This window comes from Oncorhynchus tshawytscha, linkage group LG07 (genome assembly GCF_018296145.1).
Source record: "Oncorhynchus tshawytscha isolate Ot180627B linkage group LG07, Otsh_v2.0, whole genome shotgun sequence".
Lineage (NCBI taxonomy): Eukaryota > Metazoa > Chordata > Actinopteri > Salmoniformes > Salmonidae > Oncorhynchus > Oncorhynchus tshawytscha.
The window spans coordinates 17,053,074-17,125,162 of record NC_056435.1 but is presented as its reverse complement, the minus strand read 5'-3'; the positions used below and the strand labels follow the sequence as shown (position 1 = coordinate 17,125,162).

The following is a 72,089-nucleotide window of genomic DNA, read 5'->3' as shown; positions in this document are numbered from 1 at the left end:
ACCTGCTTTGTAAAAAAGACAGAAGAATGCACAATGGTCAATGCTATCTGGGATTCTTGGGACATCTCTACCCTAAACCCTAACCTTAACCCCTACCGTAACCATTTTAAATGTCAACTTCAACAGGCTAGGGATGTCCCAAGGATGTATCTCTACCTGAAAATACATGATCTAAGTGATTGATAGTTGGTATTCAGCAGTCATAAAGACTTATTTACTTTAATGAACTACTAAATGAGTGATTTTGTTAGACAGCAGCTCTAAACTTTATCGAGTGACTGATCCATTCATCCTTCCATCCCTCCTCAGCCTTTCTCTCCTCTGAAGACCCAGTGAGGGTGGAGCTCACTGTCAGATAACACTCATCCAGGGACAGTCCTAGGAAGAACACTTCTACAGCCAGAGAGGTCACACATGGTTTAGATGGTAAATATTTATGTCCCCAGTTGCTTTGTTATTATGAAGGTCATTTGTGTCAAAAACTTTTCCCGACAGTATTCTGATGGAGGCTTTTGCATATTCAGGGCCAGACTCAGTGAATTCCTGTCACAATCAGCTTCCTGGCAGATCTACACCTAAAGCGAACTCATTCTCCCTCTTAATCACAATGTCCAAACCTAATGCAGCTTGGAGTGATCAGATGACAGAAAGTCACATTTAGGCGCCAGGTGTAACTGAGGCCACAGATGCTCCATATCCATTACTTTGAGTGTTTTATTTAATGACTAAATGTGTTTCTTTCTGTGTTGCAGGGGCAGTCAAGAAATGGAACAGCAAGGCCACAGAACGACATAAGCAGAGCTGTGGGAGACCACCTCAAGCCCCTGGTAGAGCCGGGGGTGGTGTTTACCACTCCACCTCACCTTCAGCAGGCTGGAAAAGTGTAATTGATTCTGTTTTTTATACTAAGATGGACCAAGAGTCTGTTGATATTTCTTCATTGGTCATTGGGTTACAACATGTTCAAATCAAGCTGTATTTATACAGCACATTTCAGACATGGATGCAACACAATGGCTTCACAAAGCAAATAAACTGAAATATTTACCACAACAGAATAAAAAAAACAGAAGAATAATTTAATGTACACAAACAAAGTCATTGATTAAAAAACAGAACTGAAAGACCCAAAATATAAGCATTCTAAGGAAATGCCAGAAATTGATTAAAAATATGACCAACTAACAGAGTTTAACAACCCAACATATAAGCTTGTTTTTAAAGGAGGGGTTCTGAAAAACTATGGGGGTGTCCACTGAAAGTTGATGAGTAACAACAACTGGGACCTAAAAGACACCCACCATGAGACCCACCAAATCTGCCCAAGAAGAGGCAAACAAAATAAAAACCCACACCAAACTTTAAGACAGGAAGCAAACCAAAAAGGTGGTTAAAATAATTTATTACAATCAATACCATTCATACTATTACAAAATCATAATTCTCATTCATTCTTAATTAATTCTATTTACAAAAACATCAAACAAAAACAAACCTCAGGGTAGCATCGTCCCTCCCTGTCATACCTAACCAATACCTAACCCTTTCCCTATCTCCCCTTCCCTAATCTATCCCCTTACCAAACTCACTCTAACACTCCCAGCCTCTAAACCCCCTTTCCACCTCTCCCGTGCCGCATGCTTCCCCCACTTCCTCTCCCCCTCTTCATCTTCCCCCTCAAATCACCTTCCACCCTTCTCACTATCCCTTCCACCCCCAATCTCTCCCTGTCTTGACTAAATTCTGCCTGGCTTCCCACAGTCCCTTTTTAAAGAGACTCATGAGAAGCCAGAGCAGAAACCTGTCCCTATCCGTTCCCTTTGCTCTCCCTACGCCTCTCTCTAGCCTAGCCCATGTCAAAACAAAATCACTCCTAACCACACCTAGCATCACCCGTGCCCTAGCCCAGACTAGTCCGGCAAAGGCACAGTCCCAGAAGGCATGGCGCACAGTCTCCCCCTGCCACAAGAGGATCTTGGACAGGTGGGGGATTGCACCAAACTATACCGGTACAAGATGGCACGTACCGGCAAGCACTTATGGAGGCCCAACCAATTCAGGTCCTTGAGCCTGTTGTCCAGGCCCCGCGCCTGCACTCCCAGACCCCTCCCAGACCACTGACGAGATGCCCGCTACAGGCGCAGGACTCCCTGCCTGCCTGACCTCCTCGTACAGGTGCCTGTGGTCTAAACCTACTCGGGCAACTTCAACCTTGGGGTGCGCACGCAGCCACTTGGCCGCATGGCCAAAGTGCCACGGCAGCTGTTCCGCCCGAGGACCCGTGTTAGACCACACCATTACGCTTCTCGCCTTATACGAGAAGAACACCCGCAGGAGGTAACCGGACGGGTGTATAACCGGACGAGCAAGCTCCGTCAACAAGAAAGAAACAAAAATGGCGTCCAGTTTGAGGGGGAAATGTGGTACCCCCCTACCTCCCTCCCCGATGGGACAGATCATGCGTGCCCTGGCGACCCACTCGCACCTGCCACTCCACATAAACTGAAACACAAGCCTCACTAGAGGCCTCCTCAGACAAGCCGGCAATGGGTAGATGTATGCCAAATACAAAAGAGACGGCAACACATCCACCTTTAGGACCAGGACTTTGCCCATAAAAGACAAATACCTAGCCTTCCACATTGCTAGCTTCCTCTGTACCACTGCGATACGCATGTTCCAGTTTAGCGTCGCTGAGAAGGAGGTCTCAAAATGAACCCCGAGAATCCTCAGGGCCCCTTCACAGAGAGATAACCCCCCAGGCACATCCGTTCTACCGCGCCATCTTCCGAAAAACTTGACGGAAGACTTTGCATGGTTCAGAACTGCTCCCGACGCTCGGGTGAAATCCCCAAAGATGGCAAGGGACCTTGTGCAAGGACTCGTGCCTGACAGAAGCAAGGAAGTGTCGTCGGCGTACTGCGTCATCTTAACACGCAGCCCACCGCTTCCAGGGATCAACAAGCCTTCCACCCCTGTGTCTGCCCTAATGGCAGCCCCCAGAGGCTCCATGTACAGAACGAAGAGGAGAGCCGAGAGTGGGCATCCCTGCCTGACCCCAGACGAGAGGTCAAAAACGTCACCTAAGTGACTATTTACACTAACTCGACACCCCGCTCCGACATATAAAGTACGGATCCATCCTATAAACTTCTCCCCAAATCCTAATCTACCTAACACCCTGAATAGAAAAGATCTATTCACGCGATCAAAAGCTTTCGCCTGATCTAGCGCTGCTACCATTAAAGGCAGCCCTCTATCTTCAACCCAAGCGATGGAATCCCTGATCAACTGTAGGTTCCATCTTATAGAGCGGACCTCTACCCCGCACGTCTGATCCTCGTGGACGACGTAGGGAAGGGCTGTGCGCAACTGGTCTGCTAAAACCTTTGCAAGAATCTTGTAATCTACGCACAGCATGGTCAATGGCCGCCAGTTGCCAAGGTCAGTTGCTTCCCCCTTCTTATAAAGAAGTGACAGCACACCAACAGCCATTGATCCCCCCGGGACACCCGTCTCAAGGATGGCCTTCAAGACTTCGAGAACCACTGGTCCAAGTATACCCCAAAACTTGAGGTAAAACTCAGCCGGCAGCCCATCCATCCCAGGCACCTTCCCTTTTCCCATCCTCCTAAGAGTGCTCTCAACCTCTTCTAGTGAGATCTGGGCCTCCATCACGTCTCTAATGTCCTCTGGCAACCGCCGGGACAAGTGTTCTAAAAACACGTTTCCCTGCTCTACATCTATTTCCCTTTCCTTAAATAAACCTTGGAAATGATCAGTTGTCACCCTGACCATTTCCTCTGGTTTACTTACTATACTACCATTTTCTTCCCTAACTCCCTGCATTACCTTCCTACTCTGTCTGGCCCTAACCGACTTAAAGAACATAGCGGAACAAGTCTCATTATGTTCTAGAAAGCCACTATGCGCACGCTCCAGGAAAGCTCGAGCCTTCTGCTCCTGCAGCTCCCTGAGCTGCGCCTTTAGGGCTGCGAATCTCTCCCAGTCAATCGACCCGCCGAGGTTGCCTGCCTCGTACTCGAGTTCAATTAACCTTTGGATACGATCCACCTCCCTCCTTTCCTCCCTTTTTTTCCTTCTACAATATCCTATTATAAAAGCCCTAATCCTCACCTTAACTACATCCCACCACTCTAACACCCCCTCGCACATGGACCGGAGGCCGTCAAGCCTCCGAAAGAAACAAAAAAATGCGTCAACGAAAGCCTGCTCCTCCAGTATATCCCGATCTAGCTTCCAGTACCCCTACCGAAGAGGCAGACTGGCGACCCCACCTGCACGAACACCCCGTCGTGATCCGAGAAGAACACAGGCAACAGTCGCCCAGACAACTGACCCAAAGACCTGGATATAAAAATGTAGTCGAGCCTCCGCGCAACCCCCCTGGAGTTGCGCCATGTAGGACCGACCATTACCGGAGTAGAGTGCAGGCCACCATCAATCAGACCATGGCAAGCCATTAGCCCAGAGATGGCACCTGCACTGCTATCACCGCCTACCCCTAAATCTATATTAAAGTCTCCTCCTATCACCAAGTGCCTGTTTGTAACACACAGGGGCGCCAGACAGTCCACCATCTCCCTCCTGTCTGCCGCCACCTGTGGCCCATACACCCCAATTAACCTATATCTAGCTTCTCTAAACTTAACATCTATCCCCAAAACTCTACCCTGCATTATTACAAAAGTGTTCTCTATTTTAACCTCTCTATGCCCACACAAAATCCCTACTCCTGTTGAGTGCACCCCTCCTATGCCCCAAAAAGATTCCCCCTTATCCCACTCCCTCTTAAATCTACACACATCCCCACCATCCCTCAGGTGAACCTCCTGTAAAAAACAGAAATCAAACCCCACACCCTCTAAATAACAAAAACCGCCCTCCTTTTAACATTATCCCTTAACCCCTAACATTTAGACTAAAAAAAAGAAACAGAACTATTCATTTAATTATTAACAACAAATAAAAAAAAAAACCCAAAGAAAACCAGGAGACTCACCCGATGCTCCCCTGGTCCATCTCCACCGGCGGGGACGTCCTCTCCTCTCCTGACGCCCCCCCCCTCCTCCATCCCAACCCATGACCCAGGCAGTGTGTTGGGTCCTCCCTCCCCACCCACCATCCCCCCTCCCTGTTTGCCTCGGGGCTGCATGTAGGGGACCCCACCTCCCAAACAGGAGTTGGGATCCCTCTAGCAAACAGCCCACCGACCCCTCACTGGAGTCATCCACTAAAATGCAAGGGGCTGAGGCAAACCAGGAGGACAAATTACCCTCCCCCCCCCCGCCACTCTCTTAGCCCCCTCCACACCCCCTCCCTCTCACTTCCTGCCAAGCTCCCCCTCTTTATCCCTTTCTTCTTTGGTGAAGGAGGTAGCGGGGAGACACAACGTCCCATCCCCGCTAACTCCTCCACCAAATCCCTCATTTCGACCTCGAGGAAGCCTGGCAGGCTGTCCCCCCACTCCTTCCCCCCCCCCATCCCCCCCCCCCCTCCCAACTCCACTCCTCCCTCCTTCTCCGTCACTGTCCCCGTTCCTTCTTCCACTCCTTCTCGTACCACTGTCCCCTTCTCCCTCTTCTCAGCTCCTCCACGTTCTTCCACCTTCTTTTTAATCTCCTTCTTTTTTCCTTCTTTCCATCTTTCTCTCTCCTCTTTCTTTTCGCCTCTTCCTTCTTCCCTTCTTCGTCCTTCTCCTTCCTTTCCCCTGTGCCATCCGTACAATCCGCATGCGTCCCTCTTTCCTCCCCCATCCCCCGCTCCCCCAGCTGCAGACGCGTATGACCTGTGACGAGCCGGGCAATCACGCCACAGGTGTACTTTCGAGCCACACCCGTGGCAAGCCTTGGGCTCGTCACACTCCTTGGCCTAGTGCTCTTCCGACCCACAAAAACGACATTTCTTGGCGCTGCACGAGGCCAGGATATGGCCGTAGGCCATACAACGCCTGCAGAAAGGGGGCTGACGTGCTTAGTAGAGTGTTCCCCTGTCAGCCCCCAGGGAGAACATCGCCGGAGGATGGAGGTAGCCATCCACACTCTTCGGGGACTCCCTGAGTAACGCCTGGAACCCTCTCCTCCTGTTCCAGAAACCCAGGGAGTCCCTGAGGTACCTCGCTGAGGAGACATTGTCCATGTACCTCCCCAGAAAGGCCCTCACCTCTTCATCTTTCACATGCGGATTGTACATGGTTACGGTGACCACCCTGAAGTTGTTCTTCGCCAGGCTGGTCACCACATAATGGCACAGGGGTCCCGTTTTCTCCGCTTCCTTTGCCATCTTCAATACATCATCATGTTTCTCCTCTTTGTGAAACGTCACATCGAAAGCCTTCTCATTCGGGTTCCCTTGAAGGCAGAGTACTTCCTTCACCTCTATCCTGAGGCATCCCATCAATATAGTCCTTCCAAAAGTTTCCCTGCCCCAAGGTTCCATCTCCTTTTCAGTCCATGAAAATCTTACGGTATTTGCTATACCAATCCCCGGAACCGACCAGGTTTGCTTGTTTGTATTCATTTTTCTTCAAAAAAAAGCTCTCTTCAGAAAGAAGCTTCAACCTAAAATGAAAACATCTTAAACCAAAAAGGTGGAGCAACTAAAGCTGTTGACTCTCGACATCTATCAAGACCACTGTAGCACTGGGCCAGACACTCTTAAATAGAACCTGGACCAGCTCAGGTGAAACACCTTCCCACTAACGAGATGGACAAGCCAGCACAGGTGTAACACATACTGACTAAGGAGGTGACACCAATCAGTGTGTCCTACGTGCTAACGAGCTATACCTGCTGACGAGCTTTACGTTCTAAAGTCCAACCTCAAAACATAAATGGAAAAACCAAAGCCTGTAACACCATCCCCCTTAAGACAACAAATATAACCTATATTTTTGTTGGACAAGTTTGCTTACCACCAACAGAAAACAACTTCCATTTCACATTATAATCTACTACAATGCTTCACCTTCTACAATCTAAACACGGTATCTACTCGCTGTCAACAATTAAAAGCAAGAAAAAACACGTACTTCTAAATGATAATATACAATCATTGAATTTTTTTCTCCTTTTTCTTCCTATAGAATCAAAGAACTCACTAGCTTCTAGAACTCTCATCCCCTTGGAGCGAGCCCAAACAAAACTCAAATCAAATTGTATTAGTCATGTCTGATTTCAAGAGCAAACTCCTGCAATATCTCGATAGGCATGTTGTTGGATCGGGGCCCAGTCCCCAATGTCATGCTCTAGTACATTTGGGTTGGAACATCTGAGAATGATCCCTGCTATTCTAAAAGCAGGATAACAATTCCAATATAATTGTACACAAAAAATAGTCATTTGGTTGCATGAATAATTATGATTACTAAATGTTACATGAATTGTAAATATGAAATATCAAAAGCAAATGGACACCCCTTTGTAAACATGGACTGATAAAAAATGTATATTTTGTCAGGCTGGATGTTTGAAATATGAGGTGATTTGCATCACTCTTCTTCAGTTGTGGAATAAAGACAATTGGCACTTGGATGTAAAGAAATGCTGGAGTGATGTAAGATTGTTAATAAAATTGATTATAGACCAATTTATTATATTGTGTCCATGTGTATAGGCTGCAAGTACGTTGAATTTAAGTTGTTTTCAAGTCATTGAAAAAAAGACCCGAAGACATCTTATCAACTTTCAGTTTTCAACGTAGCAAGTTAGACAGTTTTTGTTAAATCTCATAAATAGTACTCTTTCAATTCAGAGCAAACGTTTAGGGTTCTACATTCTGACATCCCTTAAAATACTGCTCCTACAATGTTAAAACATTCTACATTGTGACATCATTAGAATTACTGCTCCTACAATGTTAAAGCATTCTATATTGTGACATGACTAAAATACTTCCACAATATTGAAAACATTCTACATTATTTCATTGATATCATGAAACAACATGTATTTTCTGATGTTTGATCAGAGATCTTTTATCAGAGTATCTCTTCCCACATTGATTACAGCTATGCGGTTTCTCTCCTGTGTGTGTTCTCTGGTGAGATACCAGGCTGCTTAGCTGAGTAAAACTTCTCCCACATTGATCACAGCAATACGGTTTCTCTCCTGTGTGTATTCTCTGGTGTACAGTCAGAAGGCCAGATGAAGCAAAACTCTTCCCACATTGATAACAGCTATAAGGTTTCTCCCCTGTGTGTGTTCTCTGGTGTGATGTAAGGCTGGTTGAATGAGTAAAACTCTTCCCACATTGAGTACAGCTATAAGATTTCTCTCCTGTGTGTGTTCTCCGGTGTTTTGTCAGACAGCCAGATGTACCAAAACTCTTCCCACATTGATCACAGCTATAAGGTTTCTCTCCTGTATGTGTTCTCTGGTGTGATGTCAGGCTGGTTGACTGAGTAAAACTCTTCCCACATTGACCACAGGTATAAGGTTCCTCTCCTGTGTGTGTTCTCCGGTGTGTTGCCAGACGGCCAGATGAACCAAAACTCTTCCCACATTGGTCACAGCTATAAGCTTTATCTCCTGTGTGTGTTCTCTGGTGTGATGTCAGGCTGGTAGACTGAGTAAAACTCTTTCCACATTGATCACAGCTATAAGGTTTCTCTCCTGTGTGTGTTCTCTGGTGTTTTGTCAGACAGCCAGATGTACCGAAAACCTTTCCACATTGATCACAGCTATATGGCTTCTCTCCTGTATGTGTTCTCTGGTGTATAGTTAGATAGCTAGATGTAGTAAAACTCTTCCCACATTGATCACAGCTATAAGGTTTATCTCCTGTGTGTGTACGCTGGTGTACTATCAGGCTGTTTAGCAGAGTAAATCTCTTCCCACATTGATCACAGATATAAGATTTCTCTCCTGTGTGTGTTCTCTGGTGTTTTGTCAGACCACGAGATGTGCCGAAAACCTTTCCACATTGATCACAGCTATATGGTTTCTCTCCAGTGGGAATTCTTTGATGTATTTTAAGGTCTGATGAAGAGTTGAATCTTTTCCCACAATCAGAGCAGCAGTGAGATTTCTTCCCTGTGGGTCTCTGCTGTTGTATTTTGAGGTGTTCTGATCTGGAGAGACTCTTCTCTGCCGCATCAGCATAATGTTGTTGAGGCTCCACAGAGGATCCACGATAGTCCCGTCTCTCTCCTGTGTGAATGACAAAGTCAGACAGATGTTAACCTGTTGAGTGTATGGGGCAGTATTTCGATTTTTGGAGGAAAAAACGTACCCAAATTAAACTGCCTATAATTGTCAGATTAGGATAGAAAACACTCTAAAGTTTCCAAAACTGTCAAAATGTTGTCTGTGAGTATAACAGAACTGATATTGCAGGCAAAAACCTGAGGAAAATTCAACCAGGAAGTGGCTTCTATTTTGAAAGCTCCATGTTCCATTGAATGCCTTCCCTCCATTTAAAGGGATATCATACAGATTCATTTTCCTATGGTTTCCCCATGTTGTGAACAGTCTTTAGACATAGTTTCCGGCTTTTATTTTGAAAAATGAGCGAGAAAGATCATATCGCGTCAGTGTATAGCTGGGTGTCCCCAGAGTTATTTTCTCTCTCTCTCTCTCCTATTGAAGAAGCTACAGTCCCGGTTGAAATATTATCGATTATATATTGTAAAAACCACTTATTGATTATAAAAAACGTTTGACATGTTTCTGTGAACATTACGGATACTATTTGGAATTTTCGTCTGTGATGTCGTGACCGCTCGAGCCTGTGGATTTCTGAACATAACGCGCCAACCAAATGGAGGAATTCTGGATATAAAAATAATCTTCATGGAACAAAAGGAACATTTATTGTGTAACTGGGAGTCTCGTGAGTGCAAACATCCGAAGATCTTCAAAGGTAAGCTATTTAATATATTGCTTTTCTGACTTTCGTGACCAATCTACTTGGCTGCTAGCTGTTTGTAATATTATGTCTACTGAGAGAGATGTCCTTAAATAAACGCTTGGTATGCTTTCGCCGAAAAGCTTTATTGAAATATGACATGCCAGGTGGATTAACCACCACCTAAACTGTGTTTTGCTATATCGCACTTGTGATTTCATGAAAATTAAATATTTTTAGTAATTTAATTTTAATTTAGCGCTCTGCAATTTAGCGGATGTTGACACAAATGATCCCGCAAAAGGGATGGGTGCATCAAGAAGTTTTAAAGGCCCACAACAGCAGAAATCCACTGTTTTATTTGAGGTAAAAGATGATGCCCAGAGCATACCCATGAGTTCTACAACAATTGACGTCTGTTAAATTATTTGACAATGAAGACAGTCAAGTTAGCAACAAGTCATATTTTATCTTGTGGTAACTAGAAATAAGTTATTCAAGTTGTTGAAACTCTAAGCAGTGTGCCAGACAACTATTGGTCTCCAATGTAGGCCCTTTTCTGTGATTGCTAAAATTGCAGCACGAGGGCAAAGCACAAACAGAAACACCTCCCTGCTAATGAGGAAACCGATAGTTATGGATGTAGTATATCTGCCTGGAGCAAAAATGGTGAGCAAAGATTTTAGTTTTTCACAATGTATTACGAATATTACAGTGCAAGATCAGGAGTGCTACTCAAGGAAACTCACATTAAGCTCTGTGTCTATTCCCTAATTCACCGCAGTGGGGGAAAACTCAGGGGAGTTCTCATAGGCTGACAGCAAAAATAGCCTCCATTTCCAGGTTGAATATGAGTACATTTCACACTACTTTTGGATTATAATTGTAAGGCTCGCTTGAATGTCTAATATGGCTAATATGTTTGTGTTTTTGTAGCAAATCAACTGCTATATACTTAAAAACACATAGTAAAATGCTCTTTGGCTAGCTTTAACATCAGCCATAACTTCACCTAACAATAACATAGACCTAGGATTATAAATCATTTAATATTTCAGGTGAAACATGGAAACTAAAATGTCTGTCATGACATTTCATAACCAGATAATTTTGTGAATAATCCCACTAGGCTACTCTGTAATGGGTTGTCATTCTAAATGTCCTGAACAAAGGAAAATAGCTCTGTGTGTTGTACAATAGCCTATCCATCAAGGAACAGTTCTCTACACATTATGAGCAAAGTATCTCCATTTCCAAACAGACTAACGAGACCCTACTGTAAATCAGCAGATAATTACATTATAAACATCAATGTGTTAGGCATGTTGGATCCAACGTGGAGCACAGCATAACTGTCTTTACCAGAGTAATGAATGAAGAAGCACTTTGGTTGTTGTGGCATGACGTGATGTTTGTCATGTGACTGGCATTCAGAAAATGATTTCCTGGATCAGCTGATGATAGTTAAACATGTGACTGTAACAAAACAGCTACACTATTAAGAATTATGTGTAATTATTCTTTTAAAGCGTTAATGACAGTATCCATTTGGATGTTGTCAATAAAGTTAAGGTGACTCAGTTACAACCATTGGATTTAGCTAACTCTGAAATGATTTAGGATTTCTGTGTCCATGAAAACTGTTTTTCCAGCGTAACATAAGGAGACACTAAATGTTACGTAGTTAGAGAGCATTTTCAGAGATCTGAATACAAAAAAAACTGTCCGACAGCAAGATCCAGTATTTAAGTTGAAGTTCATCATATGACAAGCGTAACATTATGACTATAACTATTGTTCCCCGAAGGAGAAGGTGATGAGGTGATGAGTGTGAGACTCTGATATATTCCTTAAATGTAATACCGCTCTTCACCGACCCAGGAAGTGGCGGGGCCAAACAGGTGTCGTAACTTGTTCATAACTGGCACACAGATCGGTAGTAATGGTCAGATAAATTGGCTCTCTAAATGGAAAAAGTTCGCCGATTTTACCGTAAACTTCATGAGCATAACGTCAGAATTTAGGAAGGCCAGCAGCATGTCGGTTGGTTATTTTCTTCTGGTTATATTGATCTCTGGCTTCCTCAAGTCATTTGTGTTAATTATTTAATCAAACGCTTGAAGCATCAGTTCAGTTCAAGTTCTATATGGTTCTATGTGGAAAAATACGTCATAACATAACAAGTTCCGCACAAACAGTTGATTTGATTCAACACATACAGATGATTTGATTCAACACATACAGTTGATTTGATTCAACACATACAGTTGATTTGATTATACACATCATAACATTCAACCAATCAATTGGTAGAAAGAGAGCAGTATGTTTTTGTTATCTGGGACACCCTAGAACATACAGTGCATTCAGACCCCTTCCTTTTGACACATTTTGTTACGTTACATTCTATTCTGAAATTGATGATTTATTACATTATATTACATATACATACATTTATTAATGATCAATCTACAGACAATATCTCATAATGACATCACAATACCCCATAAAAGTGAGATTTTTGTTTTTAGAAATGCTTGGATACCAGTGGTTGTATCTCTGTAGGACATGCCAGTAGGTTACAGTAGGTTGTATCTCTGTCGGTCATGCCAGTAGGTTACAGTAGGTTGTAACTCTCTGCCATGCCAGTAGGCTACAGTAGGTTGTATCTCTCTAGGTCATGCCAGTAGGCTACAGTAGGTTGTATCCAAGTGGAAACAATTATCAACCCAATGTGGAAAATGTTGAATTTGGTCAACAACAAAATGAATGGCATATTTGCTACGTGAGGTTTACTTGAACCAACAGAAGTTTCGTAATCCTTAAGTTGTTATGTGGACACGTGATATACCGACAACTTCGATAAAAACATTATAGAAGTTGTCTCCAGATCGCTATGCATATTCATGCCATGAGGCTAGTAGCTTAGCATCTCTCCATTGAATACAGGCGGTTGACAACAACAACCCTCATAGAATATAAACAATAGATTACAATAATAAGATGTATCCACCGATCCAAAGAAATGATAGGCAGGAGAAAGACAACCCGCAGTGTCGCTTTGTGGACAACGACTCCCCTTGTTAGGGCAGGGAGACATCTTGTCAGTATATCCATAATCTTTGGTGTAGCCAACCAAACTCTCACATGGCACTATTGGGGGGCACGGTGTGTAGTAAAACATCACTACATGAAAATCACTATATGCCATGCCCCCCCCAGTCTGCGGTCAGCAGATAGACCCTTCTCAAATATATGTGTTAAGTCACTTTGTGGAAACGGAATGGAGAAAACAAGGGGTAGCTTGTTCTCTACGTAGTCTGATTCTAGACATATCAGTCGTCATCCCAGGGCTCTCCGTTGAAGAGGTATTGATGAGCTAACTCCGAATATCCAAAGTTAAAAACACATTTAAGGCGGTACTTACTGGTGTTAATCAGATCTCCTATCTCCTCCTCTTCATCTTTCAATGTGACAGTAATCTCCCCTTCCTTCTTCACTCCAAAAAATGCATCCTCCTCTTCTTTTACTGTAACATCCTCCTCTTTCACTCTGAACGAGTCTTCCTCTTCTTTCACTGAAACGTCTTTCTCTTCTTCTTTCACTGTAACAGCCTCACCCTCTACTTGTTTAACTGTAACATCCTCCTCTTCCTTTTCCTCTTTCACAACAATGATCTGCCACAGACCCTCTTTCTCCGTCCAGCAGACCTCCTCTTCTTTAACCGGAGGAGAGTAGTTTAGGGAGCTCATGGTCGGGGATGTTAGTAAGCTATCATTAGCGACTAGGCTAGTGCTAACTTAACCAGCCAGCTACTATAGCTGACTAACACAAAATAACGCAATATTAAATTAAATAGGTTAACAAGTAGATACGACAGAAGTGTGTCTAAAACACAGTAGTTAATATACACCGAGAGCGTCTAAATAGCTTGAATCTTTCGGCTATGTTGACTAGCAAGCTACCGAGGTGGTTGACGAGCAGTATCTGAAGAACCGTCCACTAGATTATACGTCACGCTGGCAGCGTCGCCTGAAAGACGCACACCTCGTCTGCTGACTGGAGGGGAAACGCAGTTGAGGATCATATTTTATTTTCAGATAAAGATTATTTTAAATGGATTTAATTAAATAATACTATTATATTGAGACATAACAGAGACCTGAATGTGTTGATTGATTAGTGCGAATAAAAAAATGTTTACTACAGAACATTTAAGGCAGTTTCATTTAAGTCACCATAAAAATCTAAATAAGTAGCTAGCTACTGTAGGTCTATACTGTTCCTACATGGTGTAACAATACATCATGTAGATGTATATAATGAACAGACTAGGTCTATACTGCTCCTACATGGTGTAACAATACATCATGTAGATGTACACTACCGTTCATAAGTTTGGGGTGACTTTGAAGTATCCTTGCTTTTGAAAGAAAATCACATTTTTTGTCCATTAAAATATCGAATTGATCAGAAATAAAGTCTAGACATTGTTAATGTTGTAAATGACGATTGTAGCTGGAGATTTTTTATGGAATATCTACATAGGCGTACAGAGGCCCATTATCAGCAACAAGCTAAGCGTCAATATAGAGACAAAGTAGAGTCACAATTCAACGGCTCAGACACAAGAGGTATGTGGCAGGGTCTACAGTCAATCACGGATTACAAAAAGAAAACCAGCCTCGTCACGAACCAGGATGTCTTGCTCCCAGGGAGACTAAATAACTTTTTTGCCCGCTTTGAGGACAATACAGTGCCACTGACACGGCCCGCAACCAAAACCTGCGGACTCTCCTTCACTGCAGCCGAAGTGAGTAAAACATTTAAACGTGTTAACCCTCGCAGGGCTGCAGGCCCAGACGGCATCCCCAGCCGTGCCCTCAGAGCATGCGCAGACCAGCTGGCTGGTGTGTTTACGGACATATTCAATCAATCCTTATCCCAGTCTGCTGTTCCCACATGCTTCAAGAGGGACACCATTGTCCCTGTTCCCAAGAAAGCTAAGGTAACTGAGCTGAACGACTACCGCCCCGTAGCACTCACTTCCGTCATCATGAAGTGCTTTGAGAGACTAGTCAAGGACCATATCACCTCCACCCTACCTGAAACCTTAGACCCACTCCAATTTGCTTACCGCCCAAATAGGTCCACAGACGACACAATCTCAATCACAGTGCACACTGCCCTAACCCATCTGGACAAGAGGAATACCTATGTGAGAATGCTGTTCATCGACTACAGCTCAGCATTTAACACCATAGTACCCTCCAAACTCGTCATCAAGCTCGAGACTCTGGGTCTCGACCCCGCCCTGTGCAACTGGGTACTGGACTTCTTGACGGGCCGCCCCCAGGTAGTGAGGGTAGGTAACACCATCTCCACCCCGCTGATCCTCAACACTGGGGCCCCACAAGGGTGAGTTCTGAGCCCTCTCCTGTACTCCCTGTTCACCCACGACTGCGTGGCCATGCACGCCTCCAACTCAATCATCAAGTTTGCGGACCACACTACAGTGTTAGGCTTGATTACCAACAACGACGAGACGGCCTACAGGGAGGAGGTGAGGGCCCTCGGAGTGTGGTGGCAGGAAAATAACCTCACACTCAACGTCAACAAAACAAAGGAGATGATTGTGGACTTCAGGAAATCGCAGAGGGAGCACCCCCCTATCCACATCGATAGGACAGTAGTGGAGAGGGTAGTAGGTTTTAAGTTCCTTGGCGTACACATCACGGACAAACTGAATTGGTCCACCCACACAGACAGCGTCGTGAAGAAGGCGCAGCAGTGCCTCTTCAACCTCAGGAGGCTGAAGAAATGCGGCTTGTCACCAAAAGCACTCACAAACTTCTACAGATGCACAATCGAGAGCATCCTGTCGGGCTGTATCACCGCCTGGTACGGCAACTGCTCCGCCCTCAACCGTAAGGCTCTCCAGAGGGTAGTGAGGTCTGCACAACGCATCACCGGGGGCAAACTACCTGCCCTCCAGGACACCTACATCACCCGATGTCACAGGAAGGCCATAAAGATCATCAAGGACAACAACCACCCGAGCCACTGCCTGTTCACCCCGCTATCATCCAGAAGGTGAGGTCAGTACAGGTGCATCAAAGCAGGGAAACCACTAACATTGAGTGGCTGCTGCCAACACACTGACTCAACTCCAGCCACTTTAATAATGGGAATTGATGGAAATTGATGTAAAATATATCACTAGCCCATTTAAACAATGCTACTTAATATAATGTTTACATACCCTACATTACTCATCTCATATGTATATACTGTACTCGATACCATCTACTACATCTTGCCTATGCCGTTCTGTACCATCACTCATTCATATATCTTTATGTACATATTCTTTATCCCTTTACACTTGTGTGTATAAGATAGTAGTTTTGGAATTATTAGGTTAGATTACTCGTTGGTTATTACTGCATTGTCGGAACTAGAAGCACAAGCATTTCGCTACACTCGCATTAACATCTGCTAACCATGTGTATGTGACAAATAAATTTGATTTGATTTTGACTTAATATGCTGAAAACAGGTCCCTAGTGGAATGACAATGAAATAGCTGCTTGTTAAAGAAGCGATGGAGGGAGAGAGAGAGAGGTAACCATATGCTGAAAGCAGGTGTATTTATCCCTGTGTTTCCTGTCTCTCTGTGCCAGTTCATCTTGTATGTCCAAATCAACCAGGGTGGTTTTTCCTGTGCCCATACCTTCTCTATTCTCTTTTTTATAGTCCTCCAGGTTCTGACCCCTGCCTGTATTCTGGACTCTGTACCCGCCTGCCTGACCATTCGGCCTGCCTTGATCTTGAGCCTGCCTGCCACTCTGTACCTCCTGGACTCTGAACTGGTTTTGACCTTTTGCCTGTCCACAAGCATTTTCTTGCCTACTCCCTTTTTGGATCAATAAACATCTACGACTCCAACCATCTGTCTCCTGTGTCTGCATCTGGTTCTCACCTTGTGCCCTGATACATATGCGTACTTGGTTAGGAGACTCTCCTGTGAGCGATGCAGAGAAGCCCCTGTATTGTCCCTGAATATTTGCTGCTCCGTCTGTTGCATTACCAACACACTATTTGATATCTATGTCCATCTTCTCAAGGGGTCTGTTTCACAAGGTCCACAAAGTACTGTTCAGTCAATCAGTCTCTCGTGGACAACATCGGTGACATATCGCAGAACTACTGCACACTGGTCTTTGGAAGTTAAATCCTGTGTTGTGTCCATTCATATTGAGAACATCCTTGCCTTTCTCACTTCAACAGCAATTGTCTGCTGAATCAACATTCTGATGACTTCAATAACTTTATTTGCTGTTGTTTTGGACATCATAGTTACCAAGGATACTTTACTTTCCATCTGCTTCTTGCTCTTCTAAATGCTCCACCAACATGCTCTTGTAGACAGACATCATATTTGCTTAGCAACAATATACGCTCAAGAAACGTGTCATGATTGACGGCCATGTTTTCCAAGTTATATGCAGCGTCGTGTCTGCGTCCTCTGTAGCTAAGCCCACATTTACCAATAACTTTAAAGACATCATTCACACGTTCCATGACCTGCCTCCTCTTTCTGACCTGGTCTCGTTGAACTGACATTTGCGTATCACTCAGAAGGGTATGGATTTCTGCTTTGCTGGCTCTGAGGAAAAAGGTTTCTGCACTTTCTCTATGGGTCTTGCTTCTCTCATGTTCCTGTACTCTCTGATGGGCATGTTTCCAGGCCTCCTTTGACAAATGCACTATCACTGGCTGAAGGTTTTGCAAATGACAAGACATACTGAGCAGAACAAGGAGGGAGTTACTTAAAAGTATGTCAGCCATTTTCTGTTTGTGCCATCATTGGAGTGGAGTACATTGGGAATGACTCTTTGAGGGGTTTGTTTTGGGTGATACTGAAAAAATAAGTCAAACTCCTTGGACTGAGGACAGGCAAAATAATCAAATGGATTTTCATTGCTTTCAATGTCCCTTTCTATTTTCCCTCTCCTGGGCTCTGAACCTCTCTCGCTTTAACTCTGCACATCTAGTTGCTTTGCAGAATTGTAAGAACCGATGCCGGACAGGAGAAGCAGGTACGGGGAGTCACAACATTTATTCTGGAACGGACAAAGAATACGCACAGGAACAGCGTCAGCACACGGATAAACAAGGCCATATGACAAACAATCCTGAAGCAGGGAACAGAGCTAGGAAACAGGCAGTTATAGGGAATGAAATTATACAAATAATTGAGTCCACGTGAGTCCAATGAGCGCTGATGTGCGTGACGGGGAAAGGCAGGTGTGTGTATTAAAAGTGGCTTGAGTGCTTAATGTTGGGGAGTCTGGAGCCCTCGAGCGCCAGAGGGAGGAAGAACGGGAGAAGGAGTGACAAGAATGAGATTAACATTGTAAATAACCTCAATTTAAACTTGTATTAGATGTGCAGTCATCGATTGTATGCCTGATTACAGTCCCACTGATAATCTCATAAATAAATCTCATATTAATCTAAAATCATAGCCTACATGTTTAGGTTTGTGCTCTGAAGTTGTACCTGAAGGTTCCTGCTCTGAGTCTGACTCTGAACTGACCACCGTCTCCAGTTCTATAGGAGCACCTGAAGCTCTAGTGCTGCTGCTGCTTCCTTCTGCACCTTGTAATGCTGGTACTAATGGTGTTAATGATCTTTGTCATTTCCTGTGCTGTGTCACACAGGCTACTGGGTTACGTTCATGGATGTATTATGATTACGTTACTGTAGTCTGTTTCGCTGTACAGTGTATGTACACTTTCCCCAGCTTATGTGGCATGAGTCATGACCGAGTCCTGGCAAGTCCATATTCTAGGTTTTACTAGAACCTATTTACTACTATTAGTTGAACCATATTGTCTTCAATGTCATATTCTGATCCCTATGTTGCACTCATTGCCATGATATAATTCCTCCATGAAGACGTAAGACGTGCAAACTGTTTAACCTCCCGGCCGTTGTGTCACTATTATTAGCTAGGCTACTTAGCTAGCCATGCTGGGTGTCGTGTGTGTGTGTATCAGTGTGTGTGTTTTTGAATTACTTGGTCCCTTACTGGCAAATATGTCGCTTATTTTGAGGCATTTAGCTGCGTCTGTGGCAAGGGCCTTTCTCTTTTTATATTCTCTCCCTCTCTGCTCCATCTTTCCTTTTCTGACCGTCCATTTCGCAGTGTGATTTATCTTAAATGTTTTCGGTAGAGAAGCATGTTGACGGTTGCTATATGCGTCGCGGAGAGACCTGAGTGATATCATTTCTGCGCAGGGACACTGCAGCGAGAGAGTGAGAGTCGTGCCTGATGCATGGATTATCCATAAACTCATTCCTGTTTGCCATATTATCGCTGGTCAAGTTGATTATTCACAGCACGCCAAAACGACCCTCAGGCCAAAACGACCCTCAGGCCACGGGGAAATGTCCTGGAGCTCCCTACGGCCAGTCCGCCACTGCTGCTCGGCCATCGCTCATCCATATACTTATATGTACATATTCTCATTCACCCCTTTAGATTTCTATGTATTAGGTGGTTGTTGGGGGAATTGTTAGATTACTTGTTAGATATTACTGCACTGTCAGAACTAGAAGCACAAGAATTTCACTACACTCGCATTAACATCTGCTAACCATGTATACGTGACCAATAACATTTGATTTGGTTAGATTTTCCAGTTAGCTACCAACTTGAAAGAGGGAACTTTAGCATAAAACCCACATGGAAAACTGAGATACGGCAAATAACATATAAAGAGAGGCTTATTTGACACCAAACCAACAAATGTAGTTACTAAAACATAAATTGCTAATGTACGATGTAAAAGGTGGATTTTATGATGGAATGTCAACTTTATACATTTCTATCCCCGGGACCAAAAACGCATGCTTCCCACATTGAACTTGTCTGCACATTTTAAATATACGTTTTATTCAACTACGTTTCCCACTCCAGTCAGCAGATGGCGGTCTGGGAATTTAAGGCGATGTTGCTGGTGTGACGTATAATCTAGTGGACAGAACGTTTCTTTCAACAGCAGCAACAGTTTGTCAGACACCTCGGTATCTTGCTAGACAAAATAGACGAACCAATAAACCTCTTTAGACGCTTTAGTGTATATTGGCCACTGTGTTTTAAACCCACTTCTGTCGTCTAGTTAGTTATCCGATTTAATTTCATATTTACGGTGTTGTTATTATTCAGCTAGCGGTTAGTTAGCATTAGCCTAGCTAGCTAACATCTCCGACCATGAGGTCTCTAAGCTACTCTCCTCCTGCTAAAGAAGTGAAAGGGGAAGATGAGGATGTTACAGTACAAAAACAAGTAGAAGGTGAGGCTGTTACCGTGAAAGAAGAGACGTTTCAGTGAAAGAAGAGGAAAATGTTACAGTAAAAAAGGAGAGGATGAAGAGAAAGAAGATGTCGTTTTTGGAGTGAAAGAGGGGGAGGGGGAGATGACTGTCACGTCGAGAAAGGAGGAGGAAACTGGATATCTGGTCCCGGTTTCCTAAAGTCATCTTATGGCGTCCAATGGTTCTAATGATGAACAGTCCCTGATTAACACTAGTAAGTACTGTGTTAAATACAGAGGCACAAACTCTGCAGTTGTTTAACTGATGTTTGGTGTTAAAGGGGAAATCTGCAATTACTACATCCATATTTGGACTTTTAAATTATTTATTTATAGCCATTGATTCTTGAAGAATACAACACATGCCTCGTGAACTTAGTTCAACTGTTGTACCCAATCAGAACCACAAATAAGCTTTTTTTACTCCAATGTTTAGAAACAATGTAAACCAACACTGTATAGCCTCAACATGGTTAAAACTATAATGTTGATATTATGGATGGTCAGTCCTTGCATCCATACGTCTGTCTATGAATTTGAGAGTAGTTACATTTCTCCAGACCCATCCATCATCTTATTAGCAAAACAGTACAGTGGTGGAATTACAGCTTTGTTATTGTTTCAACTGCAGATCGGTTGATTGTTGTGTGGCTTTTTTAAAGGGACAACCTAGGATGTAAACAGAAACAAAATGGCTGCCCAGAGACTTGGTTTGGTAAACAGCTGAGGGATGGGGGCTGGAGAAATGTAACCACTCTCAAATTCATAGAGAAAGCTATTGTATCAACCTTAACGCAAAACCTAGGGACCTCGTCAAGAAGTTGAGACATCTTGGCATAACAGTTATAAGGTGTTGGCTTGACAGTCGCTGGACCCAGGTTTGAGTTCAGCTCAGGGCCACCCCTTTAATTCACTACACTATGAATATAATGACTGGCCATCCATGATGTTCAAATGATGGTTTAACCAGGTTTCTAGGATATATAGTATATTCTAGAATTCATCCATGAGGTCATAATGATAGTTTAACCAGGTTTCTAGGCTATATAGTATATTCTAGAATGACCAGTGTGATTTCTTGTGGGGCTTGTTGATAAGTTATTGTATAATATTCAGCCAATTTATTTTCATGCCATTACATCAATATCGCCCAACCAGAAGAGAAGAAACTCTTCCTGAACCACCACCTCCTGCTGGCCTTCATACATTCTGACGTTGCTGGTAATAGGCTACACAAGCAGTCGGCAACCTACATTTGGACTGCAAATTTATCTGACCATTTCTACTGATCTGTGTGCCAGTTATGATTTTCATATGCACATTTTACTGTAACAGTTTAATTTATAATAGTATCCAAAATCATTGTCTGTGATTAATCTACAGTTTATCTAAATCTAAATGAAAATCTAAATCTAAATGTAACTTTTATTGCCAACTATGTAAAAAAAAAATAGCCTACATAAAGCCAACACAATACCATTGCATTCTGCAGGTAGAAAATATCCTGATAAAAATAAATATCCTAGAAATCACTTTGGCTGCACATGGCCGGTCTACAACGGACATTGTATAAAATGTTCTGGCCTCTCAGTTTCCTGCGCCAGTGAGTTTGGGACAGACACAGCTGTAGGCTATTTGTGCAAAGGATAAGAGGTTATCAGGTATTTACATGTCACCCTCCCTAGGAGAGGGGGTGACCTTGATAATGTATTGTTAAAACGAGAGGCTGCCTGGATCTTTAACTTAAAGACCCTTGCTCCCTTCGGTCTCAACGTAGACTTTGATCTGAAGCCATTCTTGTGATTATTGTGACTTTGCCAATGTAATTGTTTGCAAGCTTGTGTAGTCGAAAATGAATTCATGATCGTATGCTATCCATGTGTTGTTTGTATGCTGTTCTTTGTATGCCATTTTAATAATTGATAATTAACCAATGATATTAGGCCACTCTTGGCCATGATTACAGACACCTGTGTCTTTTGACACATAAACGAGTCATCCCGCAGTGTTTGTGATTATACCCTGATGAAGACAGCTTACGTTGGTAATTACTTTTTTGCATCTGAGCTCCTAGAGTGTGCGGCTCTCTTTTATTTTCAAGTCTTCTACTCCGCTAGCCAGCACCTCGCCTAAATAGGTGTGCGTTTCTTTTTCTTCTAGATTATCAGGTATTTTATTACATTTCCACTGGATCAGAGCATTACATTTTTCCATTTTGTGCCGAGTGGTTATCGAAAGGGTGAGAGCTGGAAATATGTGTCAAATACTTTAAGGAACTATTCTCATTTGCAATTGATTTTGATTAGACTTTGTTTACTTGCTGTTTGAGGTGGAGAGAAATTTGCTTTGAGAAGCTCCACAACTCATTAGTGGTGGTGCGTTAAGACAAACAGAAATACTATCAGACGTCCCCAAATGGGCACATTTATAGGCCTACATTTGTGTGCAGGTCAAGTAGATTAATCCTCCTCCTATATGCGTAATCAGGTGTGCGTCCTTACTCAACATTGACAGGAGTGTTTCAAATGAAAGACAACAAATTGACAAAAATGTATGCATCTTGTGTCTCCCCATGTTACGCAGGGAAAACAGTTTATGGGCACAGATATCCTAAATCATTTCAGAGTTTGGTAAATCCAATGGTTCTAACTGAGAGTCACCTTAACTTTATTGACAACACCCAAATGGATACTGTCATTAACGCGGTTCTTCAATAATTACACATAATTCTTAATACTGAAGCTATTTAGTTAGTTATGTTTTCAACTATCATCAGCTGATCCAGGAAATCATTTTCTGATTGCCAGTCAAATGACAAACATGACATGCAGCAACAACCAAAGTGCTTCTTCATTCATTACTCTGGTAACTACAGTTATGCCGTGCTCCATGTTGGATCCAACATCCCTTACAAATTGGTGTTTATATTGTTATGGTCTGCTTGAATTAGAGTAGGGTGCCGTTATCCGTGCCCAAACCGACTATACTTAGCTCATAATGTGTAGAGAACTGTTTTCCTTTATTCGGGACATTTAGAATGACAACACATTACAGAGTAGCCTAGTGGGATTATTCACAAAATTATCTGGTGATCAGGTTATGAAATGTCATGACAAAGACATTTTAGTTTCCATGTTTCAACTGAAATATGAAATGATTTATAGTCCTCAGTCAATGTTGTTAGGTGAATTTATGGGTCGTACAGTAGGTCTACGTTATTGTTTGGGGAAGTTATGGGTCCTACAGTAGGTCTGTTGTTGTGGGTCCTACAGTAGGTCCGTTGTTGTTGTGGGTCCTACAGTAGGTCCGTTGTTGTTATGGGTCCTAAAGTAGGTCTATGTTATTGTTAGGTGAGGTAATGGGTCCTACAGTGATATGCAACTTTTCAGGGAAATTAGGAACCAATACACACAGGCAGTTAGGAAAGCTAAGGCTAGCTTTTTCAAACAGAAATGTGCATCCCGTTGTACAAACTCAAAGTTCTGAGACACTGTAAAGTCCATGGAGAATAAGAGCACCTCCCTGCTGCCCACTGCACTGAGGCTAGGAAATACTGTCACCACAGATAAATCCACTATAATTGAGAATTTCAATAAGCATTTTTCTACAGCTGGCCATGCTTTCTATCTTGCTACCCTAACCCCGGTCAACTGCCCGGCACCCGCCACAGCAACTCGCCCAAGCCCCCGCCATTTCTCCTTCACCCAAATCCAGATAGCAGATGTTCTGAAAGAGCTGCAAAATCTGGACCCCTTCAAATCGGAGGGCTAGACAATCTGGATCCTCTCTTTCTAATATCTGCCAAAATTGTTGCAACCCCTATTTCTAGTCTGTTCAACCCCCCTTTCGTATCACCTGAGATTCCCAAAGATTGGAAAGCTGCCGCGATCATCCCCCTCTTCAAAGGGGGATACACTCTAGACCTAATCTGCTACAGACCTACCGTGCCTTGCGAAAGTATTCGGCCCCCTTGAACTTTGCGACCTTTTGCCACATTTCAGGCTTCAAACATAAAGATATAAAACTGTATTTTTTTGTGAAGAATCAACAACAAGTGGGACACAATCATGAAGTGGAACGACATTTATTGGATATTTCAAACTTTTTTAACAAATCAAAAACTGAAAAATTGGGCGTGCAAAATTATTCAGCCCCTTTACTTTCAGTGCAGCAAACTCTCCAGAAGTTCAGTGAGGATCTCTGAATGATCCAATGTTGACCTAAATGGCTAATGATGATAAATACAATCCACCTGTGTGTAATCAAGTCTCCGTATAAATGCACCTGCACTGTGATAGTCTCAGAGGTCCGTTAAAAGTGCAGAGAGCATCATGAAGAACAAGGAACACACCAGGCAGGTCCGAGATACTGTTGTGAAGAAGTTTAAAGCCGGATTTGGATACAAAAAGATTTCCCAAGCTTTAAACATTCCAAGGAGCACTGTGCAAGCGATAATATTGAAATGGAAGGAGTATCAGACCCCTGCAAATCTACCCACACCTGGCCGTCCCTCTAAACTTTCAGCTCATACAAGGAGAAGACTGATCAGAGATGCAGCCAAGAGGCCCATGATCACTCTGGATGAACTGCAGAGATCTACAGCTGAGGTGGGAGACTCTGTCCATAGGACAACAATCAGTCGTGTATTGCACAAATCTGGCCTTTATGGAAGAGTGGCAAGAAGAAAGCCATTTCTTAAAGATATCCATAAAAAGTATTGTTTAAAGTTTGCCACAAGCCACCTGGGAGACACACCAAACATGTGGAAGAAGGTGCTCTGGTCAGATGAAACCAAAATTGAACTTTTTGGCAACAATGCAAAACGTTATGTTTGGCGTAAAAGCAACACAGCTCATCACCCTGAACACACCATCCATGGTGGCAGCATCATGGTTTGGGCTGGCTTTTCTTCAGCAGGGACAGGGAAGATGGTTAAAATTGATGGGAAGATGGATGGAGCCAAATACAGGACCATTCTGGAAGAAAACCTGATGGAGTCTGCAAAAGACCTGAGACTGGGACGGAGATTTGTCTTCCAAAAAGACAATGATCCAAAACATAAAGCAAAATCTACAATGGAATGGTTCAAAAATAAACATATCCAGGTGTTAGAATGGCCAACTCAAGCTCGAGCTGTTTTGCAAGGAGGAATGGGAAAAAATTTCAGTCTCTCGATGTGCAAAACTGTACCCCAATCGACTTACAGCTGTAATCACAGCAAAAGGTGGCGCTACAAAGTATTAACTTAAGGGGGCTGGATAATTTTGCACGCCCAATTTTTCAGTTTTTGATTTGTTAAAAAAGTTTGAAATATCCAATAAATGTCGTTCCACTTCATGATTGTGTCCCACTTGTTGTTGATTCTTCACAAAAAAATACAGTTTTATCTTTGTTTGAAGCCTGAAATGTGGCAAAAGGTCGCAAAGATCAAGGGGGCCGAATACTTTCGCAAGGCACTGTATCTATCCTACCCTGCCTTTCTAAGGTCTTCGAAAGCCAAGTTAACAAGCAGATTACCGACCATTTTGAATCCCACCGTACCTTCTCTGCTATGCAATCTGGTTTCAGAGCTGGTCATGGGTGCACCTCAGCCACGCTCAAGGTCCTAAACGATATCATAGCCGCCATCGATAAGAGACATTACTGTGCAGCCGTATTCATTGACCTGGCCAAGGCCTTCGACTCTGTCAATCACCACATTCTTATTGGCAGACTAAACAGCCTTGGTTTCTCAAATGACTGCCTCGCCTGGTTCACCAACTACCTCTCTGATAGAGTTCAGTGTGTCAAATCGGAGGGCCTGTTGTCCAGACCTCTGGCAGACTCTATGGGGGTGCCACAGGGTTCAATTCTCAGGCCGACTCTCTTCTCTGTATACATCAATGATGTCGCTCTTGCTGCTGGTGAGTCTCTGATCCACCTCTACGCAGACGACACCAATATGTATACATCTGGCATTTTCCAGCCAAAGAGAGGAGTCGCAGAAATATAGATCAAATGAATCACTAACCTTTGATGATCTTCATCAGATGACACTCATAGGACATCATGTTACACAACACATGTATGTTTTGTTCGATAATGTGCATATTTATTACGTTACGTGCAGTAATATTTTGATTCCAAAACATCTGGTGATTTCCCAGAAATATTTATAAAACATTGATAAAAGACGCAAGTGTTATTCACAGAATTAAAGATGAATGTATCCACTATGCAACCGCTGTGCCAGATTTCCATTTTTTTTAACGGAAAAAGCATAATCTGAGAACGGCGCTCCGTACCTGCTTATAAACAATTAGACAATTCCGCCATTTTGGAGTCAACATTAGTTAGAAAAAACACTAAATATTCACTTACCTTTGATCTTCATCAGAAGGCACTCCCAGTAATCCCAGTTCAACAATAAATGACTGATTTGTTCCGTAAAATTCCATAAAGCCCATCATTTAGCCACTTGTTGTTTGTGTGTTCAGCCCAGTAATCCATCTTCATGGAGGCGCGACCATTTCCTCCATGACACAAACTCACACAGTTCCGTTACAGGTCGTAGAAACAAGTCAAAACATGTCTGCAATCAATCTTGAGGATGTTTTTAACATATATCATCAATAAGGTTCCAACCGGAGAATTTCATTGTCTGAATAAAAGCCCTGGAACAAGAGGACACTCTCAGGAGTGCGCTTCATGAGCCTGAGGCGCTCTGCCAGACCACTCACGAAAAGGGGTCTCATGAGCCCCTCTTTTATAGTATAATCTTAGAACTAGGATCTAAAGATGGTGACATCTAGTGGAAGCCCTGGGAAGTGCATGCACATCCATAACTATCAGGGCTCTGTTTTGAAATTCGACTTCTCACTTCCTGTTTCGATTTCTTCTCAGGTTTTTGCTTGCCATATGAGTTCTGTTATACTCACAGACTTCATTCAAACTGGTTTAGAAACTTCAGTGTTTTCTATCCAATACTAATGATAATATGCATATATTAGCATCTGGGACAGAGTAGGAGGCAGTTCAGTTTTGGCACGTAATTCATCAAAAAGTGACATGCTGCCCCCTAACCTAAGAGGTTTAACCATCTGTCTGACTTTGTTGTTCACACAGGAGAGAGACAGAACTACCATGTGTCCTCTGGGGAGCCTCAACAACATCATGATGCTGACAGGGCAGAGAAGAGTCTCTCCACATCAGAACACCTCAAGAAACACCTGCGGAGATCCACAAGGAAGAGATCTCACTGCTGTTCTGATTGTGGGAAATGTTTAAAATCTTCATGAGAAATCACACAGGAGAGAAATCTTACTGTGGGAAGAGTTTTACTCAGTCAACCTGCCTGATATAACACCAGAGAACACACACAAGAGAGAAACCTTATAGCTGTGATCAATGTGGGAAGAGTTTTCCTCTGGTCATCAACCTGATATCACACACAGGAAAGAAATCGTATATCTGTGATGAATGTGGGAAGATTTACTTGTTCTAGCCATCTTGTTGTACACCAGAGAACACACACCGGAGAGAAACCTTATAGCTGTAACCAATGTGGGAAAAGTTTTGCTCGGCCAAGCAGCGTGATATACCACCAGAGAACACACAGAGGAGAGAAACCTTATAGCTGTGATCAATGTGGGAAGAGTTTTACTTTATCTAGTGTGCGGACTAGACACCAAAGAACACACACAGGAGAGATCTTGTAGCTGTTATCAATGTGGGAAGAGATACTCTGATAAAAGATCTCTGATTTAAACAGAAGATGCATGGAGTTGTTTCATGATATCAATTAATGTCACAATGTAGAACATTAACACATTGTAGGAGTATTTTAATAATGTCACCTAAACATTTGCCCCCTTATCAAATGATTTCAGCATGATATGGATATTAGCCTCAGGGGGAAAATCCATGCTCTGAATTGAGAGAGTATTATTTGTGAGATTCAACAAAAAGTGACTAACAAGAAAATAGTTGTTACACTTACCACGTTGGTAACGCACTTGAATCAAAAATGCAACACTTCAAAATGTAGCTAGCTGTTTTCTACAAATTGTCCTCTAACCAGGGATGTACACATTATTCCCCGATTCTGTGTGGTTTTTGAGCTGTTACTTTTAACAGGACGTGCAACCTCATCTCCCTTCTGTCACAATTGATTTCAACATGATAGTTAAGAACAACTTCAACATTGTTGAGTGATGACAAATAAGTGTTACGTTCCTTTGTTTAGTGACCCCTAAATTTAAATGCATCACTCAAATGTAGCTGACTGTCTTCTGCAGGTTGTCCTCTAACCAGTGAGGTGAAAGATATCTCCCATTTCCACGTGTTTTTTTTAGTTGTGTTAGTTTCAACATCACGTACAACCTGATTTCCCCCCTAATCGATATCAGTGATTTATTGCTACTTGTCAAAACAACAACGTTTCTGATGCTTGTGCAGTTTATAAGGAGCTTGTTTAAAAAATACAAGTAGTATGATTATTGTGGCAGTTTGTGTACATAGCACATTTTATGTTTAGGTTTTCAATATATCAAACTGTTTCTGCATATTGGTTATTGATTTAGACACGTTAAAACTGTGTTTTGACATTGGGGCTATTCCACCGAGCAAAATGGAATTGAAAAGAAGACTATGCCTGACGTCCAATATTTGTTCAGTTGTAGTTGAAAATATGTATTTTCGGGTCATTTTTTAAATTACTTTAAAACAACGTAATTCCAACGTACTTTCAGTAGCCAAGTGGTTAGAGCGTTGGGCCAGTAACCGAAAGGTTGCTGGATTGAATCCCTGAACTGACGAGGTAAAAATATGTTGTTAACCCACTGTTCCATTGTCGATAAGAAGTTGTTCTTAACTGACTTGCCTAGTTAAATTAAAAGTGGACTAGAGATCTTGAAGCTAGTGAGTTTTCGGATTCTATAAAGAGAATTTTGAGAAAAAAATAAGTATATTATTATTTAGAAATATTTTTTTTCCTGTCTTCAATTGTTGACAGCCAGTAGACACCATGTTTATATTGGTGAAGGTGAAGCAATGTAGTTGATTATAATGTGAAATTTAAGTTGTTTTCTGTTGGTGGTGAGAACTTGTCCAACAAAAATATAGCATTTATTTGTTGTCTTAAGGGGGAAGGTTTACAGGCTTTGGTTTTTCCATTTATGTTTTGAGGTTGGACTTTTGCATGTCTAGCTCATTAGCACGTAGGACGCACTGATTGGTGTCACCTCCTTAGACAGTATGTGTTACATCTGTGCTGGCTTGTCCATCTCGTTAGTGGGAAGGTGTTTCACCTGAGCTGGCCCAGGTTCTAGTTAAGAGTGTCTGGCCCAGTGCTTCAGTTGTCTTGATAGATGTGGAGAGTCAACAACTTTAGTTTCTCCACCTTTTTTGGTTATTTGCTTCCTGTTTATAAGTTTGAGGTGGTGGGACGGGTGCGCCATCGTCCGTGAGGAGATGGCGCAAAGTACATCTGGACCGTCGGTTCCGGGGATTGGACTGGCCAACACGGTGCGCTTTTCTGGGCGGGGAAAAGAGATGGAGCCTTGGGGGAGAGAAACCTTCGGGAGGAACATCCTAATGGGGCACCTAAAATTGAAGGTTAAAGATGTTCTATGCCTTCAGGGGAACCCAATGGAGAAGGGGTTTGATGTAACCCTATATTTGGAAGAAAAACACAGATTATGAAGACGGTGACGGAAGGGAAAGAAGAAGGTCCCCTGTGTCATTACACGGTGACCAGCCTGGCAAGAAACAACTTCAGGGTGGTCACCGTAACCATGTACAATCCGCACGTGAAGGACGAAGAAGTGAGGGCCTTTCTGGGGAGGTACATGGACAATGTCTCCTCAGCGAGGTACCTCAGGGACTCCCTGGGTTTCTGGAATGGGAAGAGAGGCTTCCAGGCGTTACTCAGGGAGTCCCCGAAGAGTGTGGATGGCTACCTCCATCCTCCGGCAATGTTCTCCCTGGGGGCTGACAGGGGAACCCTATACTATGCACGTCAGCCCCCGTTCTGCAGGCGTTGTATGGCCTACCATACCCTGGCCTCGTGCAGTAACAAGAAATGTCATTTTTGTGGGTCGGAAGAGCACGAGGCCAGGGAGTGTGACGAGCCCAAGGCTTGCCACGCGTGTGGCTCCAGAGAACACCTGTGGCGTGATTGCCCGGATCGTCACAGGTCATACGCGTCTGCAGCTGGGGGGGGATGGGGGGAGGAAAGAAAGGACGTGTGCGGATTGTACGGATGGCACAGGGGAAAAGAAGGCAAGAGAAGAGGATGGAAAGAAGGAAGAAATGAGAAGAAAGAGGCGGGAAGAAGGAAAGAGTGGAAAAGAAGAGGAGAAGGAAAAGAAGGCAGAAGAACGTAAAGGAGCGGTGAAGGGGACAGTGGTGCGAGAAGGAGTGGAAGAGGGAACTGGGACAGTGACTGAGAAGGAGGGAGGAGTGGAGGTGGGGGGGGGTGGGGGAAGGAGTGGGGGGACAGCCTGCCAGGCTTCCTCGAGGTCGAAATGAGGGATTTGGTGGAGGAGTTAGCGGGGATGGGACGTTGTGTCTCCCCGCTACCTCCTTCACCAAAGAAGAAAGGGATGAAGAGGGGGAGCTTGGCAGGAAGTGAGAGGGAGGGGGTGTGGAGGGGGAGGGGGGCTAAGAGAGTGGGGGGGGGGTTTTGTCCTCCCGGTTTGCCTCAGCCCCTTGCATTTTAGTGGATGACTCCAGTGAGGGGTCGGTGGGCTGTTTGCTAGAGGGATCCCAACTCCTGTTTGAGGAGATGGGGTCCCCTACATGCAACCCCGAGGCAAACAGGGAGGGGGGATGGTGGGTGGGGAGGGAGGGAGGACCCAACACACTGCCTGGGTCATGGGTTGGGATGGAGGACAGGGGGGCGTCAGGAGAGGAGGCGTCAGGAGAGGAGAGGACGTCCCCGCCGGTGGAGATGGACCAGGGGAGCATCGGGTGAGTCTCCTGTTTTTTGGGGGTTTTTGGGGGTTTTATTTGTTGTTAATAATTAAATGAATAGTTCTGTTTCTTTTTTTAGTCTAAATGTTAGGGGGTTAAGGAATAATGTTAAAAGGAGGGAGGTTTTTTGTTATTTAGAGGGTGTGGGGTTTGATTTCTGTTTTTTACAGGAGGTTCACCTGAGGGATGGTGGGGATGTGTGTAGATTTAAGAGGGAGTGGGATAAGGGGGAATCTTTTTGGGGCATAGGAGGGGTGCACTCAACAGGAGTAGGGATTTTGTGTGGGCACAGAGAGGTTAAAATAGAGAACACTTTTGTAATAATGCAGGGTAGAGTTTTGGGGATAGATGTTAAGTTTAGAGAAGCTAGATATAGGTTAATTGGGGTGTATGGGCCACAGGTGGCGGCAGACAGGAGGGAGATGGTGGACTGTCTGGCGCCCCTGTGTGTTACAAACAGGCACTTGGTGATAGGAGGAGACTTTAATATAGATTTAGGGGTAGGCGGTGATAGCAGTGCAGGTGCCATCTCTGGGCTAATGGCTTGCCATGGTCTGGTTGATGGTGGCCTGCACACTACTCCGGCAATGGTCGGTCCTACATGGCGCAACTCCAGGGGGGTTGCGCGGAGGCTCGACTACATTTTTGTATCCAGGTCTTTGGGTCAGTTGTCTGGGCGGCTGTTGCCTGTTTTCTTCACGGATCACGACGGGGTGTTCCTGCAGGTGGGGTCGCCAGTCTGCCTCTTCGGTAGGGGGTACTGGAAGTTAGATCGGGATATACTGGAGGAGCAGGCTTTCGTTGATGCATTTTTTTTGTTTCTTTCGGAGGCTTGAAGGCCTCCGGTCCATGTGCGAGGGGGTGTTAGAGTGGTGGGATTTAGTCAAGGGGAGGATAAGGGCTTTTATAATAGGATATTGTAGAAGGAAAAAAAGGGAGGAAAGGAGGGAGGTGGATCGTATCCAAAGGTTAATTGAACTCGAGTACGAGGCAGGCAACCTCGGCGGGTCGATTGACTGGGAGAGATCCGCACCCTAAAGGCGCAGCTCAGGGAGCTGCAGGAGCAGAAGGCTCGAGCTTTCCTGGAGCGTGCGCATAGTGGCTTTCTAGAACATAGAGACTTGTTCCGCTATGTTCTTTAAGTCGGTTAGGGCCAGACAGAGTAGGAAGGTAATGCAGGGAGTTAGGGAAGAAAATGGTAGTATAGTAAGTAAACCAGAGGAAATGGTCAGGGTGACAACTGATCATTTCCAAGGTTTATTTAAGGAAAGGGAAATAGATGTAGAGCAGGGAAACGTGTTTTTAGAACACTTGTCCCGGCGGTTGCCAGAGGACGTTTAGAGACGTGATGGAAGCCCAGATCTCACTAGAAGAGGTTGAGAGCGCTCTTAGGAGGATGGGAAAAGGGAAGGTGCCTGGGATGGATGGGCTGCCGGCTGAGTTTTACCTCAAGTTTTGGGGTATACTTGGACCAGTGGTTCTCGAAGTCTTGAAGGCCATCCTTGAGACGGGGGTCCCGGGGGGATCAATGGCTGTTGGTGTGCTGTCACTTCTTTATAAGAAGGGGGAAGCAACTGACCTTGGCAACTGGCGGCCATTGACCATGCTATGCGTAGATTACAAGATTCTTGCAAAGGTTTTAGCAGACCGGTTGCGCACAGCCCTTCCCTACGTCGTCCACGAGGATCAGACGTGCGGGGTAGAGGGCCGCTCTATAAGATGGAACTGCAGTTGAACAGGGATTCCATCGCTTGGGTTGAAGATAGAGGGCTGCCTTTAATGGTAGCAGCGCTAGATCAGGCGAAAGCTTTTGATCGCGTGAATAGATCTTTTCTATTCAGGGTGTTAGGTAGATTAGGATTTGGGGAGAAGTTTATAGGATGGATCCGTACTTTATATGTCGGAGCGGGGTGTCGAGTTAGTGTAAATAGTCACTTAGGTGACATTTTTGACCTCTCGTCTGGGGTCAGGCAGGGATGCCCACTCTTGGCTCTCCTCTTCGTTCTGTACATGGAGCCTCTGGGGGCTGCCATTAGGGCAGACACAGGGGTGGAAGGCTTGTTGATCCCTGGAAGCGGTGGGCTGCGTGTTAAGATGACGCAGTACGCCGACGACACTTCCTTGCTGTTGTGCAAGGACTCGTGCCTGACAAGGTCCCTTGCCATCTTTGGGGATTTCACCCGAGCGTCGGGAGCAGTTCTGAACCATGCAAAGTCTTCCGTCAAGTTTTTCGGAAGATGGCGCGGTAGAACGGATGTGCCTGGGGGTTCTCTCTCTGTGAAGGGGCCCTGAGGATTCTCGGGGTTCATTTTGAGACCTCCGGCTCAGCGACGCTAAACTGGAACATGCGTATCGCAGTGGTACAGAGGAAGCTAGCAATGTGGAAGGCTAGGTATTTGTCTTTTATGGGCAAAGTCCTGGTCCTAAAGGTGGATGTGTTGCCGTCTCTTTTGTATTTGGCATACATCTACCCATTGCCGGCTTGTCTGAGGAGGCCTCTAGTGAGGCTTGTGTTTCAGTTTATGTGGAGTGGCAGGTGCGAGTGGGTCGCCAGGGCACGCATGATCTGTCCCATCGGGGAGGGAGGTAGGGGGGTACCACATTTCCCCCTCAAGCTGGACGCCATTTTTGTTTCTTTCTTGTTGACGGAGCTTGCTCGTCCGGTTATACACCCGTCCGGTTACCTCCTGCGGGTGTTCTTCTTGTATAAGGCGAGAAGCGTAATGGTGTGGTCTAACACGGGTCCTCGGGCGGAACAGCTGCCGTGGCACTTTGGCCATGCGGCCAAGTGGCTGCGTGCGCACCCCGAGGTTGAAGTTGCCCAGTAGGTTTAGACCACAGGCACCTGTACGAGGAGGTCAGGCAGGCAGGGAGTCCTGTGCCTGTAGCGGGCATCTCGTCAGTGGTCTGGGAGGGAGTGCAGGCGCGGGGCCTGGACAACAGGCTCAAGGACCTAAATTGGTTGGGCCTCCATAAGCGCTTGCCGGTACGTGCCATCTTGTACCGGTATAGTTTGGTGCAATCCCCCACCTGTCCAAGATCCTCTTGTGGCAGGGAGGAGACTGTGCGCCATGCCTTCTGGGACTGTGCCTTTGCCGGACTAGTCTGGGCTAGGGCACGGGTGATGCTAGGTGTGGTTAGGAGTGATTTTGTTTTGACATGGGCTAGGCTAGAGAGAGGCGTAGGGAGAGCAAAGGGAACAGATAGGGACAGGTTTCTGCTCTGGCTTCTCATGAGTCTCTTTAAAAGGGGACTTTGGGAAGCCAGGCAGAATTTAGTCAAGACAGGGAGAGATTGGGGGATGGAAGGGATAGTGAGAAGGGTGGAAGGTGATTTGAGGGGGAAGATGAAGAGGGAGGAGAGGAAGTGGGGGAAGCATGGGGCACGGGAGAGGTGGAAAGGGGGTTTAGGGCTGGGAGTGTTAGAGTGAGTTTGGTAAGGGGATAGATTAGGGAAGGGGAGATAGGGAAAGGGTTAGGTATTGGTTAGGTATGACGGGGAGGGACGATGCTCCCCTGAGGTTTGTTTTTGTTTGATGTTTTTGTAAATAGAATTAATTAAGAATGAATGAGAATTATGATTTTGTAATAGTATGAATGGTATTGATTGTAGAAATTATTTTAACCACCTTTTTGGTTTACTTCCGGTCTTTTAGTTTGGAGTGGGTTTTTCTTTTGTTTGCCTCTTCTTGGGCACATTTGGTGGATCTCATGGTGGGTGTCTTTTAGGTCCCAATTGTTGTTACTCGTCAACTTTCATTGGACACCCCATCCTAAAAAAACAAGCTTATATTTTGGGCTGAATATTTTAATCAATGGCATTTCCTTAGGATGCTCATTAGTCTAAGTTTTTTTATCCTCTTATATTTGTGTACTAAATATTTCTGTTTCTTTTCATTATTTTTTTCCTGTGAAGCCATTGTGTTGCATCCATGTCTGAAATGTGCTGTATAAATAAAGCTTGATTTGAACATATTGCAAAACAAATTAACCCAATGACTGACCAATCAACAAACTCTTGGTCCATCTTAGTATGAAAAACAGTATCAATCCCACTTTTCCAGCCTGCTGAAGGAGTGGTAAGCATCACCCCCGGCTCTACCAGGGGCTTGAGGTGGTCTCCCACAGATCTGCTTATGTCATGTTCTGTGGCCTTGCTGTTCCATTTCTTGACTGCCCCAGCAACATAGAAACACATTTAGTCATATTATATTAAACACTCAAAGTAATGGATATGGAGCATCTATGGCCTCAGTTACACCTGGCACCTAAATGTGACTTCTGCCATCTGATCACTCCAAGCTGCATTAGGTTCAGATCTACCAGGATGGGCCTTTGACAAAGTCTGGAAGCAGCCAGGCCACTGAATATGCATAAGCAATGTCAAAAGATGAGTGGGGAAAAGTACATTTTACACAAGTGACCTTCATAATAAATCAAATCAAATGTTATTTGTCACATAAAGATATTATTGCGGGTGTAGCGAAATGCTTGTGTTCCTAGCTCCAACAGTGCAGTAATATCTAACTAAATGCTTGTGTTCCTAGCTCCAACAGTGCAGAAATATCTAACAATTTCACAACATACCTAATACACACATCTAAGTAATGGAATAAGAATATATAAATATATGGACGAGCGACGTCAGAGTGGCATAGCCAGATACAGTAGAATAGGATAGAATACAGTATATACATAGACTAAGATACAATACGTCCTCACTTTCAGCTATCTATATAAATCATCACGGTCTACATCACATCAAAAACAAATGAAATACCGTATACAAAAAGGAGGTGGTCAGTCAGACAATCCAATCCGCCAACAGATCTCCAGCAGAGAAAGGCCACGAAGAACAACGGAGAGGTGTAGTTCACGGACGCACAGAGTGGATCCGATCCTGGGTAAACTCTATTAGGCTACAAAACACACGTTTTAAAAGCAACAAAACGAATGGAATAGAGAAGCTTCTGAACTGAGGGTTGAACACATCCTCATTCACGTCTCCATTACAACCTCCTTTTTTGCGCAGCTGATGCTGGATATTTAATTGGGAATCAAAGGGGAAGCTCACTATTGGAAGGAGAAGCACTGAGACGGTTCAGAAAAATTCAGGGCCGTCACAGTAATATATATATATATATATATATATAAGATGAGTAATACATAGACTAAGATACAGTAGAATAGGATAGAATACAGTACATACATATGAGATGAGTAATACATAGACTAAGATACAGTAGAATAGGATAGAATACAGTACATACATATGAGATGAGTAATACATAGACTAAGATACAGTTGAATAGGATAGAACCTAGTCTGTTCATTATATACATCTACATAATGTATTGTTACTCCATGTAGGAGCAGTATAGACCTAGTCTGTTCATTATATACATCTACATGATGTATTGTTACATCATGTAGCAGCAGTATGGAGGTCAGTGGGGGACAAAATTGTTGATACCCTTGATAAAGATGAGATAAACGAATCTATAAAATAAAGAATTCAAATACTGAGCTATATTGTATGTAAAAAAATAAATAAAGGGAAATTATATTATTTTATACTAATACAATTGCTCAGAGAAAGAGATATAGTTTAACCTGTAATTCTCAAAAGGTAGGGGTCTGAATTATTGGCACCCATGTTTTCAATACTCCAGCACCCTCCCCTCGGGAGGATAATGACACTGAAATGTTTTATGAGATTAGAGAACACATTGGGTGGGAACTTAGATCATTCCTCCATACAGAATCTCTCCAGGTCCTTGATTTATTTTGTCTGCGCTTGTGGACCGCCCTGTTAAATTCAAAACACAAGTTTTCAATGGAGTTCAAGTCCGACGACTGAGATGGCCATTGAAAATGTTGATTTTGTGCCCAATTCACAATTTCTTCTTTGTGGATGTCGATGTGTCTTGCTGGAAGATCCACTTATGGCCAAGTTTCAGCCTCCAAGCAGAGAGGAAACCAGGTTTTGGGCTAAAATATCATGGTAGTGGGTAAAGTTTATTACTGTATGTTATACAGTAATTTTTGCTCATCTTTATCAAGGGTATCAATAACTAGGGGCTTATTTTGATATATAGTTGTTTGTCTGAATCAGGAATACAGAAATGGAGTAGATGTAGAGTTTGTTTTGAATTCTCATTAAAAAAATCTGAACTAATCAAACAACACTTGTTGCTCTTTGTACGTGTTGATATAATATTATTATTTAATGGCGAGGGAAAAAACGATTCCCTAAACTGCTTTATAATATTATAATTCAATGAAGGAAATAAAAAATGTTTTCCCTCCTCAACTGCGTTTCCTCCCTCCAGACAACAGATGGCGATATGTGTATTTCAGGCGATGTTTCTACTGTGACGTATAATCTAGTGGACGGAACGCTTCTTCTACAACTGCAGCCACCTCGGTAGCTCGCCAGATAATAAAGTCGGAACATTCAATTTCTTTGGGACAATTTCGTGGTTTATTTGCCACTATGATTTAAACATACTTATGTGGAAACAACTAGCTACCCCATTTAATTTAATATTTACGTTGTAAGTCAGTTAGCTGGCTGGTTAAGTCTGCACTAATCTAGTCGTTAATGCTAACTAGCAATTATCCCCGACCATGAGTTCACTAAGCTTCTCTCCTTCTAAAGAAGAGGTCTGCTGGACGGAGAAAGAGGGTCTCGTCAAAGAGGAGGCTGTTACAATACAAGAACAAGTAGAGGGCGAGGTTGTTACCGTGAAAGAAGAAGAGAAAGACGTCTTCAGAGTGAAAGAGGAGGAGGATGTTACTGTGAAAGAAGAGGAGGAAGATGCCGTTTTTGGAGTGGAGGATGAAGTGAAAGAAGATGAAGACGTTTTTGGAATGAAGGATGAAGAGGGGGAGATTACTGTCACAATAGAGGAGGACGAAGAAAAGACTGGAGATCTGATTAACACCAGTAAATACAGTAAGTACTATCTTATAAAACAGGGACACAAACTCTGCAGTTGTTGAACTAAATCACTATTGTGATTTTTAAAAGAGCATTCTACACTTGAATATGTTTTTGTACTGTAGAAATTGTTCATGATGTCCTCCAGTGATTTTTAAACTTTTCTTGTTTGAAAGTGATATAGATACAGTAAAGTATAAATACACTAAAGGGAAACAAATAAATGTTTTGGGCAAAATAGTGTTTTTTTTAGACAACTGCAAACTAGAAGGAATGAGGATGTCATAGTAAGTAGAGGTCGACCGTTTATGATTTTTCAACGCCGATACCGATTATTGGAGTACCAAAAAAAGCCGATAACGATTAATCGGCCGATTTTTGTATTTTATTTGTAATAATGACAATTACAACAATACTGAATGAACACTTATTTTAACTTAATATAATACATCAATAAAATCAATTTAGCCTCAAATAAATAATGAAACATGTTCAATTTGGTTTAAATAATGCAAAAACAAAGTGTTGGAGAAGAAAGTAAAAGTGCAATATGTGCCATGTAAGAAAGCTAACGTTTCAGTTCCTCGCTCAGAACATGAGAACATATGAAAGCTGGTGGTTCCTTTCAACATGAGTCTTCAATATTCCCAGGTAAGAAGTTTTAGGTTGTAGTTATTATAGGAATACTAGAACTATTTCTCTCTTTATCATTTGTATTTCATTAACCTTTGACTATTGGATGTTCTTATAGGCACTTTAGTATTGCCAGTGTAACAGTATAGCTTCTGTCCCTCTCCTCACTCCACCTTGGGCTCGAACCAGGAACACAACGACAACAGCCACCCTCGAAGCAGCCTTACCCATGCAGAGCAAGGGAAACAACCACTCCAAGGCTCAGAGCGAGCGAGTGACGTTTGAAACGCTATTAGCGCACGCTAACTAGCCAGCCATTTCACTTTGGTTACACCAGCCTCATCTCAGGAGTTGATAGGCTTAAACAGCACATAAACAGCACAAGGCTTGACGCACCTTTATTTACCTTTATTTAACTAGGCAAGTCAGTTAAGAACAAACGAAGCACAAACGCACAACGAAGAGTTGCTGGCAAAACGCACGAAAGTGCTGTTTGAATTCATGTTTACGCGCCTGCTTCTGCCTACCACTGCTCAGTCAGATACTTAGATACTTGTATGCTCAGTCAGATTATACACAACGCATGACACTCTAGATAATATCTAGTAATATCATCAATCATGTGCAGTTAACTAGTGATTATGATTGATTGTTTTTTGTAAGATAAGTTTTAATGCTAGCTAGCAACTTACCTTGGCTTACTGCATTCGCGTAACAGGCAGTCTCCTTGTGGAGTGCAACAAGAGGCAGGTTGTTATTGCGTTGGACTAGTTAACTGTAAAGTTGCAAGATTAGGTCCTCCGAGCTGACATGGTGAAAATCTGTCATTCTGCCCCGGAACGAGGCAGTTAACCCACCGTTCCTAGGCCGTCATTGAAAATAAGAATGTGATCTTAACTGACTTGCCTAGTTAATTAAAGATTAAATAAAGGTGTCCAAAAATATTGATTTCCGATTGTTTTGAAAACCTGAAATCGGCCCGAATTAATCGGCCATTCTGATTAATTGGTCGACCTCTAATAGTAAGGCCTTCAAGGAGTTGGCTTGATGGGAAGTCGTGACGTCATCCAATAGGCGACATATCTTCATGTGAATATTCATTATTCTTTTTAAAATCGTTCCTGTTCTGTCAAGTTGGTTGTTGATCATTGCTAGAAAGCCATTTTAAAGCCTTGCTATAGACCTTTAAGACAATTTTAGTCCAAACTGTAACTAGGCCACTCAGGAACATTCAATGTCATCTTGGTAAGCTCCTCCAGTGTAGATTTGGCCTTGTGGTTTAGGTTATTGTCTTGTTAATACAGTTTTTTTTGTATTCAGATCTCTGAAATGCACTCTGACTACATAACATTTAGTGTCTCCTTATATTACGCTGGGAAAACCGTTTTCATGGGCACAGAAATCCTAAATCATTTCAGAGTTTGCAAAATCCAATGGTTCTAACCGAGAGTAACCTTAATACCCTCTCTGCGCACAGAACCCGTTAGCGGAATGAAATTCGACAACATACGGTGATCGCTACATAAATAGTTATATTAAACATTCATGAAAATACAAGTGTCTCACATGTTTCGAAAGCCTAGAATCTTGCTAATCCAGATTTTTAAAAAGGATTTACTGTGAATTATCTGAGGATAGAGCCCCATAAAAAAACAGCTATTCAACCAGCACAGGCGTAACAAAATCACAAACTGCAATAAAATAAATGGTTTACCTTTGACGATCTTCCTCTGTTTACAATCCCAATGCCAACACAATGAATGGTCTTTTGTTTGATAAAATCCATTTTTATAGCCTAACACGAAACATTTTGTGAAACGCTTGTCGTGAATTCCGTCTCATCCCATTTTCGACGACACATTCGATGTAAATACACACACTTTTGGTGACTTTTCCAGTCATGTTTGGTTTCATTGCAATCAACTGGTTTGTTTGTAACACAACCAAACCTGATGGGTCATTTCGTGGGGCGTATTGACTGAAAGAAACCGATTTGAAGACAACAAGTAATTGTTTTGCACCAATGATATGACCGCTGTTTCGTTGATTGACTGTATTTTAACCCAATGACCAATGATCGTATTGAAATCTAGCTGGGTAGATAGCCAATGAGCTGAGGTAAACGGCAATATGTAATGTTTATGTGTTGGAAGACCAACCTATGTCGTAAACTCTGCCGTAAAGAGGGTCATTCGCTATTGAAGTTTCATACCGGAAGGAGCTAAGCATGTTGGGGCGGCAGGGTAGCCTAGTGGTTAGAGCGTTGGACTAGTAACCGGAAGGTTGTGAGTTCAAACCCCTGAGCTGACAAGGTACAAATCTGTCGTTCTGCCCGTGAACAGGCAGTTAACCCACTGTTCCCAGGCTGTCATTGAAAATAAGAATGTGTTCTTAACTGACTTGCCTGGTTAAATAAAGGTCAAATTAAATTAAATGTTACGCACAGCGTTGTTTTGGTAAAGCGCGTCTTCAGCTGTTTATATATCAATCAGTATGGCGACTAAGTCAGGGAAATCTAAATCTAGATATACAGATGTACACACAATTTTAGAAGCAATTGATCGGGAGAACGAGACAGAGGTTGTTGGAGGACGAATCATTTAGCGATTCCCAAATGGAGGAATCTTTTTTGAACAGAGAGGACATCGTTTTGGACTGGTAAGTTTTTCTCATGCCAATGCCGTTGTTTGAAATTAATAATCTGAAATATTATTTCTGAAATGAAATAGCCTATTTGAGGCTGTTGAGGGGAGGGCAGGCCCCCAACAATGTGAAATGGAGACAGTAGATACAGCTGATCTGTTGTAATATAATAGAGACAGTAGATCTAGCTGAAATGTCATAAAATAGACAGTAGATCTAGCTGGTCTGTCATAATATAAATCAAATCAAATCAAATTTATTTATATAGCCCTTCGTACATCAGCTGATATCTCAAAGTGCTGTACAGAAACCCAGCCTAAAACCCCAAACAGCAAGCAATGCAGGTGTAGAAGCACGGTGGCTAGGAAAAACTCCCTAGAAAGGCCAAAACCTAGGAAGAAACCTAGAGAGGAACCAGGCTATGTGGGGTGGCCAGTCCTCTTCTGGCTGTGCCGGGTGGAGATTATAACAGAACATGGCCAAGATGTTCAAATGTTCATAAATGACCAGCATGGTCGAATAATAATAAGGCAGAACAGTTGAAACTGGAGCAGCAGCACAGTCAGGTGGAAGTTGAAACTGGAGCAGCAGCATGGCCAGGTGGACTGGGGACAGCAAGGAGTCATCATGTCAGGTAGTCCTGGGGCATGGTCCTAGGGCTCAGGTCAGTTGAAACTGGAACAGCAGCATGGCCAGGTGGACTGGGGACAGCAAGGAGTCATCATGTCAGGTAGTCCTGGAGCTCAGGTCCTAGGGCTCAGGTCCTCCGAGAGAGAGAAAGAAAGAGAGAAGGAGAGAATTAGAGAACGCACACTTAGATTCACACAGGACACCGAATAGGACAGGAGAAGTACTCCAGATATAACAAACTGACCCCAGCCCCCCGACACATAAACTACTGCAGCATAAATACTGGAGGCTGAGACAGGAGGGGTCAGGAGACACTGTGGCCTCATCCGAGGACACCCCCGGACAGGGCCAAACAGGAAGGATATAACCCCACCCACTTTGCCAAAGCACAGCCCCCACACCACTAGAGGGATATCTTCAACCACCAACTTGAGACAGTAGATCTAGCAGGTCTATAATAATATATTCAACCTTATGTTCCCTGTACTCTCTCTCTCTCTCTCTTATCTAAACCAGATCTATTGTGTTATATTCTCCTACATTCAATTCACATTTACACAAACGTCATAATGTTTTCTTTCAATTGAAATCAAGAATATGCATATCCTTGGTTCTGAACCTGAGCTACAGGCAGTTAGATTTGGGTATGTCTTCAGGCAGAAATTGAAAAAAGTAGGAGGGTAACTGTAAGAGGTTAACTTTATTGACAACACCCAAATGTATACTGTCATTAATGTGGTTCTTCAATAATTACACATAATTGTTAATACTGTAGCTGTTTAGTTACAGTCACATATTCAACTATCATCAGCTGATCCAGGGAATCATTTTCTGAATGACAATGACATGACAAACATCACGACATGCAACAACAGCCAAAGTGCTTCTTCATTCATTACTCTGGTAAAGACAGTTATGTCGTGCTCCATGTTGGATCCAACATCCCTAACAGATTGGTGTTTATAATGTTAGTGTCTGCTTGATTTACAGTAGGGTCTCGTTAGTCTGTTTGCACACAGAGATACTTAGCTCATAATGTGTAGAGAACTGTTCCTTGATGGAAAGGCTGTTGTACAACACACAGAGCTATTTTCCTATATTTATTGTTAGGTGAAGTTAAGGGTCCTACAGTAGGTCTATGTTATTGTTATGGGTCCTAGAGTACACTATGTATGTTATGCAACAACAACCAAAGTGCTTCTTCATTCATTACATAGGTATATTTGTTGTTAGGTGAAGTTTTTGGCCAATTTGGCAAACTGTACAAACCCTCATTGTCAGGCTGATGGAAAAGCACCATTTAAGATATACTACATCCATAACTAGTGGTTTCCTCATTAGCAGGGAGGTTTTTCCAAAACTAAATTGCATGTGCATCACCATTGTGCCGCAATTTTAGCAAACACAGAAAGGGACCCATATTGGAGACCAAAAGTCGTCTGGCACACTGCTTAGAGTTTCAACAACATGAATAACTTATTTCTAGCCTACAATCATCGATGTTAGTACTAATGTGAAAACAAGACAAAATATGACTCTTCTTGCTCATTTTAAGACAAATATCAAATAATCATTACATTCATTACAGACGTCAATTGTTGTACAACATCATGGCTACGCTGTTGGCATCACCTTTTACAGTGGATTTCTGCTGGTGTGGGCCTTCAACCATCTGTCTGACTTTGTCATTCACACAGGAAAGAGACGTGACTATCGTGGATCCTCTGGAGAGCCTCAACAACCTTATGATGCTTATCAGGCAGAGAAGAGTCTCTCCACATTAGAATACCTCAAGAAACACCCGCAGAGATCCACAGGGAAGAGAACTCACCGCTGCTCTGACCGTGGGAAGAGGTTCACCTCACCAGCAGGCATTAAAAAACATCAGAGAATCCACACAGTAGAGAAACCTTTTAGCTGAACTCAAATGTGGGAAGAGTTTTGATACATCTAGCCATCTGAAGATACACCAGAGAATACACACAGGAGAGAAACCTTATAGCTGTACTCAATATGGGAAGAGTTTTACTCGGCTAAGCAACCTGATATCACACCAGAGAACACACATGGGAGAGAAACCCTATTGCTGTGATGAATGTGGGAAGAGTTATGTTACATCTAGCTATCTAACTGTACACCAGAGAACACACACAGGAGAGAAATCCTATACCTGTAATCAATGTGGGAAGAGTTTTACTCAGTCAAACAGCCTGGTACAACGCCAGATAACACACACGGGAAAGAAATCTCGTAGCTGTGACGAGAGATACTCTGATAAAAGATCTCTGATCAAATTTCAGAAAATACATACATGAAGGAGTTGTTTCATGATATCAATGAAATAATGTCACAATGTAGAATGTTTTAACATTGTAGTAGGAGTATTTTAATGATGTCACAATGTAGAAGTCTAAACTTTTGTCCCCTGTTCTATTGATTTCATCATGATATGGATATTAGCCTCAGGGGGAAAATCCAGGCTCTGAATTTGAAAGTACTATTTATGCGATGTAACAAAAATTTACTCTCAAAAAAAGAGTTGTGTTACACTTACCACATTAGTGACCCACTTGAATCAAAATGCAACACTTCAAAATGTATTATACATTGTATTGACCTGCTCCCTTATTAATAAGTGAATAAATATTTAGTTTAAGAATAACTCTGACTTGTGTGATAAGTTTGTCTCTCCTCATTTTATATTAAAGAAATTAACCACCACATTTGGCGATGGGGATGTGAATCTTGACTTGATGACCGCTCCTGGCGACATGGGTAAGTGGTGCACCAGGGATCCCTCAAACTTGGGTCTCGGGGAGACCACATTTCGGGAACGGAGCAGATGGACCCATCTTTGATCTGAGAGGCAGCGAGTCGAGGTGATACCACATCTCGAACGTAGTTTTAAAAAAAGAATGAGGTGAGCGAAACAAGTGGAGTTTTTAGAAAAGCCTCGAAGGCTCTGAGTGTGTATTCCTGTGTGAGGGGGGCACCTTGAAGGTGTAAACAGGATGTTCTGAGGCTGAGTCGGCTATCTGTGTGAGCTGGATGAAAACTAGAATTGTGTTTTCTAGTTAAGACCATTTATGACATAGTATATGATAGTAAGGTGCACCTGTAATTATTTTAAACCTGTACTTGTTTTAAACCTGTAATTATTTTAAACCTGTAATTGTTTTAAACCTGGACCCCATTTTAGAAGTATTGAAAGATGTAAATGTATGAGTTGCATTATCATAGGAACTAACCATGACATAGAAATGTGAAAATATTCCTGCAGGTTAAAATATTGTTGAAAAACAACTAATTGATTAGGTATGTTTGGGAATAGCATTGTGTGACTGTGATATGAGAGTTGTGTGAATGTGGAAATTAGTCTTAATTAGTCTATGGAGAGTCCTTGAAAAAGCTAATGGAATGGTTGTTGTGAGTACCTGAGAATTTCTTACGTTTTATATGGATTCTGTGAATATATGAAAATATGATGAATTGTATGTGTGTATAATCGATTACTAGAGAATTGTTAAAGTAATTCTGGGAATATAATTGGATACTATTTAAACAACCCTTATGTAGACGAACGTAGGTTTTGAGAGTTGGTATCTTTAACCCGATACCCAGTTACTGTGCTGTAGCCAGGATTGCCGAGCGGTCTAAGGCGCTGCGTTCAGGTTGCAGTGTCTCATGGAGTTGTGGGTTCAAATCCCACTTCTGACAGTTGTTTAGCGCCTCTCACGCAGGAGTCATGCTGCTTGGCAGTAATAATAAGATGATGAAATAATAATTTATAATAAACACTCTCAAATGCAAACCTTCTGGAGCTCAGCAAAGATCAAAGAAAATTAGAAAAAATACCTACTTAATAACAAATGAATGAGGGGGACAGTTCATGTTATTGCATTATAATGAATTATTATATTATCTTTCAGTTATTCAATTATAATTTGCTGTAAGCTATGCCTGCCGGCCCACTCCAACTAGCCTGTTTTCTTCCGTCACAGTGGTCGTGGCCGAGCGGTTAAGGCGATGGACTCGAAATCCATTGAGATCTTCCCGCGCAGTTTCAAATCCTGCCGAAAATGAAAATATATTTTTTGACCCCTCCGGAGGTGGAAGTTTAGTCGTGTTTCTTATACCAATCACATCCTCTCAGATCTCCACAAGTACATAGGGATTAGGTGTCCATTTTGGATAGGACTGCAGGCCATCTATCCCACCTCACACCTTTACACACCTGGTTATCCATCCTTCTAGCTCTATAGGCCACAGTAGCATAGGTTACAGGTTTGTAGTCAAGCCACAGATTTCAGGTGAGATCCCATGCTACACTCAACAATACAACAACACGATTCTCATGAATAACCATTAAGCCATTTGCTAAGATTTCCCCCATTTTGACATGTGGACCTGTTGTCACTCTTACCCTGACGGATAGCTCCAGACACTTTTCTGGTCCTATCTGAGGTATTTTTAAATTCATGTCAAAATGGCCATATTCTGAAGACACTCTTATAGTCTGCAGGGTAATCGAACTCGCCGCATCTAAAGTCAAGCCACAGGTCATAGGTGAGATCCTTTGTTAAACCCTAAAAGTAAAAGTAAAAAACACGATTGCGTTGAAAATAACCATCAAGCCATTCAGGTCACAGATTCCACAAAAGGCATGGTTTGAAACCCACTTCTGACAACTTATTAGGGCCTGCATGTCATGCTGCTTTGTGAAAAGCAGTTGAAAAATAAATTACTTAAAGTAATGTAAATAACACCTAGTTAATATGAGTAGTGAATAACTATCATATTTTTAACATTCTGCTAAAACTGCTTGTTGATGAGAGGCTGAAAGAGAATTGCAAGAATCGCACAATTTCACAGACAGGCCACAAACAGGCAAATAACAAAATGCATCTCGGAACGCACAACTCGTCGGTCGTTGTCAGTGGATTGTTCTGGTGGGAAGAACAAAAATATAGTCTGCAGGGTAATAGAAGTCGCCGCATCTAATGTCAAGCCACAGGTCACAGGTGAGCTGCCTTGTTAAACCCTAAAAATAAATACAAAATGTGTTTAGTTTGGGATGTCACTCACAACGAAGCTGTGGCTTCCTTGAAAAACCAGCTTGCAAGGCACCCTGCCGGGTATACCTCAACAAAGACAAGACATTATTTTTGGAAGTCGGTTTCTCAGAGCACTGCCTTAGCGCTGGGTTGTACCAAAAATACGACCAGGACAAACGTGTGGTAGCTTGCGCGAGCAAAACACTCTACCCTGCTGAACACCAATACTCAGACTGCAAAAAAGCGCTGCTGTTCGACAGTCTGGGCAATCAAACACTTCGCCAGTTATGTCGGTGGACAAAAGGTGATCATAGAAACATGTCACCAGCCTGTGACGTTTCTGAAAAGCCAACAAATACGTGAGGGTGCTGTACACAACAGCAGGATAGCGACTTGGCTTAAGACTAAAAGATTGGTCTGATGCCCGCTCTTGGACAGTGCCGGACAGTATCCTGACTGTTACCATGATCCTTAGTCTATTTTCCCTTGTTGTGTGCACCTACTACGTACACAGGCAATGGAAGACCTAATGATGTCTTATACCAGGATCATCCGTGGGATGGAAGCGATTCCGATGTTTGGAAATTTGGCAATAGATCCTGAAACCCCATCAGGGGGCTCAGTCCCAGCCTCCTCTCCTGAACTCATTAGGTCAGCCCAGTAATGTGCCCAATGTAAGCTTTGGCCTTCAGGGGCCAAGTTTTTCCAAGTGCCTTAACTACCCACCTGCAAGTGGGATCACCCTAGACATGACATTAGAGACAATGCCATGATAGAGTAATTTAGTCAAGACCTTGGACATATACAGTGGGGCAAAAAAGTATTTAGTCAGCCACCAATTGTGCAAGTTCTCCCACTTAAAAAGATGAGAGATGCCTGTAATTTTCATCATAGGTACACTTCAACTATGACAGACAAAATTAGAAAAAAAATCCAGAAAATCACACTGTAGGATTTTTCATTAATTTATTTGCATATTTATGGTATAAATTAAGTATTGATAGAACTGATAGAAGCAGTAAAAACAATGTGTAATGGATGGCACTGACACATGCCCATGAAATTCCGCTTTCTTATTTCTGTTCGCGTTTCATTTTTAAAAACAGACTGGTTTGCAGAGAACGGTTTCAATCCATCTACCTCTGGGTTATGGGCCCAGCACGCTTCTGCTGCACAACTCTGCTTTCAGCCACTTCAGATAAGACTAGAACTAACAATCCATGGCTTAGGAGGCCAGTGTCTTTGGCCACTGGGGTCTGTGTAATCAGTATGACCTAAACAAACTGATGGAAGAGGTAAAATATTTTTTTATGGCACTTACACATGCCCATTTAACTACACATTATTTTTTATTTTTGTTCGCAATTCAATGCTAAAAAACAATCTGGTTAACAGAGAATGGTTTCATTCCATCGACCTCTGGGTTATGGGCCCAGCACGCTTCCGCTGCGCCAATCTGCTTTCAGCCACTTCAGATAAGACTAGAACTAAGAATCCATGGCTTAGGAGGCCAGTGTCTTTGGCCACTGGGGTTCTTTGTAATCAATATGACCAATACGAACTGATGGAAGAGGTAAAAAAAATGTATAATGGCGCTTACACATGGAATGAAACTACACATTTTTTAAATATATTTGTTCGCACTACAATGCTAAGAAATGCTGGTTAGCAGAGGATGGTTTCGATCCATTGACCTCTGGGTTATGGGCCCAGCACGCATCCGCTGCACAACTCTGCTTTCAGCCACTTCAGAAAAGACTAAACCTCACAATCCATGGCTTAGGAGGCCAGTGTCTTAGGCCACTGGGGTTCTTTGTAATCAGTATGACCTAAACGAACTGATGGAAGACTTATAAAACATTTTTTAATGGCACATACACATGTCCATTAACTACGCATTATTAAAAAATAAAATTGCACTTCAATGCTAAAAATAATCTGGTAAACAGAGAATGGGTTCGAGCCATCGAACTCTGGGTTATGGGCCAAGCACACTTCCACTGCGCCACTCTGCTTTCAGCCGCTTCAGAAAAGACTAGACCTCACAATCCATGGATTAGGAGGCCAGTGTCTTAGGCCTCTACAATGCCTGGTACAATGATAACACTTATCTCTAATAAAATATAATATTTCAACTTAATTACCTTTAAAAGATGACAGGGAGACCCACGAGATCAGGAGCGGTGTTTCAATCGGTCAGAGTTCTGAGAATTTAGTTTATGTATCCATCTCTCCTATGAGGAATCGTTGGTTCAACTAAATTTCGAGATTCAAGTTAGACTGAGTACTCTAACCTGCCCTCAGGTTGGATAGTATTGTCAAATAACCTGAAACCGCGATTCCAGGGCAAGGTACTGTGTTCAATCAGTTAAGATATTCTTACAACAGTACACGTGTCACTGGGTCGGTCGGAGACAGAGTCGATTCGAACAATTTACCAACCGTTCTCAGCAAGTGGTAATTCTGCCGTTGATCTACCGCAGTGTCTAGGGCAAGCAACCCGGCCGGTGATACATTGTTCCTCTGTCAATTAAGACTTTGTCACAATGGTACACTCGGTCCAAACGTATACTGCACACAGGGTCAACTGTCCGATAGGTAAACGGACTCTTACCCTAGTATCCAGCAAGTTAGAATCTTTAAAGTAATTTGACCTCGGGCTCGAAATAGCCCGAGGTCAAATGGCTGTCTAAATGAATTAGAGATTCAAGAAGTCAGCGCCGAAGTATCGGCAGTTTCTCTATATATACCTTTTTTATCCCTCACTCGAGGTCATGTGAGTGTCCTCCCCTCTACAAACTTGGAGGACACACAGCTGCTTTACCACACATTAACAACAGTTCATATATGGGCATCTGTTTATGACAGTGCCCTTACTCTCATACCAGTACATATATGGGCATCCGTTTATGACAGTGCCCTTACTCTTATAACAGTACATATATGGGCATCCGTTTATGACAGTGCCCTTACTCTATCAGCAATGAGTCTAACAGCTGTTCCCATTCAGAGGTGTCACTTGAGGCAGAGGGTGGTTCTTCCTGACACCAGTCTTGTTCAGTAGTTGGTTGGCTTGAGTCATCTTCTGGTGACGTTGTCCAATCCGGCATTTCAGTAGGCGTGGTCATCTCTGTCTCTACCATTGGTGGGTAAGGCAGGGGAAGAGGACCAGGAGGTAGATCCATTTGGCGTTTTACTACACATCCACTGCACAACTCTGCTTTCAGCCACTTCAGAAAAGACTAAACCTCACAATCCATGGCTTAGGAGGCCAGTGTCTTAGGCCACTGGAGTTCTTTGTAATCAGTATGACCTAAATGAACTGATGGAAGAGTTATAAAACATTTTTTTAATGGGACATACACATGCCCATTAAACTACGCATTATAAAAAATAAAAAAATTGCACTTCAATGCTAAATATAATCTGGTAAGCAGAGAATGGTTTCGAGCCATCAACCTCTGGGTTATGGGCCCAGCAAACTTCCGCTGCGCCACTCTGCTTTCAGCCACTTCAGAAAAAATAGATCTCACAATCCATGGCTTAGGAGGCCAGTGTCTTAGGCCACTAGGGTTCTTTGTAATCAATATGACCAATACGAACTGATGGAAGAGGTAAAAAAAATGTATAATGGCACTTACACATGGAATGACACTACGCATGTTTTAAAAGCAGCAAAAACAATGTGTAATGGATGGCACTGACACATGCCCATGAAATTCCGCTTTCTTATTTGTGGTTTCGAGACATCGAACTCTGGGTTATGGGCCCAGCACACTTCCGCTGAGCCACTCTGCTTTTAGCAACTTCAGAAAAGACTAGATCTCACAATCCATGGCTTAGGAGGCCAGTGTCTTAGGCCACTGGGGTTCTTTGTAATCAATATGACCAATTCGAACTGATGGAAGATTTAAAAAAAAAATGTATAATGGCACTTACACATGGAATGAAACTACGCATTTTTTAAAATATTTGTTCGCACTTCAATGCTAAAAAAAGCTTGTTAGCAGAAAAAGCGTTTGATCCATCAACCTCTGGGTTACGGGCCCAGCACACTTCCGCTGCACGACTCTGCTTTCAGCCACTTCAGAAAAGACTAAACCTCACAATCCATGGCTTAGGAGGCCAGTGTCTTAGGCCACTCGAGTTCTTTGTAATCAGTATGACCAATACGAACTGATGGAAGAGTTATAAAACATTTTTTAATGGGACATACACATGCCCATTAAACTACGCATTATAAAAAATAAAAAAATTGCACTTCAATGCTAAATATAATCTGGTAAGCAGAGAATGGTTTCGAGCCATCAACCTCTGGGTTATGGGCCCAGCAAACTTCCGCTGCGCCACTCTGCTTTCAGCCACTTCAGAAAAAACTAGATCTCACAATCCATGGCTTAGGAAGCCAGTGTCTTAGGCCACTAGGGTTCTTTGTAATCAATATGACCAATACGAACTGATGGAAGAGGTAAAAAAAATGTATAATGGCACTTACACATGGAATGACACTACGCATGTTTTAAAAGCAGCAAAAACAATGTGTAATGGATGGCACTGACACATGCCCATGAAATTCCGCTTTCTTATTTGTGGTTTGAACTACTTCAGAAAAGACTAGTCTTCCATGGCTTAGGAGGCCAGTGTCTTAGGCCACTGGGGTTCTTTGTAATCAATATGACCTACGACCTGATGGAAGATTTAAAAAAAAAAATGTATAATGGCACTTACACATGGAATGAAACTACCATTTTTTAAAATAGCACTTCAATGCTAAAAAACTTGTTAGCAGAAAAAGCGTTTGATCCATCAACCTCTGGGTTACGGGCCCAGCCACTGCGCCACTCTGCTTTTAGCAACTTCAGAAAAGACTAGATCTCACAAACCATGGCTTAGGAGGCCAGTGTCTTAGGCCACTGGGGTTCTTTGTAATCAATATGACCAATACGAACTGATGGAAGAGGTAAAAAAAAATGTATAATGGCACTTACACATGGAATGAAACTACGCATTTTTTAAAATATTTGTTCGCACTTCAATGCTAAAAAAGCTGGTTAGCAGAAAAAGCGTTTGATCCATCAACCTCTGGGTTACGGGCCCAGCACACTTCCGCTGCGCCACTCTGCATTTAGCCACTTCAGAAAAGACTAGATCTCACAATCCATGGCTTAGGAGGCCAGTGACTTAGGCCACTGGTGTTCTTTGTAATCAATATGACCAATACGAACTGATGGAAGATTTGCATTATGGTCCGATACATGCTTACTCCTCGTCAGAATAAGAGGACGAGAATCGTTACAGAAACACCCACCACCAAAGGACAAAGCAGCGTGGTAACCGGCAGCAGCAGCGATCGCAGGATTCCTGGACTTGGGAGGAGATTCTGGACAGCAAGGGGCCCTGGACACAGGCTGGAGAATATCGCCGCCCCAAAGCAGAGCTGAAGGCAGAGAGGCGCTGGTATGAGGAGGCAGCACCGCGGCGCGGTTGGAAGCCCCAGAGGCAGCCCCAAAAATGTATTGGTGGAGGCACACGGGGAGTGTGGCGAAGTCAGGTAGGAGACCTGCGCCAACTTCCCGTGCTTACCGGAGAGGGACCGGGCAGGCACCGTGTCATGCGGTGGAGCGCACGGTGTCCCCAGTACGCGTGCTTAGCCCGGTGCGCTACATCCCAGCTCCCCGTATGGGTGGGTTGTCTATGTTCCGTTTTCTATGTTGTGTTTTTGCGTTTGGCCTGGTATGGTTCTCAATCAGAGGCAGGTGTCGTTAGTTGTCTCTGAGAATCATACTTAGGTAGCCTTTTTCCACCTGTGTTTCGTGGGTGTTTATTTTTCCGTTTCAGTGTTTGCACCATTCGGGACTGTTTCGGTTTTCATTTTGATTCTCTTGTTGTTTTGTATTCATTAAATCATTAAATCATTATGGATACATACCACGCTGCATTTTGCTCCGATCCTTGCCACTCCTTGTTAGAAGAAGAGGACGAGAATCGTTACAATTTTACTGGTTGAATTTTTTTTTTTAAAGTACAGAGGTTGATTTGCGATGATGACACAAACATATTAAGCAGGACATTCAAACGAGCCTTACAATTATAATCCAACGTAGTGTGAAATGCACTCATAAGCAACCAGGAAATGGAGGTTACTCCCCTGAGTTTTCCCCCATTCACCTTCAGAATACATTGTGAAAAACAAATCTTTGCTCACCATTTTTGCTCCAGGCAGACATACTACATCCATAACTATCGGTTTCCTAATTAGTGGGGACGAGTTTCTACCACCAAATTGCATGTGCATCGCCCTCATGCCGCAATTTTAGCAAACACAGAAAGGGGCCTATATTGGAGACAAAGTCATCTGGCACACTGCTTAGTGTTTCAACAACATGAGTAACTTATTTATAGTCTGCAATCTTCGATGTTACTACTAATGTGAACAGAAGACAAAGTATGACTTCTCTTGCTAATTTTAAGACAATTGTCAAATAATCATTACATTCATTAGACGTCAATTGTTGGCAACACTTTTGCAGTGGATTTTGCTGTTGTGGGCCTTTATCCGTCTGTCTGACTTTGTTCACACAGGAGAGATACGGGACTACCGTGGATCCTCTGGGGAGCCTCAACAACCTCATGATGCTGACAGGGCAGAGAAGAGTCTCTCCACATCAGAACACCTCAAGAAAAACCTGCAGAGATCCACAGGGAAGAGATCTCACCGCTGCTTTGACTGTGGGAATAGATTCACCTCATCAGGCATTACAATTCAACAGAGAATCCACACAGAGAAACCTTATAGCTGTGCTCAATGTGGGAAGAGTTTTACTATGTCTAGCCGTCGGACTAGACACCAAAGAACACACACACAGGAGAGATATCTTATAGATGTGTTCAATGTGGGAAGAGTTTTACTACGTCTAGCAGTCGGACTAGACACCAAAGAACACACACAGGAGAGGAATCTTATATATGTGGTCAATGTGGGAAGAGTTTTGGTAATTCTGGAGATATAACAGTGCACCAGAGATCACTCACAGGAGAGAAATCCTTTAGCTGTGATCAATGTGGGAAGGTTTTTAAAAAATTGTTTTTACATCTGGCCATCTGAAGATACACCGGAGAACACACACAGGAGATAAATCTTATAGATGTGATCAATGTGGGAAGAGTGTTACTCAGTCAACCAACTTGATATCACACCAGCGATCACACACAGGAGAGAAATCCTATACCTGTGGTCAATGTGGGAAGAGTTTTGTTACATCTAGCAGTCTGACTGTACACCATAGAAAACACACAGGAGAGAAATCTTATAGCTGTAATCAATGTGGGAAGCGTTTTACTCAGTCAAACAGCCTGGTTCGACACCAGAGAACACACACAGGAGAGAAATATCATAACTGTAGTAGAATGTTTTAACATTGTAGTAGGAGTATTTTAATAGTGTCACAATGTAGAATGTTTTAACATTGTAGTCGGAGTATTCTAATAATGTCACAATGTAGAACCCTAAACGTTTGCCCCCTTATGAATTGATTTCAACATTATATGGATATTAGCCTCAGGGGAAAATCCAGGCTCTGAAATGAAAGAGTACTATTTATGTGATTTAACAAAAAGTGATTAACAAAAAAAGAGTTGTGTTACACTTAACACGTTGTGAGCCCACTTGAATCAAAATGCAACACTTCAAAATGTAGCGAGCTGTTATCTACAAATTGGTCTCTAACCAGTGATGTACACATTATTCCCAGATTCCGTGTGGTTTTTAGCTGTTCGTTTTAACAGGACGTGGAACCTCATCTCCCTCCTCTTGGCACAATTGATTTCAACATGATAACGATGAGTGATGACAAATAAGTTTTGCGTTCTTTTGTTTAGCGACCCCTACATTTAAATGCATCACTCCAAAATGTAGCTGACTGTCTTCTGCAGGTTGTCCTCTAATCAGTGAGGTAAAATATATCTCCCATTTCCATGTGTTTTTTTAGTTGTGTTAGTTTCAACATCACGTACATACTGATTTCCCCCCTAATCGATATCAGTGATTTATTGCTACTTGTCAAAACAACAGCGTTGCTGGTGCTTGTGCAGTTTATAAGGAGCTTGTTTAAAAAAAAATACAAGTAATATAATTTTTGTGGCAGATGTTTGTGTACATAGCACATTTTATGTTTAGGTTTTGGTTATTGATTTGGACACGTTAACACTGTGATTTGACATTGGGCTATCCCACCTAGCAAAATGTAATTGAAAATACGTTGAAAATAAGACTATGCAACCAAATATTTCATATTTACATTTCATGTAACTTTTAGTAATGAAAATGATTCATGCAACCAACTGACAATGTTTTCGTACAATTATATCGACATTGTTGCCCTGCTTTTAGAGTATCAGGGTTAATTCTCACATGTGCCAACCCAAATGTACTAGAGCATGGCATGTTAATCTGCAAAATTGTAATTATTCGCCTACCTCCTCATGCCTTTTGCACACAATGTATATAGACTCTGTTTTTTCTCTTTTTTTTCTTTTTTTCTACTGTGTTATTGACTTGTTAATTGTTACCTCAATGTGTAACTCTGTGTTGTTGTCTGTTCACACTGCTATGCTTTATCTTGGCCAGGTCGCAGTTGTAAATGAGAACTTGTTCTCAACTAGCCTACCTGGTTAAATAAAGGTAAAATAAAATAAAATACAACTTATGACACTGTTAGTAAAGCTATACCTAGTGGGATAAAAACGTTACTTCAGAATTATGCATATTGTGGAATATCTCCCATTGTAAGCGATATCCAGGTGTATGGCATTTGTCTACTAGATATGAAATTCAACAATCATTTATTAAGGGATATTTTCTACAGGAAGTCTATTCCCTCTGCGATATTTTGTTGGGCTTCATCGTTTGATGTAAACTGGCGCCGTGCTTGGCTCACTCCACACAAATTTATGGTGACCAATAAAGTAAAGGAGATCTCCTTTAAGATTATCCATAGATTCTATCCGTGTAATTCTAAATACTGTATATACCTGATGTTACCAGTGAATGCAGTTTTTGTGAACAAGAAACTGAATCTACCCCTGACTGGGTAACCCCTATAAGTTCTTTGAAGAACCCCTTATAATGGTTCCTCAAAGAACCTTTTGGGGTTAATTTTTTTTAACTCCCGTCCACCCTCCCTCCATTATAATAACAATGTTGATTTAAATAATTAATTGTTTATTTAGTGGCACCACAAATGTGAATAAATATTTCCAAAACAATTTACCAAACAAAACACAAAATTGCTAAATTTCTGCAGACATGTCAGACCATAATAAATAATACATTTACTTTGTATAGTGCTTTTCATGACATTAAACATATATAAATATATATATATATATAATGATGTACAATAAAAACAACATACATTAAAAATTCATCATAGGTTAACTAACAATATTGTAGACTTGATGCTAAATACAGATTTTTCAGCTTTAGTGTGTATATCGTATCAACTTAGTTATGTTAGGAAGTTTGCCATCTTTATGACTGGCCCTGGTAACTTCACCCCAACGTTTCTTATCCCCAGAACACAGTAACTTAACAACATAAGTGTTTTTCTGACATTTTGGGGAAATTTAAGGGGGGGGGGGGAATACAGCCCGAGCAGAGCCCCAAGTCCCATGGGGACGTCCTCGAGAGGGTGGATGTTCTCCTCATCAAAGGCCAGCGGGATTTCACTCTCATGGTGAAATGGATTTCTGCCGATGTGCAGTAAAGGAGCGAAGAGCGGTGAAATCTGTGTCAACAAAAGTAAGAAAAGATTAATACACATACAATTAACAAAGAACATAACAAATGTTCAGATGTAGTTTTATATAAGCATGCACACCTATGTTTTTGAAGAAACAGATGATTGGTGCAAAGGCATAACTTGTCACGGACATGAAGGCATCTCGGGTCCTCATTGAAGAGGTATGGCAAGAGCAGAATCGCTGCTGTGGTCTCCAGTCCTAGTAAAGTAAAGCAATGATCTTACTACACTTGCTAATTTTATTACAAAATACATCAGCGAAAAGAAAGGAATAAGAGCAAATACCTCTTCTGTATTGTCCTTCAGGGACTGTCAAATTAGCAGGATGATGTCCTCACCCCTGCCTCGCCTCTCTACCTCTGTTTGTCCTTGAATTCTATTTTTGTCTATATCCATTCCATGGACTTGATTAATTTCTGACAAGATCTGAAAATATAATTTGCACACACTTGTATGCTAATAGATTTCAGTTTCTATTGACTGCTATGTAGGTTAAATGTACACTTCAAATGCAGCTGTCCTACAACATATATGTACAGTGCCTTGCGAAAGTATTCGCCCCCCTTGAACCGAATACTTTTGCAAGGCACTGTAACATAATAATACTAAAGATTATGATAATAATGTTATATTATTTTATAATAATACATATCTGCAAACCAAATGTATTTCTCAAAACCCCTTTTTGCATCTTCAATAGTTGTCACAATGTGTTGTACAGATACCCTGGCTATAAAATCTAAGACCTATCAATGCATATGCCTTAGCATAGCTTCTTGGAAACACGTACCTAGGAACAAAAATATAGAGGTACCATGCTCTGAGTGGACATTTAAGAGCAGATGTGCCCCTTTTTTTCTAGATGTTCCAACCTTCGTAGATGACCCTCGGGGTCATATAACAACTAGGGTTGCTGTAGAGTGGGCATAAGTACAACACTCAGGAGTCAATGTCCTATCTTTTGTCTTTTTCATAGCCTGAGAGAGAGAGAGAATATATTACCTAAAGTTATCACAGCTACACACTATGTAACACATTATATTGATAATTGCCTAAAATTGCAGGTCATTGTCTTTCATAATTGTTGAAATACCTGATGTTGAAACGTTGTTAAATATTTGCTACTTTGGTATACATTGAGTGAAAGGGTATACATTGAGAGAGAAATATTCCACACTTAAATAATAGATCATAATTCATGCACACACAGCCCTGTCTTCATAGTTGTTCATAGTTTATTATCATAGTTTTGTCATAGCTTCTAATTATCGTTTATAATCACAGATTGAATATAGTTGGCCTTGGTTTCTAATCATACTTTCTAATCAATAAGCGGGTCAAGTAGACCCTAAGAGGGCAGAAGCTATTGTTTACAAACAGTATGAATAAAAAGAATGGTTCATTGTATAAATAGCCTTCATTTAAAAATAAAAAAACATACATGTAAATGCCTAGAATTAATACCTATCATTCTTAAATAATATATATCTATATACAAACATCACCTTGAATATTCCACTCCCCTTCAAAAAAGTTCCACGAGGAAGGAACGATTCCCCGATTATGGTTTTATCTGTCCTGGGACTGCTGCCTGGTGTTTGGAGTTAGGGTAAGGCCGTTAGTAAACGGCAAACCCACAGGCCAACATCCCCGAATATTTATCAGACTGAACATTTATATTAATGTTTATTTATATATATATATATATATATGAGAGAGAGCAAACCCTTTTTGTAACACGCACATGGCTTTTTCTTCACGACAGACCAGGGTGAGAGAGAAAACAATGGGTTGATATTTTATTTAATTCAAAATATTAAGTACATACAGTTTAAAGCATGTCATAATTAATTACACCTTTTTACTATTCCTTTCAGATAAAGGGCCTGGTTAGCCCTGACCATTATCCGTATCCAATTCACCCTCGCCATGACATTCTTGCACGCTCAATCAAAGCTCCGTAAGTTTTCACTCCGGGGGTAGATCATCCGTCGGGCATGTGGGTCCTGGGTATGTCTTAAGGATAGACGCGGCCAGCTCCATAATTGTTCACGCTTTTGGAAAAGACTGTCAAGTGTATTCATAAGGGTTATGAATATGGGATAATCAATCCATTTAAAGCTAAACCCTGGCATAAAGTAGTTCACATCCAGACAGGCTTTGGAAAATACATACGAGCTAGCAGATTTTTGAAGCATCTCCACTATATCTGTCATGTTACTGTGTTTTTAAAAAAGTCAATAAACATGTGTGTAAAGTGAACACTTTAGTTTCACAGTAGATTTGTTTAAGCCCACCAAGAAACACCTGATTTATCCCACAGCATTAATGAATAAGATGGGTAGAAAATTAATCTGTTTAAGTCATAAGTAAAGGCCTTTCATAAAGAGGCTGTCATGATTGACTGCGACACATATTTAACACGTATTGCTTGTTACAGAAGACTACTGTTGTTCCTTGAATAACCATTAATTCCTGTTACACCTTTTATGTGTTGGCTCTCTATGTCTGTACATAGTGTGAAATGCGGTTTCCCTAAAGGTATTACACGCTAAACCTGAATCTTAAACTTACCTTTAGGATCTTTCTTACCCCCTATTACTTTGGGGTTCTAATCTCCCTCTTTCAAAAATGTACATGCACCGAACATCCATAGGCTGAGGCCACCTGGAAGCTCGGTCCATGTAAATATAAAGACAACTAAACAGGAAACGCAAAGTGTGTTGGGCCGAGAAACATTATTTAGATGGTTGTTTTATTGTTGTTGAAAGCTTGAAATGTACACAATGCGAAGGGACCTCGTTTCTAATACCCCATGCAGAGACACACACACACACACACACACACACACACACACACACACACACACACACACACACACACACACACACACACACACACACACACACACACACACACACACACACACACCCAATCCCCCTCCCAGACATTCCTGCTTCATAGACAACAACCCTAAGGGCAATAAAATAGGGGGTGTGGGGCCATTCTCTTTCAAATGTTTCAAACACAGACCCCGCCAGTTCAACCAGGTCCCTACACATCAATCATCATGACAACTTCAAAGGAAAAAAATAATTTCACACACCCTCTAAGGTGTGACAACAGGAACAGGATGTCCTGGCCAGATGCCCAAATATGGGCACTCCCTAGAGCAAGTGGTAACTTCCCGGCATTATATACATCATTTCACACTCACTCTAAGGCGTGAGAACAGGAACAGTATGTCCTGACCTGATGCCCAAATATGGGCATGCACACGTCATCCTGACATAAGGTATAAATCATACGTTTGACGTGTGCCGTCTACTTTATTCTTTCTTATACTGAATTTATACTGTTTTTCATACTAAGACGAACCAAGATACGTGTTGGTTTTGCAAGAGTCTGATTGGGTTAATTCAGTCATTGGGTTAATTTCTTTTGCAATATGTTCAAATCAAGCTTTATTTATACAGCACCTTTCAGACATGGATGCAACACAATGGCTTCACAGGAATTTGTTTTATAAAAAACAATGAAAATAAACAGAAATATTTACTACACAACAAACATAAAAGGATAAAAACAGAAGAATAACAACTGAAAGACTAATGAGCACCTTAAGGAAATGTCATTGATTACAATATTAACAATTGGATGCAACATCCAACCCTAACAAGATGGACAAGCCAGCACAGGTGTAACACATTCAGACTAACGAGGTGATACCACTCGGTTCTCCCTATGTGCTGTGGTGAAATTCTACCCATAATCAATAATGAGTTAAAATTAATAATAAATCAAGGTTTTACTTTTATTAAAATACTTGCTTCTGGGTTATATACTATCTCAGGATAGGTGCAACCTCAGAGACGACGTACAATGGTTCCAAACACCAACCCCACACATCCTGTGTCAGACCTTGGGCCCCAAATACAATCTCCCCCTAAAAGGAGGTGACTGACGCACAGACACTGTGGAGACAAGTGATTGGTTCCCCATTACTCATGCCTTCCCTTCACATGGTTTGCAATAAACACAGTTGAAAAATGGAAACAATGTTTTCTTCTGATCTCCTTTGCCTTACTCCCTGCTGATATTTTGCCTAGCAACAGGGACATGTGATCGATACTGATATTCTGCCTAGCAACAGGGACATGTGATGGATAAGCCTGACTTCTCCCCTCTCTGGACCCAAGGTGACTGAGCCCCATTTGAGGGAGGAAGTGCGGCTGCCAACACCAGAGTCAGAAAGGAGACATTCTAATAGCAAGAGGTCAATAGTTCGTATCAGCATATTCTGCAGATAAGACATCTTAATTATCAATGTTACTTAGCTAATTCTGATTTCTCCACCACAATCTTTCCCCAGAAACAGGCTCCAAAACAATAGCTCTGTTTCTGGTGTGCAGGATATAACCTTTACTCTGTGGAGGATCAAGAAGAACCAGTCAGTTTCTGTCATATTCTTGGCTAAGTGTCTGAACATCATGGGATCATTCTACACACCCTGAACAGGCCTCTATCAACACACTTTTCTATGTTATAGGAGTTAGGTTCTTTACCAATCTCAAGCCCAATGCCTCGGCTTAAAGAATTATATTTTACTACACAAGCATTAGTAAGGTTTAACAGAAAATTCCCTCACAGTGCTAACGAGCTATACGGGCTAAAGTCCAACCTCAAAACAAAAATTGAAAAACCAAAGCCTGAAACACATCCCCCTTAAGACAACAAATATATCCTATATTTTTGTTGGACAAGTTCTCACCACCAACAGAAAAGAACTTCCATTTCATATTAAAATTAACTAAAATGCTTCACCTCCTGGTAACAATTAAAAACAAGAAAAAAAAGTATTTCTAAATAATAATATACAATCGTATTAGTTCTCTCTTTCTTTCTAGAATCCTAAAACTAATTTTGACTACAACTACAATGCTTCACCTTCACTAATATAAACATTGTGTCTACTGGCTGTCAACAATTAAAAACAAATTTTAAAAAATGTTTTCCCCCACTAGCTACTAGAATTCACATCTTCATAAAACTCACTAGCTTCTAGAACTCTCGTACCCTTGGAACGAGCCCAAACAAAACTCATCTCCAGTACGGAAAAACGTGCAGTCATAATAAATTGTGATCCATGGCAACGCACTGGCTAAACGCAATACACAAACATTTTGAGTGCCCACCCTTGAGACAATCAGCAAGTTTTCCTTAAAACGAACATGTCTGATTTCAAGAGGAAACTCCTGCAATATCCATAGTAACTTTCCACCTCACTGCGGAGCTTCTCTCTCTTTTCAGGGTTCACTAGATAGGCATGTTGTTGGATCAGGGCCCAGTCCCCAAAATCATGCTCTAGTACCTTTGTGTTGGCACATCTGAGAATGAACCCTGATATTCTAAAAGCAGGGCAAAAATGTCAATATAATTGTACCCAAAATGGTCAGCTGGTTGCATAAATAATTATGATTACTAAATGTTACATGAATTGTAAATATGAAATATCAAAACCAAATGTACATTAATATGTTTTGGCAATAATTCACTTAATACAAACATCTGCAACAATCATATTACTTGTCTTTTTTTAAACAAGCTCCTTATAAACTGCACAAACACCAGAAACAATGTTGTTTTGACAAGTAGCAATACATCACTGATATCGATTAGGGGGGAAATCAGGTTGTATGTGATGTTGAAACTAACACAACTAAAAAAAACTACATGGAAATGGGAGATATCTTTTACCTCACTGATTAGAGGACAACCTGCAGAAGACAGTCAGCTACATTTTGGAGTGATGCATTTAAATGTAGGGGTCACTAAACAAAGGAACGCAACACTTATTTGTCATAACTCATCGATATCATGTAGAAATCAATTGCGTGAGAGGAGGTTGCACAAAACTAACAGCTCAAAAACCACACAGAATCTGGGAGTAACCTGTACATCCCTGGTTAGAGGACCATTTGTAGAAAACATCTAGCTACATTTTGATTAAAGTGGTTCACCAATGTTATAAGTGCAACACAGCTCTTTATTTGTTAGTCACTTTTTGTTAAATCACATAAATAATACTTTCAATTCAGAGCCTGGATTTTCCCTCTGATGCTAATATCCATATCTGACTGAAATCAATAGAACAGGGGACAAACATTTAGGCTTCTACATTGTGACATCATTAAAATACTCCTTCTACAATGTTAAAACATTCTACATTATGAAATCATTAAAATACTCCCACTACAATGTTAAAACTTTCTACATTATGACATCATTAAAATACTCCTACTACAATGTTAAAACCTTCTACATTGTGACATTTCATTGATATCATGAAACAACTCCTTCATGTATGTATTTTCTGATGTTTGTTCAGGGATCTTTTATCAGAGTATCTCTTGTCACATTGATCACAGCCATGAGGTTTCTCTCCTGTGTGTGTTCTCTGGTGTACAACAAGACGGCTAGATGTAACAAAACTCTTCTCACATTGATCACAGCTATAAGGTTTTTCTCCTGTGTGTGTTCTCTGGTGTACAATAAGACTGCTAGATGAAGTAAAACTCTTCCGACATTGATCACAGCTATAAGGTTTCTCTCCTGTGTGTGTTCTCTGGTGTGATACCAGGTTGCTTGACCGAGTAAAACTCTTCCCACATTGGTTACAGCTATAAGATTTATCTCCTGTGTGTTTTCTGTGGTGTACGATCCGATGAAGAGATGTAGTAAAACTCTTCCCACATTGATCACAACTATAAGATTTATCTCCTGTGTGTGTTCTCTGGTGTGATAACAGGGTGCATGACTGAATAAAACTCATCCCACATTGATTACAGCTATACGATTTCTCTCCTGTGTGTGTTCTCTGGTGTGATAACAGGTTGCTTGACTGAGTAAAACTCTTCCCACATTGAGTACAGCTGTACGGTTTCTTTCCTGTGTGTGTTCTCTGGTGTACAATCCGATGACTAGATGTAGTAAAGCTCCTCCCACATTGATCACAGCTATAAGGTTTATCTCCTGTGTGTTTTCTCTGGTGTGATAACAGGTTGCTTGACTGAGTAAAACTCTTCCCACATTGAGTACAGCTGTACGGTTTCTCTCCTGTGTGTGTTCTCTGGTGTATCATCAGATGACTAGACATAGTAAAACTCTTCCCACATTGATCACAGCTGTAAAGTTTCTCTCCAGTGTGAATTCGCATGTGTACTTTTAGTGATTTTAATCTTAAGTAACTCTTCCCACAATCAAAACAGTGGTGAGATTTCTCTCCTGTGTGTACTCGCTGGTGTATTTTAAGTTCTGATGAAGATTTGCAACGTTTCCCACAGTCAGAGCAGCAGTGAGATTTCTTCCCTGTGGGTCTCCTATGGTGTTTCTTGAGGAGTTCTGATGTGGAGACACTCTTCTCTGCCTCATCAGCATCATGATGTTGTTGAGGCTCCCCAGAGGACCCACGTCTCTCTCCTGCGTGAACAACAAGTCAGACAGACGGTTAAGGGCCACAACAGCAGAAATCCATTGAAAAGGGTGTTGCCAACAGCGTAGCCCTGAAGTTGTACAACAATTGACGTCTGTAATGAATGTTCAAATTATTTGACAATTGACTTAAGACAGTCAAGTGAGCAACAATAGTCATATTTAGTCTTGTTCACATATTAGTAGAAACATCGATGATTGTAGGCTAGACATAATTTATTAAAGTTGTTGAAACCAGATTACTTTTGGTCTCCAATATAGGTCCCTTTCTGTGTTTGCTAAAATTGGAGCATGAGGGCGATGCACACACAATTTGGTTGCAGTAACGCCTCCATGCTATTGAGGAAACCACTAGTTATACAAATACCATAGACCTATAGTAGGACCCATACAACATACTTCACCAAACAACATAGACCTACTGTAGGACCCACTTAACAACAACAACAGACAGATAATAACACATCAATTTGTTAGGGATGTTGGATCCAACGTGGAGCACAGCATAACTGTCTTTACCAGAGTAATGAATGAAAAAGCACTTTGGTTGTTGTTGCATGTTGTGATGTTTGTCATGTGATTGTCATTCAGAAAATGATTTTCTGGATCAGCTGATGACAGTTGAACATGTGACTAACTAAACAGCTACAGTATTAAGTATTATGTGTAATTATTGAAGAACCACATTAATGACAGTATCCATTTGGGTGTTGTCAATAAAGTTAAGGTGACTCTCGGGTAGAAACATTGGATTTAGCAAACTCTGAATTGATTTAGGATGTATGTGCCCATAAACTGTTTTCCCAGCGTAATATAAAGAGCCACTAAATGTTACGTAGTTAGAGTGCATTTCAGAGATTTGAATACAACAAGCTGTCCGACAGCAAGATCCACTATTTAAGTTTAAGTTCACCATATGACAAGCTTATCGTTATGAATATAACTACTGTTCCCTGAAGGAGGGAAATGAGGTGCAACATACTATTAAATCCACATGTTATGACAATAACTACTGTTCCCTGAAGGAGGGAAACTAGGTACAACATACTATTAAATCCATGCCTCGCTGGAAGCCCCGCCTTCCACAGGTGATGAGTGTGAGACTCGGATTTATTCCTTAAATTTCATACCACTCTTCATCGACCCTGGAAGGGGCGGGGCCAAACAGGTGTTGTACCTCGTTCATAACTGGCACGCAGATCGGTAGAAATGGTCATATAAATTGGCACTCCAAATGGAAAAAGTTTGTCAATGTTACCGGAAACTTCACGAGCTTAACGTCAGAATTTACGAAGGCCAGCAGCAGGTCGGGAATTGGTCATTTTATTCTGGCTATATTGAATTCTGGCTTCCTCAAGTCATTTGTGTCTTAATTATTTAATCAAAAGCTTGAAGCATCAGTTCAAGTTCTGCACATACAGTTGATTTTATTAAACACATGTGGTGTGTCTATATGAAAAAATGCACATCATAAAATTTCAACCAATCAATTAGTAGAAAGAAAATACTATTTAAAAAAAAAAATCTGGGACGCCCCTAGAACATACATGCATTCAGACCCCTTCCCTTTTTACACGTTACGTTCTATTCTAAAACGGATTACATTTATTTTAAATGATCAATCTTCAGACAATAGCTCAATGACATCACAATACCTCATAAAAGTGAGAAAGAAAGTTTAGAAATGCTTGCATACCAGTGGTTGTATCTCTGTAGGACATGCCAGTAGGTTACATCTCTCTAGGTCATGCCAGTAGGCTACAGTAGGTTGTATCCAAGTGGAAACAATTATCAGCCCAATGTGGAAAGTGTCAAAATTGGTCAACAACAAAGTGAATGGCTTATTTGCTACGTGAGGTTTACTTGATCCAACAGAAGTTTCGTAATGATTAAGTTATGTGGACACGGACATACCGACAACTTTGATAAAAACACTATAGGAGTTGTCATCAGATCGCTATGCATATTCATGCTAGTAGCTTAGCATCTCTCTCAATTGAAAACAGGCAGTTGACGTCGACAACCCTCATAGAATATAAACAATAGATTACAATAATAAGATGTATCCACCAATCTAAAGAAAAGATAGGCGGGAGCAAGACAACCCGCAGTGCCGCTTTGTGGACAACAGCTCCCCTTGTTAGGGTGGAGAGACATCTTGTCAGTATATCCATAATCTTTGGTGTAGCCAACCCAACTCTCGCATGGCACTATTGGGGGGCAAGGTGTGTAGTAAATCATCACTACATAACAATCACTACATGCCGTGCCCCTCAGTCTGCGGTCAGCAGATAGACCCTTCTCAAATATATATGTTAAGTCACTTTTTGGAAAGGGAACGGAGAAAACAAGGGGTAGCTTGCTCTCTACGTCGTCTGATTCTAGACATATCAGTCATCATCCTAGGGCCCTCCGTTGAAGAGCTATTGACGAGCCAACTCCGAATATCCAAAATTAAAAACAAATTGTAGCCGGTACTTACTGGTGTTAACCCTTTCACACGTACCATCACACGGGTGTGATCGTTCTACAGTGGTCCCTGAAGCGTACGATCACACCCGTGTGTTTAGAACACTCATTTAGAATGCTCGTTTAGAACAGCAGTTTCGAATGACGCAACAATCAGCGTTTGAGCTGGCCACACTTTTTTCAGAAACTATTTACACAAACACAGTCCTTACAAAGCTATGTCCAGAATGTCAGCAGTTTATTTTTGGATGCATTGTTCAGATATTCACAGAAGTAAATATAGCATAACATAATCATCCTAACCGGAAAAATGTAGGCTACATTTGTCCTAGAGCTGAGGAAAGATTGACCCAACACAAGCAGTCATATTTTCTAACTCTCGGCTGACGTAAACTACAATATGAATTAGCTAATAGCAATTACTATATATAATTAATCACATCAGGGGTGAGCTCACCATTGATCGAAATAACTAGGTAAAACACTTTATAGAAATCGAAAGTAATCCGACGATTAGTTTCAGCGCGCAGCCAAGCATTTTTTCCTCACAGAAACCGAAGATAAGAGAAGACGAGATGAGTTTGGTCTGTTTGTAGTATGCATGTTGAAGGGGTGTGTCATCTACCGTCGGGGTGTGTCATCTACCGTCGTTCACATCCCACCATTAATTTCCGGAAGTCCTCAAAAAATTAGTGAACTCTTACTCACCTCATTTTGTTATAACATCTTTGGTCAAACAGACGTGAATCCCAGAATGCATTGTATGTCAACAAACATGGCTACACAGCTGGAATTAGCTTAGCTCATCATAATCAGTACAACCTTCAAAGAAGTATTTTACACACATAATATGTGCACATTACAATCTGTGCATGAGTTGTCACCTAGAATTGAAAACATGTGAATAAAATCGTAAATACACAAATAATTACCACACAAAACATTTTCTGATAGTGATTTATTGATACAAGTGGCGCGTGCCGGCAGTCAACCACGTAACCTCCCACTCTGCGCCATTCAGTGTTGTTGTTTATGTATGTAGCTAGTGAGCTAAGCTGTAGCATTAACAATGTCTTTCAAAAGGAGACAACTCACAAATGTGGAAATTCTGGAGATTTTTTTCAATTCTGACAATGAGTCTGAGTATGAAAGTCAGGAATCAGATTCTGACAGTGACAGTGAGGAGCTGCCCCTCAACCTTGTAGCCATTGAGAACCCTGAATCTGAATTTCCCTTGTCAACTGAGGAAGTACCAGGTCACTTTGAAGATGCTGGTGGTGATGGAGGCAGACCGACAGTAGATGAACTCGGACAACGCTGGGCCAATTGTGCGCTGCACTATGGGACTCCCAATCACAGCCAGTTGTGATACAGCCTGGATTTGAACCAGGGTGTCTGTAGTGCCATAGACCGCTGCGCCACTTGGGAGTCATAAGGCCAGGGTAGCTTCAAAATACAACACAAGCTAATAGTTTTCTGATGCAACTAGCATTGTTTTACAGAGCTAATAGAATAATGTAGCTAGGTAAGCATGATTGACAATAACACCATAAAGGTTAGAAAATGTGTAACGTTACCTCACGTGTCCGCAGTTATAAGGAATATATTATGAGCTACAGCAGAAACGGCATACGGAAACTATTATTATAACTATTATTATAACTATTATAACGTAATAAGGCACTTACTTTGATGGAAACGCAGCCTGAATTTGAACCAGGGAGTCTGTAGTGACACCTCTAGTACTGATGTGCTGTGCCTTTGACCGCTGCACCACTTGAGAGTCATAAGGCCATGGTAGCTTCAAAATGCAACACAAGATAATACTTCTCTGACGCATTTAGCATTGTTTTACAGAGCTAATAGAAGAATGTGGCTACATAAGCACGATTGACTATAACACCATAAAGGTTATAAAATGTGTAACGTTACCTCACGTGTCCGCGGTGATAAAGAATATACACAAATATATTATGCTCCATACATACAGTACGCTACAATAGAAATGTGGAATAGAAAATGTGAACACGTGTGCAGATCCTGTTCTGACGGGAGATGAGCAAATGTCTGCAGACGTGAACTGCACAAACAATTGGGAAGTGCTTGGGGAATTTTGTCAGTGTCAGAAATGTCCCAAAAATGTAATTATCCGCAAAAGTAAAAATGACTATTTTTATGTGAATGAATTAGGAGGCGGAACACACCTAAATTCAAACTGTTTTTAGAAAATAAAAACTTGTTTGAAAATCATTTGAAATTGAAGTTAAAACAACCTATAAATATAAACAGGCTGCGTGCTTTAGTTTGAGGGCAGCGCGGATAAAATGTACTGTTACGTATCAATCACATTCTGGAATGGAGAGAACATTCTAACATCACGTGCATAAAAAAAACTCACGCTGGGGGGACCGTTAGAGATTTTTGGAACTCACGCATCAGATCTCCTATCTCCTCCTCTTCATCTTTCAATGTGACAGTAATCTCCCCTTCCTTCTTCACTCCAAAAACTGCATCCTCCTCTTCTTTTACTGTAACATCCTCTTCTTCTTTTACTGTAACATCATCCTCCTCTTTCACTCTGAACGCGTCTTCCTCTTCTTTCACTGAAACGTCTTTCTCTTCTACTTTCACTGTAACAGCCTCACCCTCTACTTCTTGTTTTACTGTGACATCCTCTTTCACGACAATGTTCAGCCCCAGAGCTTCTTTCTCCGTCCAGCAGACCCCCTCTTCTTTAACTGGAGGGGAGTAGTTTAGGGAGCTCATGGTCGGGGATGTTAGCTAGCTAGATATCATTAGCGACTAGGCTAGTGCTAACTTAACCAGCCAGATACTAATGCTGACTAATACAAAATAACGTAATATTAAATAGGTTAACAAGTTGAAACGCCAGAAGTGTGTCTAAAACACAGTAGCTAATATCCACCGAAAGCGTATAAATAGCTTGAATCTTTCGGCTATGTTGGCTAGCAAGCTACGGAGGTGGTTGACGAGCTGTTTCTGAAGAACCGTCCACTAGATTATACGTCACGCTGGCAGCGTCGCCTGAAAGACGCACATCGCCGTCTGCTGACTGGAGGGGAAACGCAGTTGAGGATCATATTTTATTTTCAGACAAAGATTATTTTAAATGGATTTAATTAAATAATACTATTATATTGAGACATACAAAGACAAGAACGTGTTGATTGATTAGTGTGAATAAAAATGTTTACTACAGAACATTTAAGGCAGTTTCATTTAAGTCATACTAAATCTAAATAAGTAGCTAGCTACTGTAGGTCTATTCTGCTCCTACATGGTGTAACAAAAGTTTGGGGTCACTTAGAAATGTCCTTGTTTTTCAAAGAAGAAAAAAATAAGTCCATTAAAATAACATCAAATTGATCAGAAATATAGTGTAGACATTGTTAATGTTGTAAATGACTATTGTAGCTGGAAAAAGCAGATTTTTTTATTAATGGAATATCTACATAGGTGTACAGAGGCCCATTATCAGCAACCATAACTCCTGTGTTCCAATGGCATTTTAAAAGGTTAATTGGTCAGTATAAAACCCTTCTGCAATTATTTTAGCACAGCTGAAAACTATTGTGCTCATTTAACAAAGCTTTTGTAAACACTGTGTGAGCCTTGTTCTTTATCAAAGCTTTTGTAAACAGTGTTGTTGCATAACAATCAAGCAGTAGAACAACAATAATCATCACCCTGTTGACCAATCTTCCCTCCCCTTAACATTGGGTTTGATTCAGACCCTGCCAGTGTACCAGGTGGACATTGGCTTTGATTCAGACCCTGTCAGTGTGCAAGGTGGTAATTGGGTTTGTTTCAGACCCTGTCAATGTGTCAGGTGAACATTAGGTTTGAATCAGACCCTGCCAGCATGGCCAGAAATGTATTCCAAAGTCAGTAACTTATAACCACAGAACCACATGAGTGACTAAAAACACATACATATTAGATTTACTGCCATGGTCTAGTATGTCACCGCCTCAGACACCATTCACAATGCTGGCTGAGGTACGAGTAAAACATGACATATTATTCCTAACCATTCACAATGCTGGCTGGGGTACGAGTAAAACATGACGTATTATTTCCTAACCATTCACAATGCTGGCTGAGGTACGAGTAAAACATGACATATTATTTACTAATCATTCACAATGCTGGCTGAGGTACGAGTAAAACATGACATTATGTCCTCACCATTCACAATGCTGGCTGAGGTACGAGTAAAACATGAAATATTATTTCCTAATTGTCAAAAAATCCCCACATCCCCACTTAATCAACTAGTCTCCCACTGTTTAACCAGAATAACATGAGCTGTGTCCTTCAAACTGTTAGAATGTTAGTTCATAATCAACTAGTCTCTCACTGTTTAACCAGAATAACATGAGTTGTGTCCTTCAGACTGTTAGACTGTTAGTCCATAATCATATTCAGCTACTTAGATGTCATGTATTGTCATGTTATGCTCACTATAAGAAATCCTGAATCATAACCCATCATTTATACCTGTTAATTCATAACCCATCATTTATACCTGTTAATTCATAACCCATCATTTATACCTGTTAATTCATAACCCATCATTTATACCTGTTAGTTCATAACCCATCATTTATACCTGTTAATTCATAACCCATCATTTATACCTGTTAGTTCATAACCCACCATTTATACCTGTTAGTTCATAACCCACCATTTATACCTGTTAGTTCATTACCCATCATTTATACCTGTTAATTCATAACCCATCATTTATACCTGTTAAATCATAACCCATCATTTATACCTGTTAGTTCATAACCCATCATTTATACCTGTTAATTCATAACCCAACATTTATACCTGTTAGTTCATAACCCATCATTTATACCTGTTAACCCATCATTTATACCTGTTAGTTCATAACCCACCATTTATACCTGTTAGTTCATTACCCATCATTTATACCTGTTAATTCATAACCCATCATTTATACCTGTTAAATCATAACCCATCATTTATACCTGTTAGTTCATAACCCATCATTTATACCTGTTAATTCATAACCCAACATTTATACCTGTTAGTTCATAACCCATCATTTATACCTGTTAACCCATCATTTATACCTGTTAATTCATAACCCATCATTTATACCTGTTAATTCATAACCCATCATTTATACCTGTTAATTTTTAATCCATCATTTATACCTGTTAGTTCATAACC

General features: G+C 41.8%; 3 protein-coding genes across 3 annotated transcripts; 1 reads left to right on the top strand and 2 right to left on the bottom strand.

Moving 5' to 3' along the window:
• Positions 1-6,175: 6,175 nt before the first annotated feature.
• Positions 6,176-13,954, bottom strand: LOC112239850 (zinc finger protein 501-like). Its single transcript, XM_024408246.2, has 2 exons — positions 13,295-13,954; positions 6,176-9,170 (listed from the first exon to the last, which is right to left on the bottom strand). The coding sequence occupies exons 1-2, from the start codon at positions 13,617-13,619 to the stop codon at positions 7,954-7,956; spliced, it is 1,542 nt and encodes a 513-aa protein (XP_024264014.1). The 5' UTR covers positions 13,620-13,954; the 3' UTR covers positions 6,176-7,953.
• Positions 13,955-37,603: 23,649 nt separating this feature from the next.
• On the top strand, positions 37,604-44,089 carry LOC112239853 (zinc finger protein 189-like). Its single transcript, XM_024408249.2, has 2 exons — positions 37,604-38,161; positions 43,750-44,089. The coding sequence occupies exons 1-2, from the start codon at positions 37,834-37,836 to the stop codon at positions 43,971-43,973; spliced, it is 552 nt and encodes a 183-aa protein (XP_024264017.1). The 5' UTR covers positions 37,604-37,833; the 3' UTR covers positions 43,974-44,089.
• A 19,170-nt stretch (positions 44,090-63,259) lies between these two features.
• LOC112239851 (zinc finger protein 180-like) lies at positions 63,260-69,324 on the bottom strand. The gene is made up of 2 exons (XM_024408247.2): positions 69,299-69,324; positions 63,260-64,385 (listed from the first exon to the last, which is right to left on the bottom strand). Exons 1-2 carry the CDS (start codon positions 69,300-69,302, stop codon positions 63,265-63,267), a joined length of 1,125 nt encoding a protein of 374 aa, XP_024264015.2. The 5' UTR covers positions 69,303-69,324; the 3' UTR covers positions 63,260-63,264.
• Positions 69,325-72,089: the final 2,765 nt, after the last annotated feature.

What these genes read in the sequence shown, in the direction of transcription:
- LOC112239850 (XM_024408246.2), bottom strand. Translation starts at nt 13,619, where the DNA reads ATGAGCTCCCTAAACTACTCTCCTCCGGTTAAAGAAGAGGAGGTCTGC. An exon ending in AGGAGATCTGATTAACACCA is followed by an intron (nt 9,171 to 13,294) that starts GTAAGTACCGCC and finishes TCATTCACACAG; the next exon opens with GAGAGAGACGGGACTATCGT.
- LOC112239853 (XM_024408249.2), top strand. Translation starts at nt 37,834, where the DNA reads ATGAGTTCACTAAGCTTCTCTCCTTCTAAAGAAGAGGTCTGCTGGACG. An exon ending in GATTAACACCAGTAAATACA is followed by an intron (nt 38,162 to 43,749) that starts GTAAGTACTATC and finishes TCATTCACACAG; the next exon opens with GAAAGAGACGTGACTATCGT.